General features: G+C 42.2%; 2 protein-coding genes across 2 annotated transcripts; one reads left to right on the top strand and one right to left on the bottom strand.

Annotated features, from left to right (window-relative positions):
- Positions 1-14,683: 14,683 nt before the first annotated feature.
- On the bottom strand, positions 14,684-46,921 carry ACOX3 (acyl-CoA oxidase 3, pristanoyl). Its single transcript, XM_084267075.1, has 18 exons — positions 46,907-46,921; positions 44,709-44,936; positions 42,920-43,153; positions 41,865-41,936; positions 40,372-40,461; positions 39,429-39,572; positions 38,277-38,365; positions 29,274-29,370; positions 28,716-28,898; positions 27,197-27,319; positions 26,380-26,500; positions 25,830-25,949; positions 25,034-25,147; positions 23,316-23,431; positions 20,567-20,741; positions 20,000-20,067; positions 19,242-19,328; positions 14,684-15,845 (listed from the first exon to the last, which is right to left on the bottom strand). The coding sequence occupies exons 2-18, from the start codon at positions 44,874-44,876 to the stop codon at positions 15,726-15,728; spliced, it is 2,121 nt and encodes a 706-aa protein (XP_084123201.1). The 5' UTR covers positions 44,877-44,936; positions 46,907-46,921; the 3' UTR covers positions 14,684-15,725.
- An 84-nt stretch (positions 46,922-47,005) lies between these two features.
- TRMT44 (tRNA methyltransferase 44 homolog) lies at positions 47,006-64,470 on the top strand (the record flags this gene model as incomplete). Its single annotated transcript, XM_084266660.1, has 11 exons — positions 47,006-47,444; positions 50,167-50,284; positions 51,180-51,399; positions 52,663-52,731; positions 54,943-55,050; positions 55,954-56,025; positions 58,567-58,673; positions 59,321-59,504; positions 60,167-60,548; positions 61,396-61,512; positions 64,054-64,470. 11 exons carry the CDS (start codon positions 47,006-47,008, stop codon positions 64,284-64,286), a joined length of 2,049 nt encoding a protein of 682 aa, XP_084122786.1. The 3' UTR covers positions 64,287-64,470.
- Between the last annotated feature and the right edge of the window lie 7,262 nt (positions 64,471-71,732).

The following is a 71,732-nucleotide window of genomic DNA, read 5'->3' as shown; positions in this document are numbered from 1 at the left end:
TTTAATACTCCTTTGCTAATTTTGGAGCTTTCAAGCAATGTATTACATTACAGGCAATGAATGAAATGCACAAACCAGTCTCAGGCTGAGACTGTTCTGAATGTTCTTTTAACCACAGAAAATATCCAGTCTGGTGGATATAAACTGAGAGCCCTTTGAATTGCAGTAACTGGTGGGGATTCTTGTCAGAAGCACAGCCACAACAAAGATGTCCAGTACCTAAAGGGGCAACAGGAAAGCTGGGGAGGGACTGTTTACAAGGGCATGGAGTGATAGAACAAGGAGTGATGGCCTTACACTGAAGGAGGGGAGATTTAGATTAGACATTAGGAAGAAATCCTTCCCTGTAAGGAAGGTGAGGCCCTGGCACAGGCTGCCCAGAGCAGCTGTGGCTCCACCCCTCCCTAGCAGTGTCCAAGGCCAGGCTGGATTTGGGCAACCTGGGGTAGTGGAGGGTGTCCCTGCCCTTGGCAGGGGGCTCAGACTGGATGATCTTGAAGGTCTCCTTCAACCCAAATCATTCTGCGATTCTATGTGATGCAATTATGCAGGTGAGCACGCTCCTGCTCGGCTTCAGCTGAACAAATCTCAGAAGGTTATGTGCTGCAGTGTTTGCTGAGCACAGCAGGAGCTGGGACACACAGACAGAGCCTCAAGTTCTGCTGTTGAGCTGCAGCTCTGCCACTAACATCTCAGATGCCAAGATCCAAGAGGAGGAACTCCAAAGCCATCCAGATGTAAGCAGTAAAGACACTTCTCTGGGAAATGCATTTCACACATCTCAGGCTAAGGATGTTGTCCTCCCGTTCCTCCAGTCAGTGCTGCAATGGGAGTGCTGCCTCCTTGCTGGCAGCATGGGTTTAAAGACTCCAGCTTACCCACAGAGGAGGGTCTTGGGCACTGCAGTGTCCTGCGTGTCAACTGCCACCCTGTAGCTGCAGAGAGAGAGCAGCAGGGCTTTGGGTGCATCTGTCTGCAGGGTGCCTCCCCATAGCAACCCCTGCACCTCTTCTGGTCATAACATCCAGCCTCTTATGCCTCTGTTCTTCCATACACCCTTTTCACCCACAGCTGGGCCGTGCAGCTTTGAGGGATGCAATTACTGTGAGTTAGTCAGATTGGGGCTTCAAAAGTAACGTCAGAATGAGTGTTGGCACAGTTCAAAGGTGTACTGAGCAGTTTAGGGTGGGACAGCAAGAGGTTGTCCCACTTCAAGCATATTTCTGGCCATAACTATTTCAGGGAAATAGGTTTGTCTTGTGTGAAATGGCAGAAGATTTAGGGACCGTTTAATAATTATTATACAGTCCAAGGGAATAAAGAGGACAAGAGAAAATCAGCTTTTCCAGACTCCTGGAAATGCAGCATGCAGCGATGGTGACTTGGCACAGAGCTCACACAATAGATTTCATTTTTTCTTAACAGAACAATAATTGAAAACTGACTTAGCCCCTTAAATAAACCAGTGACAGCTGGGGAAAACAGCAGATTGGCCCTTTGTGCCTGTTTATAGGAGATTTTGGCAGCATGGTAGTTGATGTAGTCTCTATAGGACGCAGCTATTATGTCTTCCAGATGTGCTTGACCTTTATCTTGGATAAAAAAGCATCTTGCCATAGAAACTATCGATTTATACACTGTTAGCTCAAGTCATCAGCTGCTTCAAGGTACTGAAAAAGAGGTCTTGTGATGGTTGTGCTTCCACTGACGTTCAGTACAGATGCCTAACTTGCAGGTGGTTAGGTTTTTCAAATGTGAATGCATAACTTCAGCTCTGTGTTTCTACAGAGCTCCTAACAGGAGGAAGATCTGTAACAGGATAAAGGTTGCTCAGTACTCACAGAGGGACATTTAGGAGGCCCTTCCTTGGTTAGCTACTCACAGTGGCTGGAAGTAGAAAGAAAAATGGCAATAGCTTCTTCATGGGTTGCCTTTTATGGTTTACTTCTGTGTACTGGGTGATGCTACTGTTCTCTCTGGCTCTTTGGGGAAACTGTATCAACCACGGCTCCCAGCAAAGGGTTAAGCTGCAGACAGCTCAGTGTTAACGTGCCAAGTAGTTGAGAAGAGCACAGGCCACCTCACACCCACTGACTCCAGGGGATCTCACCACTGCCAGGCCTGTGTCAGTGTAAGTTGTCCCACTGGCAAAACCCCAGAGCTGGGAAAGGGAGAAAAGGAGTCCCTGGCTAAAAATGCCCTTGAGTCAAAGGAGGATTTCCAAAATGTGTCCAAAACTATCGTGGCACTCAGAGTGGCACAGGAATAGAGCAAATATCATAACTGTGGGGAGAAGAATTAGGACATAGTGGAGTAGAGAATAGGGGACATGGGCAGAGTGCTGTGGGACAAGAGGGGAGCTGTGGGGATGCTGGGCTTGGCAGCAGATAGAGACAACTCAAGAGGGTCACAGTGATTTGAAGAGAGGACTTGTTTTGATGGGAAATAGGGCAGGGCAAGCTGTGTGGTGGCTTGTACTTGCTGTTATGTGCTCGTTTCTGGGCTGGTAGCTGGAGAGCCATTGGCTCCCTGCCTTCCACTGGCTTCGTGGCATCGCTGCAGCTCGGTTAACCCTATGGTCACCACATTTCTTGCTTTACCTTTTCATATGACAGGTGCAAGAAATCCTGAGACAGAATACATGTTCAAGCACAAGAAACCCAGGGGACATGCTGGCTCAGAGAGCCAGGCCTCCTGGTGACTGCATCTCAGGCATCCTCAGTGCAGCACATCTTCTGTGACCCCGTGCACTCCCTTGAGTACTGCATGAGCCAGTATGTCCTGGTCTCCTGTGAGCAGACATGCTCACAGATGTGTATCTGTCCTCCACTAGAGGTAGAAGGCTCCCACTAGGACACCTCATTAGGTGACTTTGTGTACAGATGCCTTGTTTTAGGAATGTAAAGGCTCATATCAAGGTGTGATGGGGAGGATATGGTAACAGTAGAAGAAACCTGCCCAAAAGAAAGACCAGAGCCAAGCTGCATGGTGGGACCATACTCACACCAGTATGGTCCACTGACAGCAATGATGGATTGATGGACATGACTCTGCCCTCCACATTGCTGTAGGGCAGGAAGGGAAGGTTATAGAAAGGTGGGGATCTAGAGAAGATGAAAGGAAGACACATAAGAGGGATGAACAAGTTCTCTTGTTTCCACATTTTTACCCAGTTGTAAAACTTTGGAGACATTGTGACAACAGGAGGCCAGTTTCAGAGGAGTAGGAGGATTCTGGAACCCAGTTTCTGGAAGGCCATGTCTCAGCATTTCTGCAACTGATTTTCTGAGGAGGTGTTTGTGGGAACTTCAAAACGAAACAAACCCACAGAAATTGTTGATATTTGACTAAAATTGCACACAAACCAGAAGTCTTGCTTTTCAGCCTTCCTGGCTGTCTTCTGGCTCTTCTCCTGGGACAAAAATGCCAGCTGGCAGCAGATGGACAGTGGTTTCTGAGATGTTGTTTCCTGGAGATAGGAATATTTTTAGGGGAGGTGATAGGGAAGGCTGAACCATGAAGACTGAGGACAAAGAAACGAGACCTTTCCCAAGCTGTTGGACCAGGTGAATGTGTCCTGTCCCTGTGCCATCCCTCAGCCAGAGGATAGCAAAGTACCACTTTTATGGAGCTCAGGGGCCACTATGACCTGTACCCTCTTCAGCAGTGGAGGTGGGGTGGGGGTGTGTGGTTTAAAGGGTGACTGCCTTGCTTTGCCAGCGACACACACTGCAACCTGCACGAGCCACAGCAGAGTCTGTGTAGGTGCACTGGGTAGGGAATTCCACAGGGAAGGGCTTTTGGCAGAGTTTGCCTTTGAAGTGTGGAAACTGTACAATGAACTAATTGAATGCACGTTGCTTGGGTAATTAGAGGGTGGATGCATCAAAATGCAGTTTGCATTAAACCTTCAAGCTTTTCAAAGCATTTTCAGTTTACATAGCTATATGTTAATCCACAGGCAATCTATAGTTCTGAATATTCTCATGGCAACCACAGACCAACAAGTGATTTCCCTGGGCTATTTAGGCATACCACTGCTATTAGCTCCTCTGATTTTTAATTAAAAGGCAATAGCTCTAAACATATTGAGGTAATTAAAATGATTATATCTTCTGTAGGATGCATTTGTTAAAGTTACAGTAATTACTCTACGTGGCTTTATCACTCAGAAATATAACTACAACTTCCTTAGACAAATGAGATGATCCATTTTGTTCCTAAACCTGAAATGTAAAAGATGCTCATAGTCCTGCTGCAATAGCTGAATGTAATGAGAGTTCCTTCTCCCACATTTCACTACGTAACTCTTGAGATAATGATCTCATTAACTCCTGTTGTAATTCTAATTAATATGCCCTATCACAAATAGTTACCTGTTATCCCTTTGCCATGCATAATGCTTTCATAAGGAGCTGATTGCTGTGGAGATGCTATGACTGTGTTTAACACCCCCCACACATACACACACACACACACTCCCCTAGCTTTACACACTAACTTCTGACTGAACCCTGAGAAAAAGAAGTAACAACCAGGAGGAAAACGATTGGACTCAGCCTGCACAAAGCTGTTTATCTTTGTATCTGACCCCAGATGGGCTGAGTTTGCAGCCAGGCGTGTGTCTGTGCCTCTGTGTGGCTGAGGGCGTGCAGGAAATCTGCACCTTTACAATGCAAATGCTGCAGCATGTTGCAAAGAACCACTGGGTTTTAGAAGTTTTTAGAGCACAATATTATTCCAGGTGTTGCCTAGATACATGTGGAAGCAAAAAAATAGCTGAACAAAAATCGCAGCAAATGTTTGTCCCCAGAGGTTTGAGGAGGGACTTCCAGTGAGGATGAACACACACCCTTAGTGAGCCCTGTCCTTATGTCCAAGCTATCTCTGCATTTTAACACTCCTTCAAGTTTCACAGAATCACAAGGTTGGAAAAGACCTTTAAAGATCATTGAGTCCAACCATTCCCATCCTGAGCTAAACCAGATCCCTGAGCACCTCATCTACCCTTTTTTTGAACACATCCAGGGAAGGTGACTCAGCCCCTCCCTGGGCAGCCTGTGCCACAGCCCCACAGCTCTGCCAGGAAAGAACTTTTCCCTCCCAGCTGAGCTGACCCTGCCCTGGGGCAGCTTGAGCCCATTGCCCCTTGTCCCATCTCCTGTCCCCTGGCTGCAGAGACCATCGCCCACCTCTCTGCACCCTCCTGGCAGGGCAAGGGAGGTGGGGAGAAGGGCTCCCCTCAGCCTCCTCTTCTCCAGGCTCAACACCCCCAGCTCCCTCAGCTGCTCCTCAGAGGATTTGCCTTCCAGCCCCTTCCCCAGCCTGGTTGCCCTTCTCTGGACTCGCTCCAGGACCTCCATGTCCTTCTGATGGTGAGGAGCCCAGAACTGGACCCAGCACTGGAGGTGCAGCCTCACCAGTGCCCAGCCCAGGGGCACAATTTTCTGCCAAAACTGCTGATTTCCTTCTCTCTCATAGACTAAATCTTACCCCTTGAAAGTATATACCCATTATTTCCTTTTCCCTAGCCTTGGCAAATGCACCTCTGTCCTCTTTGCCATTTCTGTGTCAAATCCAAGAGATTATTTTCACTCTCTCTCAGCACAAGGCCCCAGCACTGTATCTTTCCACTGCCTTATATTAGATTAAGTGTAGGTTCTTGGCCTTTACTCTCAAGACTCATCCTAGCCTAATAATAACTTGGAAACCTTTCATCCACTGCTGGACATTTACTTCAGCCTCTGGGATGCCATCCTTGATGCCAAGTGCTGGTTACCTATTTTCTCAAAAGCTGCCTTTCCAAATTAGGAAACTCTCAGAAAATTCCCAGGTAACTTTGCCATTAGCTGCTTCTACATTTCACCCTTAAGCTCCCCTGACACCAGGTTGGTAAGAAATGTGGCTAAAACTGGCAACTGGAGCATTGAGATTGCTGCACATCGTGCTTTCCAGTATTGACATATTAGATTTTTCTTCCATATAATTGAAATATTTATGAGAACTTTGTACAGCACTTAGGATGGTGGAACCCTGGTTTGTGATGTCATCTCTGTCCTGGTTCTGGACAGGCCAGAATTAACCTCCCCAGGCAGCCAGCCCAGGTGAGCTGAGTTAGCCCAGGCTGTGTTCCCACACCACCTGCCATCACTCCCCTATAAAAGGGGCTGGGGGAGGTGGCTGCTGGGAGCTTCCAGGGTAGTCTGAGTGTGGCTGGGGCCTTTGTGTTATGGAGCACCCTGTACTCAGGTTGGTAAGGTACTCTATGTTATCACTGGGTGTGATTGTAGTTGGCTGTTATTGTTCTGCTGTCACAATGATGTTTGTCAGCAAACTGTCTGTATCCCAACCCATAGGGGCTCTGTCTCTTCTGGGGCTGGGTGTCCTGTGCTGCTCAGCTGCTGCTTGGGGCTGAACCACCAGAATCTCACTGATTACAGTAAGCACTTTACTTCTCTCCACCAAGAATCCACAAAAATGTGATGTAAAAAATGCTAAATCTCTAGGATAAGAGCTGTGTCCACTGTTTCCAGTGTGTTAATTGCAATTTAACATTGAGTTTGTCTTCAAGGAAGTGTTGGGTTTAAGGACTAACATAGGCTTAATTCCTCTTGTCTTGAAGAATAGCTTTTGGCTAGATGGCATCTGGAGTCACTTTGACTCTCATGAGGCATGAACACCTATGAATGAGTTTATCTGGTTGGCTGGGGCCCTGGGCAGCCTTGTGTAGCTCCAGGCCTGGAGGTTGGTGTCCCTGCCTGTGGCAGGGGGGTTGGAGCTCTCTGATCCTTGGGGTCCCTTCCAGCCCAGACCATTCTATGATTCTATGATCTGGAACCTTCTAATTGTTTTTCCTAAGCTACTATTGCATCCCTGAACAGGAATTTGAATGCATATAGTGAATCATTCTGGTATTTCAGAGGTGAGGTGATGGTTCTGGGAACTGGTAAGACACACCTCACTACTAGTGATGATGCTGCTGTGTTCCTCCCAAAGAAAAGAGACAACAGTTGGTCATGTTGGAATGTGCCTTTCTGTAGAAGGTTTTGCTTTCTGTTGTCAAGTGAAGCTAAATGCAGCATGACTCTTACCTCTGAGCATTCCTAGGTCAAAGTAAAACAATAAAAAGCCCTAAGAAAAGACTTATTTTCTCTAAATATTTAAAATCCTGACTTGTGAGATTAGATGGTGAATCAAACTTTGTATAATGTTATTATGGGAGAAGTCAAGCAAACAGAAAGATGACTCAAATAGTTTAGTGCCAGAACTGTTTCTTAACACAGAGGAGAATCATCCTCTGGTTGCATAGGGAATCCTCCCACCACGAGCAGGAAGCCTGGCAAGAGGAGGCAAAGTGCAAATGCTCCAGCTCTTTCTGTAGAACTGGCCTCCCAGCTGAAGTAGAGCGAGGAGACACCAGAAGAATGGACACTGAGGAGGGACACTTAGAGGGAGAGTCCCTGAGCACCTGCTCTCACTAAACACACGATGGACCATACAGGCTGGGAGTGGGTTTCTCCTGCTAGAGTAGACTACAGCAGGATGGCATTGCCCCATCTCCAAAAACATCATCAGGTGACAGATGTGGGGCCACCCTGGAACAGAGCCCACCAGTGAGACTGGGTCCCTGCCAATAGCTTGTGCCTTGGGCTGTCTGTGACTGGGTGTTCATCTGCTGTAGATCCCCGTGGATAGTCCTGTGTGGAATGAAGAGCCAGGCTGCTGCTTGCTCAGTGCCTCAGGCACTCATCTGTGTGTGTGACTTCCTCTTTAGGAACTTGTCAAAGATCAGATGGCAGTAGCCTTCCCCAGGTGGGACAGGTAGGCTCTCTACAGAAGCACTTTGTGAACGTTGTTCCCACTGCCCTGAGCTTCTGGGACTGTGGGGCTTCTCCACAGCTTTGAACTGGAACAGGATATGCAGTTTCTGTGGAACTGGAAGATGTTCTTTTAACAAGAACTTGTAAAGGGAGCAAAACAAGCACAGAAACCTAATTCCACCCTATATGTGTCAAAAATAAGTTTGCTAGTGGGAATACACCCCAGGAGAGATGTTTTTCCTGGCTCCTCCATCACACCAGTGAAATACAGCCAGTGCTCTGTTCTGGACTCTGCAAACACTCATCATTGATAAACTAGATGGAAAAAGCCAAGTGTTTGTGTGGGCTTTAAAAAAAAATCATTATTTAATGACACTCAGGGAAATGCTTGTTTGGAGGGCAGTTCAAATGGCACCAGCTGCTCTGAGAAGGAGACTTAAAGGAACTAGGTACAGTGTATAACAAACCCATAGCCTGTTTGATCATCCCAAACAGTGTCTGTACATGCACACGCTTTCCTTCAAAGCAAACCATTTCCTTAAATCTCTCCCTGGGTCGTGGACACAAATTAGATTTGTTTTGACATTCCACATTTTCTTCCACTCTTGGGCCAGCCGATGATACTCTAATTGCATCATCTTTTGAGCTTGTCTCTGACACGCTGAGCACTGAGTTTGTCCAGTTTCCTGTCGAGCCACACTTTTCTCCAGCTTTGAAGTCAATGCTGTGGCTCTCTTTTTGCTTCCTTGGCTGGTTTGTGGCCTGAGGAAGCAGGAGTCTGGCACCTGGTTTCTGCCAGCACAGAGGCAGAATTACTCATAGGATGCTGTTGCATGCTGGGCTCAGCAAACCCAGGCTGCTTTAAACCTACTGCACTTTCAGACTGTGTTGTATGTCAAGTCTGTTTTCTCCTTTATTTAGCAGATTCTGGTGGTTTTAGTAAAAGAGATTTTACCATTCCTTCCAGCTCACTGAGGAAAACAATTAACAGTGGTCGGTCTGGGGTTATCCTGATAACATCCCTAAAGCACACAGGGACTTCAGCTCGCAAGGCCAGTGGGATCCTGGGCTCCATCAGCAGAGGGGTGGCAGCAGGGACAGGGAGGGGATTGTCCCTCTCTGCTCTGCCCTTGGGAGGCCCCAGCTGAGTCCTGTGTCCAGAGCTGGAGTCCCAGTACAAGAACGATGTGAGGCTGGTGGAGAGGGGTCAGAGGAGCCGCAAAGATGCTCAGAGGGCTGGAGCAGCTCCCCTACGGAGAGAGGCTGAGGGAGCTGGGCTGGGTCAGCCTGGAGAAGAGAAGGCTGTGGGGGGACCTCACTGCAGCCTCCCCGTCCCTGAAGGGAGCAGAGGAACAGGAGGGGAATCAGCTTGTTAAAAGGGTAGACAATGGCAGGACAAGGGGGATGGATTAAAACTAAAGGAAGGAAGGTTTAGATTAGATATTAGGGGGAAGTTTTTTACAGAGAGAGTGGTGAGGGGCTGGAACAGGCTGCCCAGAGAGGGGGTGGGTGCCCCATCCCTGGGGGTGTCCAAGGCCAGGTTGGCTGGGGCCCTGGGCAACCTTGTGTAGCTCCAGGCCTGGAGGTTGGTGTCCCTGCCTGTGACAGGGGGTTGGAGCTCTGTGTTTTAACTGACAGACTGTTGTGTTTTTTACTCACATTACCTGTGCTGTCCATGGCTGTGTGACATATTCAGAGAAACAGAGTTTGGAGAACACTTGGGAACTTCTCCAAGGATGAAACCAGCTCCTATTTTCTGGAAAATTTCCAATCAATATTTATTATGCTGCAATGTGCTAATAATTTCAGTAGTTGAATCCTCCTTGGGGTTTTCCATTCTTCTCCTTGTGATACAGAACTTAACAGAAAGCAACACACCCGGGCCAGTCAAGGCTTCCCAGTCAAGCCTTCCCTGTCTTCTTGTTGCCAGTTACGTGCATCTGCTGATTTTCAAGTGTTTACCATAGTACATGTTGCTTAACATCCTCCTGGGTTACTATGGGACTGGAAAGTATTTCATCACATCCCAGTGATAAAGGCATGTGAATACAGTGCAGAGAGACTTGCTGAGTGCTTTCTTTGCTTTGTTGTGAACATTTTGATCACCCCAGCTCCTATTCTTGTGTAGGGAATGATGTCTGTCAGTGGATTCCTTGTTTGATTCTTGTATTTCACCAAGCTGATGTTAAAAGAGGTTTTGTTCTCCAGCAATGCTTGTTCATCTCTGGTGTACCAGCTGCCCCAAAAGACCTGATGGAGGTGGCAGGGCCAGTGGGCAGCATGTGCTGTGTGTTGGCAGAGGAGTGGCTTTTCTGTGGGTGCTTTAGGAAGTGTCCTGGCCCATGGATGAGCAGCTGAAAGCATGAGGCATGTCTCCAGCAGAGCTAGAGGTCACACTTAACCAGGGCTCCATGCTCGGCCTTCCATGGGCTATTCTCCACCTCACAGTTCTCTCTCTGTGGCAAGGGCTTGCCCTTCAAAACAAAACTGTCACGAATTGAGGGGTTTCCTCTGTCCATGAGTTTAAAGAGAAGAATTTATTCTTTGCATAAGTGGAGGAATAACAAGAGATATTTTATGATTTGGCAAAGATGTGTTTGTAGCAAAGGTGTGAGTACAGAGGGGATGGCAAACAGGTGAAATGATTTGGGGAGGGCACAGCTGGATGTTGTGGAAGGATAGAAGAACATGGGAAGGTGCTGGGGGCTACTGCCCACTGACACTGGGGCTCTGGAGTCTTCTGCACACGGCAGCAGATGCTGGATATTAAAGCTGCCCATAGCTTCTGAACAAAAATGTGGGAAAAATCTGTCCATTTGCTTCAGGAGATGTACTGGGAACTGTTCTAGCCACACACTTGCTGGTCTGTTGTTTGAAAAACACAGTGAAGAAAATCCTGATGGAAGCTGAGTTTATTCAAGAGAGATTCATGATGTGGGGACGCTGAACAAACGCAGCCCAAGCACAACAGTTTGGGAAAGAAAAGGGTCAGGTAGCCAGAAGAGCTGCTGCTCTCAGCAAAAACTGCGTCCAACTCCCTGTGCCTCCGACAGCAAAGGGTGTGCAATGCTCTGCTTGCCTTTGGAAAGCCTGTGACTTGCCTTGCCTGGAGAAGAGGGGAGCTTCATGCTTCTGTTCCCACTGAGAGTGCTGTGGGCAGCCTGCTGTGCTCAGAGCTGACCTCCCCTTGGCTGGACCTGCCTGTCTCAGATTAGACCATCACATGGATGTCTCATGCCGCCAGCTCCCCTTTGCTTCTGGTGCTCCCTGGGCCGGTGAACCCGGCTCAGATGATCAGGAGCCTTACTCAGGTCTCTGGCTAATGAGAACTGGGAACAACAAAGCCCTGCTAAGGCCTGTGGAGGTGTGGTGCTGCCAGAGGAAACAGCCATCTGGGATGTCTGTACGGCTGCACCTCAGCCGTGGCCTGGTGATGCTGACAGCCTGTGCTGGCGTGAAGTCACCGCTCAGGTCTGGAGACACGTTAAGTCAGTAAGGAAAATACACAGATGAACGTGAACAGAAGTGAAACTCCCTGCCTGGCAGGGCACATGGTGAGTCCTTCACTGCAGTGGGAAAGGAAGAGGCTTCCCAACAGGCATGGCAGCCTGGCAGCCTGCTTCTCTCTGCAGCAAACAAGTCTCTGGGAAACCTGTATCCACAGAACCCCAGCTGCAAAGGCTGTGGGGCTGCCTTCTGTCTCCCTAGGCCTTCCTCCTGACACCATTGCTCCTACAAAAGGTGATGTGAGTTTTTGATGTATTTATCAGCAAGGGAGGTGTCTGCAGTCAGTGTCCTAATGCACAGATTTGGCTGTTTGGATTTGTTTTGACAGAGAAGAGTTTGCTTGCTGCAACTGGGTCACATCAGCAGAATTCCCGGAGGAGGTGGGTTTGGAATGGCCCTTGGCACTGGCAGGTAGGAAAATGCCACTACTCAGGAGATGAGGACTCATGGACACAGGGGAAGCAGTAGGCTGGGGCTCATTCAGGCTGACTAGGATTCAACTTTCTGGTGACAGATTCAGCTGTTTTCATGTGGCAGCTTGAGAGGACGGATTCCCATGGCCAAATTGTTTCAGACTGAAGCTGTTTGACAGCCTTTGACCTAGGTCCCCAATCAAGTTAAAGTGACACATCCAGCACTGGTATTTGAACTGTGAAGGGAATGGCTTTTCTGCTCTGTCAGAGGCTCTTTTTACTGTCCCACAAAGAGGAACAAACTGCATATAATGATGACATCTTGTGGTAGTTGTTGAATTATTGCCCTAGGATTTAGTAGATAACTGGATGCCAAATTTCATGACCTTCTTGTTCTATGCTGAGGCTCTGCAAGTTTGCACTGGCAATTTCTGCTGCTTTGAGAAGCTGGATGTAGAAGAGCTCTAGAACCTTTGAGTTACTGTTGACTTCAGAGGAAAATGATATTTTTGGTTATATGATCACCCAGGTCTGGCTTTGTACTGGGTGTGAGAATAAATGGAGATAGCCAGGCTTTGCTGGTAACATGCAAAGCCCAACAGCTGGGGAACAGCTGCCTTGAGCTGGCAAAGAGTCTTGGTGAGCAGCCACCACCACCCCATGGCTGGGGGTACAGAGCTGTGCGGTGGTGCAACCAGTAAATCCCCAAGGCCTCACAGTAGGTCTGCTTTGCTTCTCCTCATTCCAGCTTTGGTGCTCAGGTCTGTAACTTACCTGTGTGGGTACCCAAGGACCCCACGGAGCTCCCTGCTTGGTACACGCTGCGTGACAGGTCATGTCAGTGACCACAGCTGTGGCATCTTCCCAAGCATCCCGTTTCCCCTGCCCATCATCACCGCCGTGCTGCTGTGCCCTGTGCAATGCTTGCTCTAGCCAAATCAGAAGCATTTCAGAACAACCAGCACACTTTTCTGCCAGTTAGTTTGTATGGCCCTTATCAGCACAGAGGGGCTCAGCATTTATCAAGGGCTTTGGAAGTTGACTGCAGAGTCGTAATAAGCTCAGCAGGAACAGCTTAGGGCTGTGTTTACAGTCTATAGATATGGCCATTTATCGTGCCTGGCGTTCGGTGGGTATTTTGGGGGCTTGCCATGTCTTCAGTCCCATTCTGCTTTGACATAGCTTGTTTCTCAGGGGTTTTGGGGGCCAAGGTGGCTTAAGCCACATGCCAAACACCTTTGTCTTTTCTTCTGGGCTACAGAGGCCTCATAAATAGACTCGTAGTTTATATGTCAGATTCATATATAGCTGTTTCCCAGCTGTGAGAAAGGAGGCAGGAAAAGCCAGTACCACATATGAAGAGCTCCGAGGTGATGGTGAAATCACACACATGGAAGTCAGTGAAATAAGACTGATGGTAGTACAGAACATGGGGTGACAGATCAAGGCTACTGGTCTCTGCATTTTATGCAGCAGGACATCTCTTCCCCCTTTCCCTTTCTGGCTGGCAGAGATCCTGGTGTGTGCCCCAGAAATGTGCCCTGCTGTCTCCCTGCACCTCTGCATGAGCACAGGCAGGAGGCAAGTGCTGGAACCCAACTGCCACAGGAAACAGATGAAGATGGCAATGAGACTCCATCACTGGGGGGACCTTATTAATGTTTATAAATATCTTCAGTATGGGATGCAGGGGGAAATGCCCCTTTTCAGTGATTCTGTAATACCTAATGACAGGTGTTTTAGCTCTGTTTTTTTGTTTTCCTTTTCCATGGGATGATGCCACCTATTGGACACTGTTAAAAGAATTAAAAGAACATAAATATTTTATAATGGGGTGGGGTTTTTTTCAGCCAAGGCAGCAAAACTTTTGACTGTTTCTTACAGGTCACCAGCTAGACAAAGAGCTTCTATTGGGGTGCCCTGAATTATGGTACCTCATTAGAAAAGCAGAAAGAATAAAGGCAGAAAAAACACAGGCAATACTGACTATCTCAGGCAAAGAAACCAACTTCAGGGAAAAAAGTACAGGTAAAGTTTAACAAGATAGTCTTTGGCCATTTTTTTTCATGGGACCAGAAACAAGCTTTGTCATTTTGCGGAATTTTTTGCTGGTTTGGGGGTTTTGTTGTTGTTGTGTTGTTTTGAGGGTGCTAATTTTTAATTGACCTTGAACTTGTGCTGTACAGTTACTAATATTTAAGATCAAGATGTCTGGCAAAGAAACTGTTTTTAGTAGAAGAGCATTCCTTTGGACTGAAAGCTAACAGTCTGAGATCCTGCTGCCCACTTCTGAGCTAAGATACCAGAGGTTGTGCCACTACTACAGGCTCCACCAAGAGCCTTCTCTTCATATAGTCATGTCATTCCTCAGAACTCAAGCAGTCCAAGTCTCCTGGGGCGGATACCTCCCCCTGAAATGAGCACTTCTCACCTCTTCCTTTTGGCTTTCCTGAAATGCTGTATAGGTTGGGTCTCTGCCATCAATCAGTTGTCTGAGAACAGGGGAGCAGAGCAGGAGCTGCTGTCTACATGTTCCCTCACTATACTCACAATGAATAAACTTCTGACCTGTCTGAAACTGTACTTGTGTTCTGAGGCACTTGGAAACCTCAGATTCTCTGATAAACTGCTCTTAAATACCAACAGAAACTGGGTACCCTCAGAAATCTTTTCGATGCTGGCCTTTCAGTGCATTCTCCAGCCACAGAACATCTCCTCAGCCCTGTCAGGTTCAGATGGAACCAAAGAAGCCTCTGCAGAAGTACTTGGTCACACTGTGGCAGCCTGTAAAGATGGACAAACTTTCCTATGTTGACACTGAAACAAGAGATGAAATAGTGAGACAGCACCAGGACAAGGGTCTGGTTCTGCTCAAGCAGAACTCAATACTTAGAACTCAAACTTGCATTTATTTAATAGCTCAAACAGTAACTCAAACCCAACTGGCCATCAGCAATACTGATTTTCTTTTATTAATAAAATAATCTGTTTGACAGGATTGCTCACAACAAGAAGGGGCACAAGCATTAGGTTTTAACAGTACTTCAGAGATAAAGGAAAAAAGGAATTTGTTTTTCACAGCATATTTAAAACATAAAATGCTTTAAATTTGCAAAGCTTTGTTAGTTTCTTTTCCATTTTTGAATAAAACCATCCCACAGCCAACATCCCTGAAAAGGAAACATCCTACTACACTCAGTGAAGCCTGCCACTGTCCTAGGTTCTTACAGGATCACATCTATGATAATGCACTGGAGTCTATTTCTCCCTGAAACACAGCTGCTGTTTCTGTGTGTGTCAATGTATTCCCTGCCAAGAACCTACACCAGACTCACAAGCTCCCATTCCCATATAGGTTTTTTTTAAAAAAGATATGAGTCTTTTTCAATTTTATCTAGGGAGTTACAGACAATTCATAAAGCAGATTATCTAAAACCCCAGTCCTCTCCAGCATTGCAAGAGCAATCAAGTAGTTTAACACATATGAAGTAAATCACAATAGCTTCTCAGACTTCAAAGGGGCTGGAGGAAATGATTCCCAGCCCTTCATACAGGTTTATCACTGTTGGTGTTCTTGATGTCTTTTTGCTTTTTTCTTCAAATTCCCTTTTTATTCTGCTTTTGTTATTCTTATTCATAATCCCTGGTGGGAAATGCTTTTTAATTATTCAACTCCTGTAACATGACATTATGAGACCAGTTGGAACAGTTATCTCTCAGAACCTTTGTGAAGCAGTGATCAGAATGAATCTCCATTTTTATAATCTGAGTAAATACAAATACTGTGCAGATGTGTTGCTCTTATTATTATGTTAACAGTCCCTGAGACCAAGTTGGACATGATTTCAAAGCTGTTTTAAAACTTGGCACTTCTCTATGAAAAGCTCTTTCATTTTCAGTGTGTGACATACAGTCTTATTTCCTCCTGGTGTCTGAAATACAGTATCTACCTCAGGTCCATCCAGCTTCTTACAAGTTGTTTGGTTTACAATCTTGACCTCAGCTTGCCTGCAACAGGTTTATTAATACAAAATTCTGCCCACCATGAAGGTCTGTTGAGAGCTTTGCTGCCTTGAAGGATCTCTGCCCACATATTTTTATATAACTGCAAAATAATGATAAAAAAGGATTAATTCATACAGAAAACAACAAGAAAACTTCTGCAATATAAGCTAACTTACTGGTTGAAATTAGATTGGGATGTAATTTCTAGATAATAAGTGTGGATAATAATGTACAGGCAAGAACAAACACTAAGCTAAAGCACAAAATTTCAAAGTACTGCAAATACCAGGTATCTGTGTAAATCATTTGGACCATCCTTTGTGTAAGAACAGGAAACCAGAAAACTTTCAAATTTGCTGTATTCAACTTGCCACAGTTGTATTATCAAAGGTAGAAATTTGGAAACAAGGTTGTATTAAGCTAATCTTTGTTCTGCCCAAACCTGGAGACTGTGTCTGGAAGCACTTGTGCATGTCTGGTTTTAACTTCATTTCAACACATTTCTGGAAAGTAACATAACTTCTCTCCCAGATGTGAACTGTTCAAGCTGAGCATAAGAAATTCCTCTCTCATAAGCAGATTGTTAATTCATCATCTTCATCAATTTGCAGTTTTATGTGGAACAGTTTTTTTTAAAAAAAAAAGGACATGGGAAGTGTATTCTGCAAGAGAGTAATTATATCACATTTGGCAGTTCACAATTAACAGAAGCTTAAAGTTTTAAATAACATGATAGAAAGATGAGGAAAGGAAGGCTGTGTTTTCAGCAGTAAGATGGAGTACAATATAATAAAACATACTGTAGTATAATGTTTTATGGCTGTGTTAAGGCCAGGCTGGATGGGACTTTGGGCAAGCTGGGCTAGTGGAGGGTGTCCCTGCCCAGGGCAGGGGGTTAGAATGAGATGATCTTGAAGGTCCCTCCCAACCCAAATCACTCTGTGATCCTAGGATTCTATGATGAATTCTTGTGTTATGCTTAAAGCTGCCTATAACAAATTTGGAAACTTTTCTTCTGCTGCAGTTATGACCTGTGGCTCATAGTGCAAAGCACTGCAGTACAGCACAGGGTCACTTCAATTAAATGAATTTTCCTCCAATGCTTGGATAATCTGCTCTTTACCACAGCAAATTTTTTACTAAAATGGTTGCATTGGGTTTTAGAAGTTGCGAAATCAGCAAATAGAGAATTAAATAGAGACAGCCAGGAGACTGCTGAGAAGGACCTGGGGGTTCTGGTAGATGAGAAGCTTCCCCTGAGCCAGCAATGGCTCTGGCAGCTGGGAAGGGCGATGGGATCCTGGGCTCCATCAGCAGAGGGGTGGCAGCAGGGACAGGGAGGGGATTGTCCCTCTCTGCTCGGCCCTGGGGAGGCCCCAGTTGGAGTCTGTGATCCTTGGGGTCCCTTCCAACCTAGACCAGTCTGTGATTCTATGAGGCAAGGAGTTTTGTTAAGTATTTTCTCTGAGTGAGGGGTAGGCAGCCTTTCTAACATTTCAGTTGAAAGTCTTTACACAAGCTGAAGCCAACAGCCTGAAAGGCAGTTCAGAGAAACTTCCTGCATCCTGCAAACCACTCCTTGAAATTATTTTCTCAACGTGACTCAATGAAGTTACAAAAGCCTTACCAAATATTTAGTACACAAGGAAGTCAGTGTTGAGAGTCCTAATCTGTCTCACAAAATATTCCTAATATTAATCTCCAATATTAATAAGCATCTGTGGCTTCTGCATTTATGTGAGCTAAGAGCTAGCCAAAGAGGAGCTAGTCAAATCCATCAGGACAGCTTTATCAGCTGCTGCTAAGAAACCTCTAGCTGACTGCTAGAAAGGGGGTAATGTTCTAGGAACAGATCACTGTGTACTTGCACCATATTTTATATTCCTGTTTATAGCAGCTTCTCACAGCTTCTGTTAGAGACAGAATAATGGGTGAAAATGGGGTTTTGGCTAACAGATATTCTGATGTTCCTAAAGATGATGTTCCTTCTCTTCCAGCTTCCTTCCCATGACCTCTTTCATTAATTTAATCCTCAAAAACTTACAGAAATGGGAAAAAAGTTTCCAGTGATGATTATAATTCTCTTGGTGAGAAGGCTGGATATGTATAGCTAGCCTTCTCTCCTTTATTTGTGGAGTGTGTTACCAAAGTAATCATTCTGTGAGGTCAGTGTCTGGTTAGAAACATCTGGGCTGCCTTCTGTATTGCTTGATCACCATGGGAACGATGGACAACTTTAGACATGAAGACACAGACACAGAACACTGCAAAGCATCTGAGTACCCTTGACTCAGCAATCCTGTCAAGCTTCCTGGCTGTCTCCCCAGGCTCTAGTGATTCTCCATAGGGTCTGTCCACACTAAACCTAACTACCATACTGTGACACTAGTCTCTACGTAACAGTTATCCCACAGCCTGGCCCTGCTGAGCAGGGTTGGCCAGTAAGCAAGAATTTCCAAAGCTGAGGCTCTGGAATGAAATACAGCTCTTTAAATGTCAAAGAGAAAAGAAGCAGTGAAAGACCATGACCTAGAATAGCCAGGTCTGTGATGTGCCCACATCCTGCATCCTGCTTGTAGGTCTGCACCTCAGAAGAATACAGCAGCACCAGGAAAGACACAGAGAACAAGGCCTGTCAGAGGAATGAAAGCCCCCCCTCCCCATCCCAGATAGTAAATATATACAAGACTGGGACTAAGAATTATCCTTTCACAATACTCACAATTAAATCACAGTGTGATGGAAGCCAACACACAGGTGTGAAAATGGATGGAAATGATGTCATTATTAAACAGAATGATACCCATGGCATGAGACAGGTTATAAACCACCAGCTGCCAACAGCTGAGACACCAGAGAAAGAACACCTTGATCCTTCATCTGTTTCAGAGTGTTCTCCTGTGTCAGTGACAGAGTATTCTGTGAACTGGATCCAGTATGGCCACTCAGCCTTAACAAGGATGATTATATGTTGATGAAAGCAACTAGAGGTGCAAACAAAACAGCAGCCATCAAGTCTGTATTCAGATGACTGAGATCCCTTGGGTAATGCTGTACCTTACACTGGTTAGCACAAGGTACTCTCATACCCTAGAATTCCTACTGGATGAACAGAATCCTCAATCATGCAATTCTGATACAATTTTTACCTGGCACAAGTTTAAAAAATTACCTTTCTCTTATTAAATTACAAACTTTATGAAGAACTAAAAAATAAATTTCTACATAATTTATATGCACATCACACAAAGTGGGTGCAATGTGAATACCAGTAGAGACAGCAGAATTTGTAGGCAGAGAAGAAATACACCTTACTGCCTCACCAAGGTACTAAGCTATATACTAAAGCCACACTACCCTGCACAGAATGTTAGGACATGTTATAATTAATCTCTTTGTTCTGGGCTTGTGTGCTGATGAAGCATCTTGAATATCTTGTGGCTACTTACAGGCAACGCCTTTCCTAACTGAGAAATTTTAAAAGGGGTTTTCTTACCTCTCCATTAGCTTTACCAATGGGAGAGTTGAGAATGAAGTCAGGAGGAGCAAAGACATCAACCAGGGCAACTGCATCATCTTTCAGCTGTTTAAAAACAAAATACATGTATTTAGCAACTTCTGTAGTTGTCTGTGGCTCCCTGTGAACTACAAAGCAGCATAAAGATTATTTTCATCAAGTACAAGCTATTGGTACCTTAACAAATCCACAATAAGGAGTCTAGATTGATGTTGCTTTTTTCCCTTCCAGGTTAATAGCCAAAAGAGACTGTATTTTAAATGTTTTATCCTCTGCTAATGGGTTTAAAACATATGTTAACCAAGATGATACTGTTGACAGAAATAAAAACATAAGCACTTCTGAACTTGATGTCCAGACTCTTCTTTGCAATGCTCCTTACCTGAAAAGAATGTGATTCCCTTTTTTGTAGAGAGAAAAAGTAGTTATGTTCTACCACAATAATGTAACGAATAGAACTGGGACCGTAGTATTCCACTGGCTTTCCAATGAAGATTGCAAGGCCACAAACAATAGTCTGTTATTCTCTAAGATATACTGGTTTTCATTTTTTGGTAAATAAGCTAGGACTAGATTCAGGGTCAATGAGTTACTAAACTTTACAGAAAGTAATTAAGAAACTATTATGATAATATCCTACTAATTTACCCCTTGAACTACAGAGTAACTGATAGATCTGGTTTTTTTTAAGCATTTGTCTATTATTTAATCACAAACAAACAATACTGAAGGCTTACCCTGTAGCAGAGCTCCAAAATAGCATTCTGAATAGATCTACCAGCTTCTTCACCTGAAGCATAGCCACCTGCAAATACATTCACAAAGCCGTTTATACCAGTTCAGATTACACTGACACAATTCTTTCAGAGAGGAGTTTATCAGTTCACTATTCAAGAGACTAAATAGGTGCTCCTGTGTAATTGGATCGACTGTTTTTCATTAATGAGCTGATTATGAAACTGTTAATCTAAGATATTTGGAGCCTTCAGCATTAACAACCTACACGACAGCATCCTGATTCCTGTTCCCCATCCTCTTCCCCAAGCACTGGACCGTGGTAAAACTTGTGAGCCCTACATCATCTCCAAGCTAACAGAGAGTCTTCCAAGCTAAAGGAAAGTCTTCTGGGTCAATTTGTCACTCCAGACTCTTGCCCCTGAAAGCTTTGTCCAGAATCATTGTTTTGTATTACACAGGCAGTAAGAAAATGCTGTAACCCAAATCCTAATTAGGATTCCCTCCCACTGCCAAGTTAGGACTTTTATGAAGTGACACACACGATATATTCAAGGAGCTGATCTCACCTTGGTACAGCACAGCCAGATGTTTACTTAAAGACCAGAGTCCATACAGAGCACAGAGGTTCTTAAGCACTGGCTGCAGAGTAGGTGGTATGTTGGGATCATGAGTGTAGTCGTGGTATCTTTGTAAGACTGTTTGCTCAATAAAAGCAATGGCTAATGATCGACAGTAGTACACCTTAGGAAACAGAAGAGAGCACTGAGTAACCAAATACAAGGAGAAAATCCTCAGCTGGTGCAAAATGGCATTGCTCTGGTGAAGATAGTAGAGATTTGTTGGTTTAGATCTGCTGACCTAGCTTGAGGTTAAAGAATGTTTAAGAAGAAACTCTAGGAGAAAACCCTTTCCACAATGTCTTTGCAAAAGTTAGTTATCCAATGCCTCATGAAATGTCCCTTAGAAATAAAATCCTAAATTTCAACTGTGTTCCAGATTAGGTACTATTTTATACCAGTCCAAATGGAGCTCAGATCAGATGCCTATTACCAATGTAACTTGGCAGCTGCATCCAGACCCTATGGGGTCATCTGAGAGATGACCATGAAAAACTGGGTCTGCTGACTTTAGGACCATTAATAAACCCATACAACACTAAGGATAAAGGTAGTTTAACACATTTAATATTAAGCAGAGTTTTTTAAACAGGATAAAATTTTCCAAGTGGTTCAATAACCTACTGAAAACTTATTACAGTCTCTTCAATAACAAATAAAATCTGATCATGTGAGCATGAGTGGATTTTGTTTATGGATTGCAATATGCTTTGAAAGGATTATCCAACTAACTCTTGCCAACCATCTGATCAGGAAGGCAAGACACCAGCTACTATTAGCATGGAGTATGAAATCTTAAATGCCTGTATTCTACATTTAGATACTACACCTTTGCTGTATTGTGGCATTTGTCCTACCATGAAATAGACTGCTGACTGAAAACATTGTAGTTAGTGCACAGAAGGGGGAATATAAAACCACTGCTGTTGTGGCTGACTTGTTGCACTACTGTAAACTGGTGTTTGTTTTTAACCTATTGGTTCAACTGTTTGTTTGGGGTTTTTTAAGTTTAGAATTAGCTCTCGGTTTTTCTTTTAAATACTTGCATCCTCCCTCAATTTAAATGCTCTGTGGCATCTAAATAAGGCATATTCCAAAGACTGCTGTCTCTTTGTAGCTGTTGAGCAGCATACTTACAACCAAACTCATACAGAAGTATGAACAGCAAAATACACATCAATTCTCTGCAGGTTTAAGGACTTTTTCCTTACTAGATGGATGTTTTCATACATGAGCCTCAATTCCCTACTCAGACTGAAACATCTCAAGATTGCAAATACAGCATTAAGGATTAATTCCCTATTCTTATTCCCTATAATTCTATTTCCTTCTTTACCTTTGCTTGCACTTCTGTATTGTTTCTATCAAGCTATCCCCAAACCAAAATAACAAAGAGGTAGGCTAGGAATCTCTCTTCCAGATCTCCCATAGCAAGAACAAATAGTATATATTAGTCAGCCACTGGGCTGACAGGAAAGTGCTTCTTCATGCCCAGAAAGTTTTAAATCAAATATATACATGTCTTTAAAGCACAGACTGCAAATTATTGTCAGATGTTTTTGAGGCATGACATTTAAAATAAAAAATCCCACCAGCCTGAAGATGAATTGTATGGAGAAAATTAAACCTAATGACCTAAGGTATATCAATAACTATCTCAAAAGCAGTTGCTTGACTAAATATCTTTGCATTTTTGCACATTTGAACATAAGAGAACCTTCATATTTCCAAGCAAACCATTCTCTCCCACACTGGCCCTGCCACCAGCCTCCCAAGAGCTGGCCAACTGACAGGCTTGACTTGCTGACAATTCCTATTCAGAATTTGATCCTGAAGAGTTTCTCTAATAAGCTGCCTCTAGGGTAAAATGAGGAAAGAATTCCTGCACTCTATCAGTGGTTTCACACACTGTTCCCCGTTGAAGCTAGGCTGGCTCTTTCTAGGGGCAGAATTGAATGTTCCTTCCTAAATGTTTTTTTAAGGAGCTTTGCAGATAAGGGGAATGACACTGGCCATCTTCAGGGAACAGCCCTCTCTCCTCAGTGACACATGACAAGTGTTCTTCCCTTGGATGAGAGCCAGTTTTTCTCAGGGAGTTAACGGAAGAATTTGGGAAGCTTGGGGATACACACTCAAGTTTGGAGTTTAGCCATTCCTAGCTGTTAAAACTCTCTGGTGAGAGAGTGGATCTGCTATATGTAGATTGTCAGTGTTTCCTTTTCAGGTTCCAATGTATTGTCAGTCTGGTATCTTTCATGAGTGCTTTGCACTATAGAAATTAGAGATGGAAAAGACCTATTAGGTCATCTGGTCTACCTACCTGCCAGAGCAAGATTCTTTCCTACACTATGTATTTGGCCACAAGAGCAGATGGAGATGTAATAATCAGATGCTGCAGTAGATTTAATAGTAGTAGATTTAGTCTTCAAAAGTTGTACTATCAAAATTACAGACATCACCCAGCTCATGCCTGCAACTCTTCTGAAGGGAAATAGACCCTGTAAGCCTTCTGCTGATGCTAACTGTCCTGCTATCATGTTCAATACAGTGCACATGCACAGGTATTACATTTTATTAGTTATTTCACTGCTGGTTTATGCTCGAGGAAATCCTACTTCATGACACAAGAAGATAAAACTATCAGGATCTGACAAACTTTGGTGAAAATAAGTAAGAAAGAAAGCTGAGGAAGTACTACCTGGCAGTTGTTTTTTGCCTCAAAATCACTTCGCCCAGACTGCTTCTCCTTGCTCAGCTTCAGGTCACTCTCTCGGAGCAGGTAGCACACCAGCCACTTATATGCTGCTAAAGGAACTGTGAAAAGGGAAAAACAAAGTTCTTAGCCTTGACATTTACAATGCAAGCCATTGTGTGCAGACTCTGCTGCAGTCTGATTTTGTTAGCTGAGATGAAAAGGGAAAGTGTTAATTAATCAATCCATTAACATGATACCTTGTCTCTTACTGTAGATATAATAAATAACATCTGGATAAGTCAGATTTTTGCTGCATGGTGAAGACATACCATGCCTGACCATACTGTAGTTCAAACTGTCCCCAAGCTAAAAGACAAGGTGTATCCACGGCCTGACTAAGACTTCTGACTCTATCAAATCTTTTTTAGCTTGTTATTTTCTTCCCATACCAAGCCTTAGGTTTGCAAGGAACTTGGTCTCTTCAGGGAATACAGGGAGACAGTCAACATTTAGTGGCAGCACAAGACTTCTAACATTTCAAAGGCAGCTGAACGTAATTGCATTCAAATTACTTGCTTTGTACATAAATGTGTTATACTTTTAGAGCAGCCTGGGACTGATAAAAAGGAAAAGGTAAAAAGTACTTCAGCAGGAAGTCCCTGTAGGAATCCTGCTTGCTTGTGTCTTAGCTGAAGATTTAACGTGCAGTACTATTTAGGCAACTGTGAGTGTTCACATGCTGCCTGAATTTAGGCACCTAAATCCAGTTTCTAACAGAATGAAACAATAAAGAGCTTCAGGTATTTTTAAGACTGTAGCCTGGCTCAGTAGGTATTTGCAAGAGAGGAGAGAACATGTGCTAACACACCAGTTTGTGCTCTGCTGGATTTTAGAAGTCGGAGAAGCAAGCAGCCAGTGGGTTTCTTACAAGCCTCTGTGTTTTGAAGTTACTCTGATTTTACCCCACAGCTATCAGGACACTCTCAGGTGGGACCATGCTTCACTATCCGAAGTTCAGCTTGCTTTGCAATGATCTGAGCATGGATTTGGTCACTGGGTTCTCAAATCAACTCGACTGCCCCTTACATATTAGAGCCAGAGTTTTTTCTCCCAGTATGTTCTCAGTTTCAGTCACTTTTGCTCAGGGTCCTATCCCTATCTCATTATCCGCTCATTTCTCTGTTAAATTTTGCCTCCAAGGGACAATCTGGGCTCACAGTGAAACACAATTGGGAATGGCATCTAATGTCATCCTTGATTTGATTATAGCAGTGTAAGCCAGGAAAACTGCAGGGAATTGCCTTTCACCATTACTCATTTTTCTAAATGCAACTGTCAAAAGCAGACATACATGAAGCCTTTTTAACATATTTATAAGTCATTTCTATACCTTTCTAAACTAAGGTATTTTAGTAATTAATACCCCTTGCAACAACTTCACTTGAGAACAATACAGTGGCAAAAAAACTTAGGCCATAAATGCTATTTTAGAAGAACAAAAATGCAAGAAAAATATCCCATGCTATCCCTTCAGTCCACAGAAAGTGAACAACAGGACATAATGCAAGCTATGTTCTTAGTGAACTGAAATGTGTATAGTACAAAGAAAAGTCAGCAAATAGTAATATAACAAACCTCTAATAAAGAGCAGAGGTTGAATCTCAAACTTTTGGAGAGGAATTTAAGATTATAGAATCATTTTAACAACAGCAGAAGGCTACCTGAGGAGTCCATGCAAGCTTCAGCACTAATGGCTGTGAATTTCCAGCCAAGGATATGATGGTAGTCTTGCAAAAAATTTATTGTTCCAAAAGGGGATTCAAAAGGAGCTTTATCTGAAATACCAAAGAAAATAAAAGTTATTTATGAGAAAAGAAATCAGACTCTTTGGAACTAAAAGCCTATTGCAAAGCCATGCATACACTTGATAGCCCAAAAGCAATTAGGCCATTACATTTACTTTACTATGGCCTGGTTCAGCCAAATGAGGACTGGTGGACAGGTGCTGAAAAACCTGACATCACTGCACATGAGCCCCATGAGATTCCACTCCTATTGCTGAGTTTTCCAGCTCTGTAAGATGCTGGTAAAACACTGCTAGAAAACTGAAACAAAATCATTCATCTAGAGAACTACAAAATGTACTGGCAGATACTGCTACCAAGGTTAGGCAACATGAGCTGTTTTAAATACAATGAGCAGAGGGTACCCAGACCTAGGACTGTAGAAGCAGTTCCACTGAACTGAACTGTGCTTGTTAGGGAGTAAGATACTACTTAACCTGATTAGAGATGGCAAAACATCTAGCTAGCTTCTGCAAGACTTAGGAGAGCAAATACTTCTTGCAGCACATATCTGTGTATTGTGACTGCATCATATGATGGACTCTGTAGTGCATTATTTATGCTTGACAAAATGATTAAATGACTGTCAACTGCTCTCAGTATGAAATTGCCTCCTAATTCCATTAGTTACACACTGTTGGGTCCAGCATAGGATTCCACAACGAAAACTTACCTCTTATGCAATCCATCCAGCTCATTAAGTAGTTGCTGGTTTGCTGAAGCAGGACATTGTTATCTCCCTCATATGTGCAGTTTGGATCGTTGTCATTTCGGATTTCACCCAGACGATTCACTTAATAAGAACAAGTACAGCATTTAATGCACTGCAGTGCATCAGTGGGAGCTAAGAGGGATTAAATAACTGTTCTGTGACAAAGTGCAAGTGAATTGTCTGTTCCTGGAAGTACACCTATTTTCACCAACAGAGGAGCTTGAAAGTTCACTGAGAATTTTCATCTATGAAGTATGCATCTTTATTTTTGGAACTAAGACTGAATCATGTGTCCAGCCTTATTCTGTCCAACTGCTGGTGAGGATGCTGCACGGGTTTAGTTCCTTCTGAGGTATCAGGTGTAAAACGAACTTCAAAAATATGGTTATGAGGAAAAAGCTTTTCTAAACTTAAGGCTAAAATTCAGACATCATGATGCAACAACAGTCAAATAACACAGTGACATAGCCATTCTCTTTGTGGTCAGTGTATGCAGTGCACTGTGACTTACTGGCAAGGTAACCATGTCCTCCACAAGCTTCTCGGCACTCCTGGGCCGCCTGCTGAGCAGTCCAAGAGGACAGTGGTTTACTGGCAGCAGATAAGGCATGAATCTCACGTCCCAAATCAGCCTTTGTGAAAAACAGTTAAAAGTGAGTACTAACTTTTAAGCAGGTAGGGGCTGGTTGAAGCCGTAGCTACGTGTACTGCTTTATAATGAAGAAAAGACTAACCTGCAATACAGACCTAAAATCTTCTGGGATCTCTGTAAAGGCAGAGATTTCAAATACAGCTGAGAAACCTGTGGCACTTTCTTACATGGGACAGCAATGATTTGTGCCAGGTAATGGATACATGGGCACATCTTAGCTCAGATGTGCCAGCTGAGGTAGCACGGCACGGGTACAGCTCGCTGCTCGAAAATCTTTCCCTCACAGAGATGGAGCGGCAGGTGTTTGAGGGTGGCATGCCCAAAGGAAGCTTCTGTCCCCTCTGTGACATAAGCAAGGCCTTTATTCCCACCCAGCAAGGGGATTAATTTACAAAAGTTTTAAGTTGAATTTGCATTATCATCATATATTTATAAACAGTTCTGCAAGGGAATATAACCTTAAATCCCACAGAATCTAATACAACTTTAACCACCATGCTTTTCTGCATGCAATTTTAATCACTGCTTTGTACTTCCCATATTTCTGAGACATTAATCCAGCATTCTTGCTTCTAAGATAGCTGAAGACTTTTAAGTAGAGAACAATTCAACATTTAACAATTTCCAGTTTAGAAGAATGAGAACTCTGCTAAAGAGAAATCTGTAAATCTCTCACCTGTCTCTGACTCCTTTGCTTTGTCAATAAACCTGCATAGAATTCTACAAAGTTCTCAAACAGGGATTTGGAGAAATAATCTAAGGCATATGCAGCAGCCAGATAAGGAAGAAGACGCCATTGCTAGGGGAAAAAAATAAAAAAATGATATTTGATTGCATATTGATGTATTGCTGGATATGTTCTGTAGTGACAGAAATTGAACTCTGCTATAGTACTGAACCAACCCAGTTTGTTTTCACTGTGTTCAAACTCAAAACATATTTATGGAGAAGATAACTTAACAATAACCATACATAAACATAATTAAGTGTAACTAATCTATACACAATTTACAGTTACCTTCTAGTTGATGCATTTTATGAATCTGTGATAAACATTCTGTTAAAGCAGCACAAAAGTCCACTGAAGATTTGGGAACCAATGACATATTTTTGCCCTGTGTTTTTACAATGTCTGGCATGCCAGGGCCAGTCATGATTTGTGTGTTTCTTCACTACCAGCATGACAGAGTGTAAATGTTTCATCTGCTTGTGCATTGCTGAATGTACCTTAGTGTTGGCTGCATTCAGTGAGAAAAAACACAAAAGGGCTGGGAAACAGAGAAAAAACATCTTTGGCCTCTCCATGCAACTCAGCTGGAGCCCGTGAAGGGAAAGAGAAACTGCTTCATGACACTTTGGCAGGAGAGCAATAAAGGAATGAGAGGTTCAGCAAGCAGACCCTACAGAACATGCAAAAACTGAGCAGAACTGAGAGGCTTGAAGAATAGTGGGAAGCCAACCCTAGGTTATTTGGAAGAGGTGGAAAGAAGGCAGCTTTTTCAGTTTCTAGGAACCCGTGGAATCATTCAAAGTTGCAAAGTGCAAATTTGGAAAAAACCAACCAATTTGCAAGGACAAACTGGGGAGGTTAGTTTTCAACATTTCTTATGTATTAACCTATCTCACTCAACAGATCTGAGTTTTCTCTGTTTGCCAGTTACTCTACATATTCTTGTTCTATTTTTTCAAAGCAAAAAGTGTTTTTTATCTGCATAATCTGCAGAAAAAAAACCCTGGTTATATTACTCTGAAAATTAGTGCTAGCTTCAGACTTCATTGCAATGCATGCCACTGATTTCTAGACTTTTAAGAAATAAAGGCTAAAAAAGAGAAAACTAGCATAGCAGCAAAAGAGGCCCTGACATTTTTGAAGAAGGGTTAGTTTCCATACCTGCAGTACTTTCATGTGTACATAGAAAACGGTCTTTCTCTGAAAAGCTTACTGTTTCTAGGTACTTCAGAGAAGTATGACTATCTTTGGGTTTGCTATTCCCAGTACTTATGTCAAAAGACTGACAATGCCAGGAGAAGGTCTCGAGTCGGAATGAACCCCCACAGCTGCACTACAATGACACTTCAGATGACACAGACAACCTTAATTTCACTAACTCCAGTGTTGCTATTTTGATCTGTAGTAGCTCTGAATTTCAGTTTCATTATACAAAGTCTGTAGGTGTGAATTCCAAACCATTTACCTGTGTTTGATACTCAAGGACAGGTATTTCCTCTTCATCAGTTGGTCCAAACTGACAGCGAGCTGCTGAGAAGCGAATGGCTATGGATAAGGCAAGCTTTAAATTGGTGGTGGAAACCGCCGTGATCAGAATCCTGCCAGTGGACAAGGATCCCAGAGCTGCACTAAAACGCTCTTTAACATCCTGAATGGACACAAGGCACAGACTGAATGGTGAGGCTAACGTTTCACTTACATCCCCCATGAAGATACAACTCCGGCAGCAAGATGTTATTTGATTTCCTGACACATTCAGATAAGGCATTCAGGCAAGACTCACAGTAGTTTCTCTAAGATACTTTGGGATCAGTGGGGTTGTGCAAAGAGCAAGAAGTCAGTAAAATCAACCAGGTGAGCTGAGACATCACTGCAAGACAATTACAAACCAGCATTCTAGGTCATGTGGAATTGCCAACAGCTGTACTCCTCAGCATGAGAGGCCCATGCTCTATCACCCAACCTACTTACACTTTTGTATATTTAATCAACAGTATTAATAAAACAAAACCTTGATTCATACCTTGATTGAACTTGAGTACTTCCCCTCAGCTGTGACATCTCCAGCTATGTTCAGGATGTTTTCTTTAGGTATCCTGACATTGTGGAACATGGCAAATCTGTTTCAACAAACACACAAGCAATGTCAAATGTACCTCAACATAGTCTGACATGTCTACATTACACAAAAAAGGTCACAACAAAGACACAACTGCACAATGATCTCAGGCATAGCACTGAACTGAAAACAACAGCCATCAGGGTAATTTTAGTAGAGTATGCCTGGGCAAACAAAGGCTTTCCCACTCAGGCCAGCAGATGATGGGAAATGATTTCTTACCACTCTTCATTTTCTTTAAAAAAAAAAAGCCAAGCCAAGCACTTCATTGACTCTGAGACCATTTCAGGAGCTTCATAAGAAGAAATCAACTTCTAAAAAGATGAGCAATGTATTCTGTTTGAGGGGAGGGATGGCTAAAGTTACTTGTTAGAGATAATGTACAGAGGGAATACGACAGACTCTCACCAACCTGAAGTGAATTCTCAGTCTGCATGAATTTAGCTAAATTGCTTATCTTGATATCTCAGCTACCGAACAGCTTGGGAAGATGAACAACTTCCTTCTCATGCTTAGAACCCCACTGGACCATTCTGAGTCCTAATAATTACCTGCCACAAATAATTCTGCTGAACCATGTGCGTTACTGAAGTGCTGTTCAGTCCTGTCTAGAGACCGCTTTGGAACAGAGACACTATATATTTTTATGAGTCTAAAATACAGATCTTTGAGGGTCATTCATGTTATTGCAATACAAACGAGGACATAGCTCAAATAGTGCCCTGGAAGGAACTGAATGGACAATTGTCCTTTGTTTTATCCAGGGAACAGAAATCCTAGTTTGAGATTTAGCATCTTGAAAAGGACAAGCAAGATAACCTCTTTAAATCGTGGCACCCCTAAGCAGGAATAAAGGAGAAAGTTGTTAGAACAGGCAGAATCTCCTGGGTACTCACATTCTTCAGCAAGAGAGTGTATGAACTGTTTCACTCAAATGGGCATTACAGCTTGGCACAACAGCAGCAATATCAGCTCCACTCACGAATATCTCAGTATCTAATAGCACTTGAAAAGCTGTATTAGTAATCAAGGCAAATTCCTTTCTCCTGCCAATCCAGGCTGATCTATTTAATAAGGCTCACGAGAGCCAGGTCTTGCACATTAATAAATTACATAAGGGCTGCACTGCTGCATGTGCTTTAAAATTATGAGTTGTTTCCAAGGGAACATATCTGCATACTGAATTTATTCAGCCTTAGAGATACACAGTATTTTCAGACTTAGCCACAGAGAAAAGCATGCTATCCTAACCAAGAGCCAGCTGCTTACTGGGCTGAACCATGCTCAGAACTGCCTTATTAAGGGCCAGCTTCAGACAACACTACTTTGTAATGGAAGCAAATTCAGAATTCCACCTTTGTTAATATTTTTCCCCATCAGTGAAAACAACAAATCTCATTCTGAAAAAGATCTTTTTGTTAGATTCACTTTGTCTGCTCCCTATATCCCACAGAAAATACATTACAGCTAAAACTGTGTAGCAACTCCAATACTTTTAAGCAACACTATGCAGGTTAGACAGACCTTGAGCTGTTTAATTATTATTACTCATTACTTTAATTACAGAAGAGTGTGTATGGCAAGGTTTAGGTCACTAGTTTAGCACACTCTTTTCACAGTACCTGCATATCCACAGAGCTAGAAGAAGGTGCTTCCTCCTAGAGGTGTACAACCCAGGCGTAAGGCCAGAAGCTACAAATGTGTTTTAACAAACAATGAGGCAGACACTAACCACTGGAGAATGTGTTCTTTGTGTGACACCTGCCAGCCATAGCATGCTGGCAGCTGAGCACTCACATTTTTTAATTAGACCAAACAAGGATTTTAAGGAGGAATTTGAGGGATGAAAGGCAGCTTCCATAGCCATTTTCTGAGTAGGAAAAGATGGATGGCAGAACACAACAAAAGGAACATGCAAACAGGAGGGGAATCAGCTTGTTCAAAGGGTAGACAATGGCAGGACAAGGGGGAATGGATTAATGCTGAAGGAAGGAAGGTTTAGATTAGATATTAGGGGGAAGTTTTTTACAGAGAGAGTGGTGAGGGGCTGGAAGGGGCTGCCCAGAGAGGGGGTGGATGACCCGTCCCTGGGGGTGTCCAAGGCCAGGTTGGATGGGGCCCTGGGCAACCTTGTGTAGCTCCAGGCCTGGAGGTTGGTGTCCCTGCCTGTGGCAGGGGGTTGGAGCTCTGTGACCCTTGGGGTCCCTTCCAACCCAGACCAGTCTAGGATTCTATGATTATTTTAAAAAGCTACTGAATGGGTAATAAAAACTGGAATCACAAGTCAGTCTAAAGGGGCACAATCTTTGGGGCACAGATAAGGAAGAAATTTCAAAGCACTCCAGCACTTAGCCCTTCTCCTTACAAATACATATTTGGAGCATATTTAGCCCTGAGTGCGATGCACAGTAAGGTCTGTGGAAGTAATGACAATGAAGAAGATGGAAAATTGGCCTTTTGTGTTTTACACTGCAGTGATTAGTTCAATTTGTTCAGCTAAACCATGCAGTTGTAGAAGATTATTTATACTGATATGTGCATGAAACTCTAGCATTCTTAAAAAGCAAATTCAGACCTACCAATATAAAAATGTATTTACTAATAATGGGGGTTTTTAGGAAATTCAAGCCTACTAATATTGAACACGTGGCAGATGTGTGCCAAACAGAACAGCTCCCAAAATTACCCAAACAGTTTTACACACTGTCACCCGTTGTGACAAAACTGAATAGTTAAATCTAGAGGAAGTTTTTTGTTGAAAGAGTGAAAAAAATCTCATAGAAAGTTTTATTATAATCTCTCCTACATAAATATAATGTTGCTAGTTCCTTACCACATAGAATATTACCTAGAATTATTTTGATTAAAAAACAGATGTATACCCTTCTTGGAACCACTTTTCTTTCAGTTTCTGAACCAGAACACTAAATTTCCAATCATTATACAACAATCTATTTTCTTAATGTCAAAATTTGTTCAAGTAATTCATTTTGAAAGTTTACATTTTTTCCTGATGTTGTCCATTACAGATAAATTTCCTTCTTTTGCTGTAAGCTGCTATCAAAATTAACGCATCTAAGATGGCAAAAGCTTTTAGAAGCCAAAGAGAGACAGAACTAGATATTAAAAGTCACACAGAAAGCCCCACACATAGAGAAATAAGATACATTGCCTATAAGCACCAATACTGGAAAAACCCAGCAGAACCTTATAGGCCCTGGGAGGTAGGCAACCATGTGAGATCACTGCCAACTGCTGTTATGCTCCTTTTCCAAGAACTCTGCTATTTGAAATTGTTAGGCACGCTGGCCAATTTGAACTTGATATGGGAACATATTACAAGTAAACAGTAAGGTTTAATGAAGTCAGCAATCACATCTCTAATGGTTATTAGCCTAGAAAGCACAGTGAATAGACACGGACCATATCTGTCAACACCTTCAGGGGAAAAGTCTCCTTAAAGAACTGAAGAAATATCTTACAATAATGGAAGTGTGTACACAGTCATGGGGGTATCATGTACCAGCACATTTGGGAAATGGCTAACTTTCACATGGTGATGACAAGACCATAGGTTTGAGAGCTACCTGACTTTGGGCCTCTTCTGTGTAGTGAATAGTGTGACTGAAATGAAGATCTCTCAGCAAGACAGACAAATATCTGTCACTTTAACTACATCAATGTGCAATTTTACATCATCTAGCCTGTAAAAAACGACTGTATCACACAGATTTCTAATCAGATGGCTGAGCAGGGTGAAGCCCTATTCCAATGGAATCCCTCTTGTTTGGGTCCTTTGGCCAGTAGTTTGGGGAACATTTCAAGCAAAGTTAATCCTACTGACTTTAAATCATGCAATAGTAATACATCTGGTGTGCAGTAATGCTGATAAAAAAGGAGCAGCTGGAAAAGGTACAAGCTCCTTTTGCCAGCACTAAATTAATAAGCTGTTACCCATAGTACAAATAGCTCAAACATGCTTTAGTGAATTTCAAACTCCCTAAAATACCTTTTCTGCCAGCTTTTGTTATTGACTACGTTAGAGATGGTGCAGTGACAGTTCCTTCAATCCTTCCAGTCAGAAACACAAAGCAGGTGAATGGTACTGGAAGGTTGTGAGTCAAGTGATCTCACGGCTGTTTATGGGATACAGTGAACCTTGGGAAGAATAACACTTCAGAGGCTTGGTGAAAAACTTGCAGAAGGAAAGAAGACAGCCACATAATCCAGACTGAAACTCACAGAAAAGTTAGAGTTGAGGAGAGTTACAGAGAAACTGGGGAAAACTGGGAGGCAGTACCTCAGTGCTAGTTTCTACAATCAAGGCTCTGATCTAAGAGCGCTGCTTTTTGAGACTGATGCTCAGTAGCAACATTTTCTTTTATAGGTGTCCTAATTTTATCCTAATGGGCACACCAAGATGCCCTCACCCTGACGTTCTCACAGTCTAAGTGCCAGTCTCACAAGGAGGTCTGGAGATGCAGACTCCTGCAACTGCTGAGAGCTGACAGAACTCTGCTAAGGGAAAAACACAGTTGTTTGAAGTCCACAGCAGATGCAAGGCTCTGTTTCTGTGGGTGATGGAACAAGTGCATTATCAGATCTGAATCTACTTTTCTGCATTAGCACCATCAAGTGCCTGTCCCTGTGATAGCAACACAATGAACTGCAAGGGCTACAGAGTTTTGAGGTGCTTCTGAGTGAGAAAAATGAAGGGATAAGGCAGCACTCTCTAGCAACGTGGCTTCAGCAACACACAGAGCACTATATGCACCCATACAGTGTTTAACCTTGACTGTACAAACTATGCAGAGAGAGTAAAACAGAAATATCAATAATTCCAATGCAAAGATGACTGTTTTGATTTAAATTGTGATTATGCAAGACACGTGGTTTACCTGTGGAAGTGGCACTGTTCACAAGGACTGAAGGACTGATGATAATGTAATCAGATAATGCAAGTACAGGCACAGGTATTTCTGACACTCCTTTCATTACTATCACAGTTGTTTCTGACTCTGGTCAGAAGTTGCAAGTCAATAAAAAGGTTAAACAAGCACAAGCTTGTTCACTTGAGAAGCAGGACTGACTTCTACATTTGCTTTCTGATTCATATCTCTATGCTGTCCCTTTCCCTGTACTGGAACAGCCTCTTCTGTGAACCAGACCCGATAAACAATCTGTTCAAAGACAGTCAAAGTTGTTGGGCTTTGTTGTTGTTGACTCAGTTTTCAGGCAGTTCCAGCTCCCTAGGTGAGGAAAGGCCTGAAGGTTGTGTGATGAATGCCATCTTTGCCTATATACAAGGAATTGTAGTGAGGGATTTCAGAACGGGTAATCTCTTTCCACAAAGGCTTCTTTTACACTATTTCCTGCTCTTCTGCCCAGTAAACCCCCTTTTCCCATTTCCTCTTGGCTCTTTTGCTCTGTTTTGAGTATCCAGACAACCGAATCTGGTGTCAGGGATTGTCAGACAACATGCTGACTGTCTTAGCATGTTGTATGTATGGAAAGATTGATCCTATTTTAATTAAACATGAAAGGCTGTAAACAGCCAATAAAAACCTTCAGTTTTCCAAAGTCCATCAGTACAATTAGATACAGCTAACATTTCTCCTTATCCTTAGAAAGCTCCTTTTCTCCCCTACAGACAATTCAATTACAATAAATAGCTTTTTGTCTGGCAGTGGTTTGCTGAATCTTTAATTTCTCTACTTCTTTTCACTAGCCTCACCTCACTCCTCCTTCCCTTATCATAGGTTTTGTCTGCTCCACAAAGTATACCTGTTATCAGTGGATACAGCTGAATGAGCTCAGCCTGTTTTCAGAAACACAATTATAACCGATTTTCAAACTCTTCCCCATGCAGATTCAGTTGGGCATCATTTCTGTTGCTGGAGTGGGGAAAGCAGCAATTTGCTGCTCATTACACCTGGACATGAAATTGGCTCTCCACCGATTCAGTGGCAATCATTTACTGAGGAGAACTGCAGTGATGGGCAATTTTGGTAATGCTGCATTAGCCAGGGTAGACAAAAAGAACCAACCAAAGAACAAAAAAAACCCCCACAACAAACCCAAAGGAAAGAAACAGTAACACACATCAGCACTAACCCAAACCTCCTCTTATACCTGCCATGCATCTTACTGAAAAGCCTCTGGATCCCAAATACCCAGTTTTTTTCCTCAGCTACATCCATTTGGGGACCTCAGTGAACAGCACATTTCCAAGGCTGCCAGAGCACTGGCAACAGGTGGACATTTTTACATCATAAAGACTAAAGCTATTGCATCCCCTGGTGGCAGCCTGATTTTTTGTAACAAAACATAACCAGTCTAAACCTTCCATACGAAAAACTGGAGTTCTGCTTTTAACCATTTGTGTCCTCACTACACAAATAGTTGTAAATGATAGAGAGAAAGAAAAATATTTCAAAATATTTTACAGTGACTTTGTCTTTCTTTTTGTCAGGACAGCTTAAGTTACAAAGACTTGCAAAACCCCTGCGATTTCTGGGCATTCCAGTAACGAAGCTATGAGAATTGTTTGGAGAGACAGACTTAAAAGGAGCAGGCTAGTCAACTGGATTTACACTGAAAAAATTCCCACATAACTTTTGAAATTCTTTCTCTAACTGAAAACATTACACTCTGCATTAGCAGGAAACCAGCCTTCAGCCAAAGGACCCAAGAGATTAATTGTTTTCCAAAACCAGAAGGGACAACTACAACCACCTACTCTGTTCTCTTACATAGCATAAATCAATGGCATTTTCCAAGGAAGTTCTGGAATTTCTTCTCTCCATCCTACCTAAGTGTTCAGGAACTTAAATCTCTGTAGTTGTATTGAAAAGTAATAACATAAACTTCTTGAAGTGCAGGAACAGACTCTGACATCTCTGCCAGAGATATCAGACTCTGATCTTCACCCTGGCCATTTATCCTGAGTGTAAGGACATGGAAATGATGTACTAAGTGTCTGTGGCAGTTGAAGCAGACTTCACACATACCTTCAAATAACTGGCACAGCATGCAGTAGAGACTAACACTTGTAGCCACAGCAAAACTGAACGATTTTTCATCAGCTTCTACAGTGCATAAGAACTGCAGGCTACGTTTTCTCTGGGATAAGCTAGGATCTAAGATTACTAAGCTGTTTAGTAGAATATTTTGACAAGGCAAAGTCTGGTGGCCCAAGAGGAAATGCCTGTCTGTCAATCCTGGCATTCTGCAGATCATGCAACCAACAGTCCATCTTCTAAAGTGGCACAGCTTGTCTTCTCTGCAAATAAATGCAGAGCTATGAAGCTACTCCCTCTCTAGTCGCTATCCAGGGCTTCAGGTATCTCTGAGAAGCAAAAGTGTACCGGTTCTGACACTTGAGACAGTTCAGTGTGAGCAACCCAAAAGCCAGTCCTGTGGTTCTTGTGAGCAATGTTGGCATCTAGCCCCAGACCTCTCAAAAAACCCAGCTGAGATAGATAAGGAACACAGGCTCCTACAGTTTTCAGGTGAATGAAGTACCCTTGGGTTCCCTCCTCCCTCTATCTTACTTTTCAGGTGCTGTCTTAAACTTCAGCTTTCTAGTGCAGGGAATGTCTTCATCTGCTGTTAGCAGAAAACAGTGGTATCTTTTTAAAGCAGCATGTGCAAAGTGAAGTGAAAGATCAGAATGCCCTGTGATTGCTATAAATGACAGGTGATGTCGTAACTAAGACAAGGAATTCCATCTAACATTAAAATAGGCAGGTATTTCTATCTCTGATTTTCAGTGTGTTATGTGGATTATAATTTCAGGTTATTCAGTTATTACTGACACTTTAAGAGATGTTGTATTTTTTCCCAGTAGATGAAAGAATAAACAGAATTTACATTATTGACATTTTCCAGTTGACAAGCACACTCTCCTCCTTCTTCGTGTTTCACATAAAACTGTGCTTCAAATTAAGAACAGACAGCAAAAATTGACCATTTCTACAGGAATACGAAGCTGAATTACATCTAGATTATTCAGGCTCGTGTTGCTCTGCCATCTGGTGGCTATTGGTTTGTAATGCACAGGCAGGCAAAAACACCCACCAAAACCTAAATCCCCTTCTTTTCCAGACCTTTTCTCACGTTTTTCCTCCATAAAATTTAATTTCCTGTGTGGTGGTTTGGGGTTTTTTTTTGTCTTTATTTCATCTGTGTCTTCAGGCAACACAGAGTCAATGAGAATGATCTAGATAAATATAAAAGTCAGTGTTGTTTTTGCCACAGTGGTTATCTGGGACATCGAGAGAAGGCTGGTAATTTCAACTGCACAAAGAGAATATAGAAAAAAAAACCCACCAAAACCAAACCTTCTCCTTTTGCACTGAACAGGATTATTCCAGAAATCCCACGGCTTAAAGATGATACCTAGTTTCTCTACTGAATCTCATTAATCTTACATCTTTACTAACAATAAAACTTTTCTGTGGACCTCTGTTAAGTCTTCCTGTGGGCTGGAGAATGTCAGACAAAAAAATACTTAAGGGCTTCCACCCTGATGGTCTAAGAGAGGATAATTAAGTTCTTTACTCAAAACTTAATGAATTTTTGGGGTGGGTTTTTTCACTATTACTGTTGCAGAGTTTATGACTGCAAGAATGTTTGGGGATACTCAAAGAGTATCAATGGCACTTCATATTCTAAGAAGTAAGAGAAGCAGAAAGACTAAACTTATTCAGACAGAAAATAGTGCAATTCAAAATTCTTCAATCCTTTGGGTTGGTGGTTCTTCTTTTTTTAGAAATAAGGTTTTAGAAACTTAAAACCACTAGCAAATACCACAGAAGTAAAGACAGAACTGAGACAGGAGGATATCTGCACTACTGTGGTGCAATAAAATCTAGGATGTGTCCTCTTTCAAATGGATTGACTTACCCATTATCCAATCCGTTCTGCCCCAGTTTCTTTCCTATGTCACCTACCATCACACCTGGCATGGGCAGGAGAGTTCTTGTATCTCGAATCTGCACAGAAGTGGAATGAAACATTATTTCAGTTGTGGAACAACTGAAGTTATTTTAACTTCTCAAACAGTGAAAATATTCCTAACTTTATTTATCATTCATAGCAGAATACAAGTTCTCTGTTTTATTCAAGCACCTAATCCTGGACATAACTTGCAGTTATATATCCTCTCAGTCACGACATAGACCCCTTAAAGAAAGTTACTCTGGCAATATGCCACTAATTACATCACTATATTCAATATGCCTTAACACAGGCTGCTGACATCAGACTATGATTGAAACCTTCCTCAGGTGTACACAAAACAGTAGGAATTAATCTAAACCCTATGAAACAAGCAGTTTGGAGATATTCCCTGACAGTGTAATCAACTAGTTGGTTTTACTATGTACAGCTCCTCCACTGCCTTGCCATGTTTTCTGATGCCTATAATCTTCTAAACTCCTCTCCATGGTAGATACCTGCAGATTTCATATAGATCAACCTAGAGCATAGAACCACAGAATCAAAGAGTTGTCTCAGTCAGAAGGGACCCTTTAGATCACCAAGTCCAACCATCACCCTAACCTGCCATACACTACTACACCACGTCCCTCAGCACCACATCTAAGTACCCTTTACACACCTCCAGGGATGGAGACTCCAGCACTTCCCTGGGCAGCCCATTCCAGTGCTTAACAACCCTCTCTGCGAAGGAGTTTTTCCTACTATCCAATCTAAGCCTTGTCAGACATAAATCTTCTTAAACCTCGTCCAAGAGGCTAAGGACTTCATAAAGCATAGTTTAGTTCTAACTACATAGGCAGCATGGCAATCTGGAGGCTTTAAGTGTATTCTCTATTTTTCAGAATTTTTTGCAGAAAACCTACAGCATAAAACTGGCTGTAAAATCATCAGAAAATCAGTGAAGACTTAAAAACAGTGGACTTGTAACAATAAGTGTTGAAGGCATTAAAGCATCTGCTGACCAAATATAAAGAACCATGTAGCAGGAAGTCTTTAATTCAAACCCACACCCCCCAAAAGGAAAAAAAAAAACAAGAAAAAAAAATTCTACCCTACCTGTACAATAAAGGAATGCAATCCTTGGCACTGTCCATCAGGAGTATAGAGCTGGGCATACACAACTGCATGAGTGGCATGTTTGCCCATATTACCCACCCAGAACTTTGCAGCTTCAAAGTCAGGAGTATGGATAATAAATTCCTATAGGCAGGAACAAAAGGAGGAAATTATGTATCATAAAAATCAACACATGGCTATTTTCTTTTTTTTTTTTTTATGACCATGGTAATGTTTTGAAAATGCCAATTAACTGCCAGGAGTTCATTCTGTACTCCACTCCTACAGCTGAAATAGCTTTTACTCTGTTTAACTTTGGAGAGGATACATGCAGCTAGGAAAAATTTAGAGCTAAAAAAGTTCATTATTTCATTGTAAAGCCTGAAATTCAGCCTTTTAATTTCTCATTTATATAGTTTAAAAAAAAATAAAGCAAAGTGATGGACTCAGAAGCATTTCCTAGATCTTAGGTTAAGTTGAGGTGAGAGGCCACGTGACAGACTGTGAGGGCTGAGCCTTCTACAGGGACCACCTCATTCTTAGGCAGTTTTGTATGGTAAGGAAGCCTGGTTGACAATGTGAAAGGCAGCATGCTTCCCAGTTTGGAAAAGTGTATATAAAGCCTTCACATTTAAAGACAAAAGGCAATTTAATCTGCACATCCAACTATTCATTGAGAAAGGAAAAGGATGTTTTTGTTATTTTATATTCCAAACAGAAGCTAAAATAACTACTTATACAATGAAACTGAAATCGCTGGGTTTATTGTAAATATTTATAATATATAATAATGTGGATATATAACTTTTTTTTTCTTACATTTGGAGTTCAACTTAATTAATTCTTTCTTGTTAATCAAAAAAATCCCTGAATTGTTCTGCCCTGTTGGTAAATAACAGCCATTAACAGTGTCAGACATCACTCCTGTGCAGGGAGGACTAACCTGAGTGCTGCGATCAAACGTAGCAGTGGTCCGTATGCCTTTTGTGTTAGTTCCATGGCTGAGCTCAGTCAGAGCAAAACACCCAAAAATCTAAATGAGGAGACATAAAGGCACAACTCCAGACTATTTTATCACAGCACTTAAAACCATTTTCAAACGACTGCAAATTCAGCTGTTGGAAAGTAACCTGCAATTCCAAGAACCCAACCAAACAGAACCCCAAGGCCAGGACATCAGGCCCCTGGTTGGATTTTTTCCCTTTCCTGATGGCTGACTCATTCAGAAAGGTAGACACCATTACAACCAGTAAGTCTGCAGCTGTCTGGGTTGAGAGAACTGTTGCATGGTGAAAGTCAGCAAGTCTGCTTGGACTACAAGCAGTTCTGGGAACTCCCAGTTAGGAGAAAAACAGAGTAAGACTGCTCATTTTTAAAATTACAAATATCCTACATTATTTAAGGGGATAAATTTGTATCATGTCAGTGTATGCATACATTTGGTTCTTAGCCACCTTTGGGAACAGGGCTAGCTTGAAGCCACACTGCAATGTGCATACTGGAACCCCTTATCCTAGGCTGGTTTGGCTTGTAGTATACACATGTCAGTAATTAACTTCTGAAAGCCAATGAAAATTAATTAAATAAGAAATAAACCTGAAGCCTGAGACAATATTATTCTGAGTAATACACATCCTCACTAATTCATCCTGATCTTTAGCAGAACTAGGTACCAACACATTGCCTACAAAAACCAGATCAACACAGGATTTCAGAGAATTAAAAAAGAAAGGAAGGAAGGTGACATCGAGTCAGTGATCACACCACTTTGACTGCAACCATCCAGACAATTCCTTATCCACCGAGTGGCCCATCTGCCAAATCCATGTCTCTTCAGTTTAGATACAGGGATGTCATGAGAGACAGCATTAAATGCTTTGCAGCTAGATGATACTGTTTGCTCTTAGTTCATCCACCAACCCTGTAACCCCGTTCCAGAAGGCCACTAAATTTTTTAGGCATGATTTGCCCTAAGAGAAACCATACTGGCAGGAAGATCACATCCCTGAAGGCTGTTTATTCTTGTTTATTCCCCAGGGTACCTGCATTTTCAGTTGGGAACCCAACGAAGCTGAATTCCTTTATGCTGCACTGGCATCAAACTGATGTCTGAGCAAGCAAAACTTGCTAGGATACTCTTAACGGACTGTGGACAGAGACAAAGCTGTTCCAGTGTTTTCTCTATTGCCTTTTGGGGGAGAAGTCCCCAAACTTTGTTGAATGTTAACTTGGACAGCATAAAACAGATCTAGAAAGCAGCATAACAGCTACCAGTGAGGACAGTCAGGACTTGGTGCTCCTTGGTATCTGCTCCTTGGTCTTTTCTTTTGGTATTTAAAGTTCCTAGGCACTAAAGAGATCAGGAGTAACACAAACAGGCAAGTGGCATCACATGGTGCCCAGTTCCCACAGGTTATCAAAACAAGAAAGAGTTACCTCCATACTATAAACTTGTTTCACAAAGTCTGCAAACCTCTTGGAAGCACTCAAAATTGTACCTGCAAACACCTGTAAAAACAGAGAATTATGAATTAAGCCAGTGACCCTGTAATGGGAAGCACATGTTGCACAGTGAGGGAAAGCAGGCTGCACAGTGAGCTACTACTTAGACTACACCTAGAGTAGGTAAGTCAGGATTTGATCTTGGAAAGACATCTTTACAGGGGACTGAAATTTTCACAGCTCTAACCTGTTCAAGCCTTCACTGCAAACTCTTAAAAATGCTTAATGAGCTCACCTTCCACTTGTCCTTACTGATGCTCCCTTAAGTAAAGTACAACTTTAAAGCTATTCTATTTCGGTTAACTGGATTGTGAACAGCAAGTAGCTGCTTCAGGGTTGGAAAAGAACAGTTTTTGAAGCTACCTTCAGTTTTTCTAGATGAACAGTCACATAATGGAACTATAATTCCCAGATCTTCCTCTGCCATGTGAATAGTAATAACTAATTCAACTAATATTATTTGACCAGCTGTGTAAAGAATTCTTGTTGAGAGATTTATCCAGGAAGCAACTGATGAACAGAACCCTACTGATATCAGTGAGAACCTTTATACCATTTTCCATTCCTTCTGGATTCTGGCTTGAATCAACACACCAAGAGCAAGGCAAGGAAGTTTCTGATACCTGTCTCTGTAGGAAAGATACAGCCACCAAATACAGCTCAACCAAGCTCTTTGGCTGCTGCTGCCCTAGGGGAGTGCACAAAAGAAGGTGGAACTGCAGGCATCAAAATATCTTCCTGTAGCACTGTCCATGCTGTTCCACCTTTACTTTCCACATGAGATTCCAGTGGAGACAGATAGAGATTTACTAACTTCACCACACAGCCCTCTTGATTCTTCTAACCAGTTAAAATTAATTTCATTTTAAAAAACAAAGGACTAGGAAAAGATACAGCTTTGACAAAACAAGCAGAAAGCAATGGAATTATGGCATTAGAACACACTTAAATTGAAACATATCCCACTATGCCATTTGAGCTGTACTTACACCACAATGTAAGAAATACTGGAGACATGGAGACCAATCGTACATTCCCAAAGAGATGACCATGTTAAATATCTTTAATGGTTTCTCTATGATCTCTTGCTGAGTAAGAAACTCGTACTCAAAGAGCCTTTTGCAGCGCAGGAATGTCAGCTCCTGATACTTCTCTCGGCACAAATCTTCTCCAGGATGATGTGCAAAGAGAGGATCACTTTCCAGAGCAGAAAAAATTCTGTTCTTGAGGGGGAAACAAACTGACATGAGAACATTTACCTAAAGGCATTAACAAAACACGTTAATGTTCTTGTAGGATAACACTATGCCTCAAACTACCACTGTTTGATAGATGAACATTTATAAAGCCAGAACAGCAGAGAATCAAAAAATGTATTTAAATGGTTTGTCATTATATATACAGTTTCATGCAGCTTAATTCTACAAAAGCCCCTTTGTCGTAAAGTAGTAAGTGTGAAAGTGATCCACTCTGAATGCAAGAGGAAAAAGTGTGGTAAAACTCACTTGCTTTTTATACAGGCTGCATTATTTCACTATATGAAGCTGCTGGCAGGATCTAAAGGGCTCTCTAGCTAAGAATAAAGGTCAAACTCCAGGGATTACATACAGTGGTATGATACCATAATGGTAAAGTCACAAAGCTACCACAACTGCTCTGTTCCCAGAGACAGCAGAAATACACTCCGTTTAATGAGCCATCACATGCAGCCACTCACTATGGGGATATGCATTTTTAAACACTTCAATTTTGATCTTGTCTTTGCTGTTGTTTTTAGCTGATAGAAAAAGCCATAGTATATCTCAAATCTCTAGGTCTTCAAGATAACCCTCATCTTCTTAATTGTCTTTAATACAATTTAGAACTAAGGTGCAGTGCTTAAGGAAAAACCTTTTAAAAAGGTTTTTAAAGTCCTTTCCTCCCCTCTGAAGAGAATGAAACAGTAAGAAGGAAGAAAAACAGTTGATTTCCTGTGCTGCTCTTGCAAAGGTAGGGTGATTCGCTCTCTCTGTATGAACAGCACTACTTGCCCATACAGCTTGTAAACAACCTGAGGCACAACACACTGACTTTTCCACGCTCTTAAGTCTATCAGTTACATGCAGAACAAGCCATTTCTTTATTTCTCTGATTCAGCAAAGTTTCCAATAATTATGGTGAATGTTCAAGATTAGCTGAAACCCATGTAAAACTATACTACCTCCAAAAAGTCAGTTCTGTCTCCTCCCACCTCTCCAAATCACACTTTCCCACAACACCTCTTGCACTGCAATTAACTTTTTTCTGCTAGGGTTAGATTTCAGCAAGGTAGGCATGCTATTCTGTCCAACTGCAACACCACATAAGCATTAATGCAGGCACAGAAGATCACAGTAAGTTACATCAGGTCAAAGAAAGACAGAAATACTGTGTTTAACAGCAGCATGAACACTTTAAGTGTATTGTAAAACCATGAGATAAATGGTTTAATGCAAACAGTAGAATAATGAAATACAGCAGACTATAGCTCTTTCTCAGTTTGACAAGAACAGTAGCACTCTGTAACATAACAACTGCTGGTCTCCTCTACTGATGATCAGAAATGTAATAAGCCTTATGAGGCAGCAAAGTAGGTTGCTTAAAAGTTCATCTCCGTTTTGAAATTGGATGTCCAAACCAACTCCTTCATGCTCTGTATCTACAGAGTATTATTAAATACTCTCCCTTCAAAAAAACACATACTTGCTTCTACTGATAGCTCCAAAATTAAAACATGCTTACAATTCCTACAAAGTTTACCTTAAGCTGGATGATATCTTCACCATCTACTAACACTGCCATCTCCTTCCAGTTGAAGGAAGCTTTCTTACGGTATTTGCAAAGAGGCCCTTTAGGGAAATCTGGTAGCAAGGTATCCCAGGAATTCTGGTTGCCAGTGGCTTCTTTCAGATTCAGTGGGGATGCCATTGTTCCTTAAACTGCACCAAACAAGCAAGGATACATAATGAACTGAAGCACCAGGTGTATCTAATTATTAATAATAAAGAGAAACAAAAAGGGTTGTTAATTTAATCTGTAGGGTTGTTATAGGTACAAATACAGCATTGCAGAGCTAACTAAAAGCTTGCCCTTACATTTTCCTAATTCAATTGGCTTGGTACAAGAAAAGAGTCACCTTTGATCAAATGTAAATGAATTACACCCTCTTTGTAACTAAATATGAGCTAAAGCTTTTAAAATGAGCAAAAAAACCCAGGGAGACCACTGGTGAGTATTGCATAAGAAAGGTGTGTGTGAGGGTTGGAGGGGGTGTGGTGTAAGATAAAGGATCCAGGCAGGAAAATAACATCTTAATTAACACCATGTGAGTACTTGTTATCTTGCTTCTACCTTAAGTGCAAAATTAAAGCACCAAAACCTGCATACAGAGCCCTGTTCAAATACAGGAGATGCCTATATTATTCACACATTACTACCTAACATTTAAACAACTTTTAACCGATCATCTTGACCTATCTCCTTGTTACATTTCTTTCAACATAATCCTCTAAAGGAGGTAATTTCCTAGTTCTGGACTGTACAGATATAGTAGCAGAGGACTGCAGGATAGTATTTCTGCATGTGGCTTCCAAATCAGTTCCAGCAAGGCGCATTTCCAGTACTGAGCAACAGGTTTGGAAAGAAAAGAGAGGGAGGAAAATAAACGGCATTTCAAAAGAGCATTTCAACATGAAGCCAAACAAACAGACATTACTACTCTCTTAACTGGAGAACAGTTAAATCAGGCAGAACTTCAAAGCTTCCTGCTCAGAACTGAAACAAATTCACATCAACATACTGCAGTTAATCCATCCAACTTTACTTGCATTGCAAGTCGATGGGGTTGCTCAAAGCTAAACCTTCATAAAGGCGATCCTGTACTGAAAAACGACCATTTCCCCGCCTTCACACACACTGCTTTAATAAATTTTGTCCCAAGCCAACAGTTTCAAAACGAATTAGGGCCCCAAACCAGGCAGTTACAAGGGGAATTTAAACACAGGATTACCCTGAAGAACAGCCTCAGCCTTAACCTCCACTTCGCGCTGACGTTTTCAAGCCTGCGTGCGGATGTGGCAGTAAAAAACAGCGCACGTTATCCTCAACTACCCTGAGACCTGCTGCAGTTTCAGCGGGATAAGCCCAGCCGGGAGCCCGTCGGTGCCCAAGGCGCTCCCGCTAGTAACGCCAGTTCACAGCTGCGGCTGGTAGGCGAGGCCCAGAGGGGGTGCTGCGTGTTCCCCTGCGTAAGCTCGGGCACCTGGTAGCTGTCGAGAGCAGTGCTGTTGTAGCCTTGTCCTGTCAGAAACACCGTTACTTTTGCAAGCACAGAGCTACCAGAAAATAAAATACAAACTGGTAGCGGGAGCTGCCCAGAGAAAGACAACACGGGAGAGGGGAGGGGCAGGGACGCAACCCGCTTCTTCCAAAGTCCTCCGAGGTTGCGTCACACAACCGCTATTCGAGCTGCCTGAAGGCAGGACGGGCCCTCGTTTCACAGCAGGGGAGGAGGAATAAGAAAGGCTCGGCAAGGTACCGGCTCTCACAGCACGAAACCCACCGCGGCTCGTCTCGCTGGAGGCCGGCGGCTGGGGGCCGGCCGGGCTGTGGCTCGGCGCTCCCGGCTCTGAGGCCGCTTTCAGGGAGACGCTTCTACCCCGAGGTGCCGCCGCCGCTGTCACGGCTGGACCTTCCCCAGAGAAAAGCCACAAGCAGGGTTAAAACTCCTCCAGCCGACTTCTCTTCCTGGGAGCGGGCGGCACCCCGTGCTTTCCAGCGGCAGAGCGGCACTGCAGCAGCTTCTCGCCGCGCCCCGCACGGCGGCAGGTGCGGCTACCCAAGGAGAGCTGACAGGCAGCGCTTCCCGCCCGGCCCAGGCTCCGTGAGGCTGCCAGGTCCCAACTGCGTCCCTTGGGGCTCCACAGCCCCGGCCTGGGGCGAAGGGACGCGCAACTCACCTGCGGCCGCCGCCGTGCCCGCCTCAGGAACTGACGAGCGCGGCCTGCGACGCGCCCCGCCTCCTCCCACTGCGCAGCGGCGGCAGCAGCGGGACGACCATGGAGCTGGTGGGCACAGCAGCCGTGCGGGGTAGCGGCGCCGCGCTGCCTCACGGCTTTTGGGCGGCGGTGCGCGTCTGGCTGGAGAAGCCGCAGGTGGCTAACAGGCGGCTGTGCGGCGCCGCCATCGAGGCGGAGGGGCCTGTGCCGCTCGGAGACGACGGGGCGGTGTCTTCCCACCTCGCCGCCGCGTGTGGAGGCGGGAGCGGCGGGCGGCAGGAGGGGCGAGCGGCGTCTGCTGGGGCTGAGGAGCTGGTCAGGCTCTGGAGGGAGATGTGCGGCCAGCTGCCGGGGGGGCACGGGCAGCTGCCGCCGCCCCTCACGCCCTGGACTGGGCCCGGCCACCACCCCGAGCTCCGCGCCGTGCTGAGGACGCTGCTACCCCGCGGGCGGCCCGTCGGCGCGGCCGCCTCGCCGAGGAAAGAGCTGGCGGTTCAAGGTGAGCGGGAGCCCGGACCCGAGGCGGTGGAAGGGGGCGGGATGCCGGGTCCCGGGCCCAGCTCCTGGGGGCGATGGGAGCGACCGCCCGTGTGGGAGCGCCGGGTGTGCTGTAGACCTGTCGCGAGTGAGATAAAAGCAGCTTGCCCCCGCCCTCTTGCGGGAGCGCAGGTGGGGGGGTTTTGTCTTTATTGAGCGCCTCGAATTCATCTTTTTACCTTTTGTTGTTGCTCTTTGTGCTAGGAAGTGTCAGTAGCTTAAATGCAGAGGTGAAACACGGCTTAAGCAAGGCCTGCTTCGAGCTTAGAAAAAGCACAGTAAGGCAAAGAGCTGACGTGTCGTGTCTGAGGAACTCCTGAGGCAGGAGAGGCCAGGCACCCTGCTCTGGAGGAAGAGGTATAGGAAATGGGTCTCCTTTTTGTCTTCCTTAAGAAGAAAAGAGGCAAGAAGCTTCGACTGTAAGTTGCAAAACCACTGCTTGTAGTGCAAACCTAATTACAGGCTTGTAAGGAGTGAGTAGCCTGTGAAAACTTAGTTAATGGGGAAAAAAAGTAGGCATCTGTGGCACCTGCCTGGCCAACTCCCAGCTGTTTATGTTGACCTTCTTACAGTTTGATTAATTAATTAATCTTAACTTGGCTTTATTTGTTTTTTACATTGTATGCTGCAGTGAATCATAGAATCATAGAATGGCCTGGGTTGGAAGGGACCCCAAGGATCACAGAGCTCCAACCCCCCATGCCACAGGCAGGGACACCAAAGTCCTTCTAATATAAAGAAACTTACAGGGCAGAAGTTGACACCTTTTTAAGATAAAATTTGGAAAAAGTGTTAATGTGGATTTAAATTCTAATAATAATGTTTTGAAAAGAATCAGAGTTCCAGAAACAATTAAATTTACAATTAAAATATATATTTAGCCATGTGTGGAGGGCAGCTGCTTTAGGATATTCTTGTGGCCTGTGTTTCTTACTCTGATGCCTTCATAAAAAAATAAAAAACATTTGTTGACATTTTGATTTATTTCTTTTCTTTTGATGTTAAGATATTCCTGATCTAGATAGGCATAACAGTCCTGGTTCTGGGCAGGTCAAAGTCAACCTCCCCAGGCAGCCAGCCCAGGTGAGATGAGTTAACTCAGGCTGTTTCCACACCACCTGACATCACTCCCCCTTAAAAGTGGATGGTAGGGGAGGGACTCCCCTGCATGCCTCCAGGGCAGTCTGAGTGTGGCTGGGGCGTTGGGTTGGTTTTGCAGCACCCTCTGTTATCAGAGTGTCTTTATCCCTACCCAAGGATGGCCTGTCTCTTTCTCTTGCAGGAGTGAGTGTGTGGTGCTCAGCTACTGTTTGGGGCTGAACCACCACACTAGTCCATCTGCAAGAAAAGGCTTAAGAAAGTATTTTTTAAAAGAATATCTTTTAAAGTTCAGAAGTTAGGGAATCAGCTAAGGGTGGGCTGAGACCACAGGGCTTGATGTTTGCCTTGTTGCTAATTATTCTTTCCCATCTCTCGGAAAACTTTGGACTTCATTGAAATTTGATTACTTTCCCCTAATAGCATTCTTAGTTTGAAAATTTGGAGTTGTCAGAGTGGTTTTGATAGCAATTGAAAAATCATTTTGAAAAATCAGAACTTAATGAATTGTCCAAATGAATCACCCTGGATAAATAATAGCTAAAAAGAGTTTCTTTTAAACTGGTTTATAAAGTAATAATGCATACTTATCATATGCCATATGAAATATTGCAAAGGCTTGTGGAGTCACTTTATGGGAAGGATATAGGGAATAGTTTAAGATTTAAAAAAAAAATCAGTAGCATGTGAGTACTAGGGTATATCATGACATTCATATTTTACTCCATTCTCTTTTTATCTTGAAGCTATTTCAAAAAGAAACTCTCCCTCACTTTGTTTTCCCTTGTGTGGGAGTTAATTGTGCTATGTGCACAATTGATACTAGGGAATGAAACGTGACTGTCTGTCAGAGCCCATCTCAGCTCTTCCAGAATCTCTCTGTCACTGGACATAAAGGTTTTATTCCACAGGTGCTGGATACTGTGAAGATCAGTAGTGTGGTTGCTGAACATAATGCATAAATATAACACAAGCACCTTCAGCTAAAAATGGGTTTTTTGCAAGTACTATCTCATAACTCTGGAGACACTTGGTTTTTTTGCAGTGCTTACTCCAGGAATGCTAACTGGGAAAGCTGCATGATGCTGAAACAGCTACACATGACTAACTGCACAATAGATCCTGTGTTTGTACCTGGCAGAATTGATAGGTACTAATAATGATTTCTTTTTTTATGTTGTGCTGTTTTTCTAATACTGGGATGATATGTGTGTCCCCATTCATTTGGAGAGGAGATGAGGTAGGGGAAAACAGCAGTTTTGTGCTAGAAAATCTCCTTGTCTAACTTCTACTTCATTAAAACAGTTTGATTTAAAGAAAATGAATGGTCTTAATGGTCAGCCTTAGATATTTTGGAAACATTGTGCAGCAGAATGCTAAATTTGGAGAATCCAAACAGTTTGGTAGTTCCAGATCTCAGACATGCTGAGAAACAGATATACCCTTAGCATTGGGGTTCTTCCTATGTTGTCCTAGATCTTGCCTCACTAGTTTGCACTTAGCATAGGAGATGGAAGTTTATTTTGGTGCTAACTGGCCTGATTAGCACCATGGAATAATATATTGCTATTTACATATCTTTTCAGATGTTTACAATGGAACTGTGACCTTTCTGCCTTTGGAGGAAAACAGTGAAGGAAAATACCAGATCAAAAAGTGCAATATTTATCAAATTCAACTGATGCATGTAAAAGAGGAGGAATGGTAAGTGATGGGGGTGAGAGAGGAAGCAAACCCAGAGTTACAGCAACACAATATCTATGTGTTACTATGATAACTGTGTTTTACTATTGGTAAACACTATGTTTTACTATTTGTATCTAGGCAGTTTCTGTTTGTGTAACTTTTTGCTTGATTAGTAAGTGACAGCAGTGGTGTGATCTTAGTGCATAGTGTTCAGTTAAAAAATGAAAAACTGCAATACCCAAATTGAGACAAACCAAATCTGTTTGACCTTTGAATGTGTGCTTTGGCTGTACGTGTGAATGGTCTAGAATAAGGATGCACATTGTGGTCACAGGGAAGTAGCTGTGCCTGTGAGAGAGGTCAGGTTCTGTGCCTGTTAGTAAGGTTGAGGGTCAAACTGGAATTGCTCTTTGGTCATTGAAATGCAGACCATCACAACTTGGTCCTGAGCATCTGTGGACATAGGTCTAAGGAAATCTAAATAAAGTTAGAGACAATGAAATAACAAAGATGTACCAACCATTATATTTCCCTCCAAATTTTCCCAGTGTTTTTGTGACTTTCATGAACTCATTTTCACTAGCTAGTCTTTAGATATATTGCAAATTTGGGTTGTTCATCATACCCAAGTCCTCAGTCATTGTGTTAAATGTAGCATGGACTCACATATACAGTGTTTGAATTGGTATATAATGAGCTGGCTAGCAAAATTCAGGGGAGACTGTTCCATTATTTAGTAACTTCGCTGTTTTATTTCTCTTTTGTATGTTGCATTTCCTTATTCCCCAGTCTACTTGTATACCTTTGACCTGCTGATTTATTTTTCCCCTTCATCATTCTTTTCTCTTTTTTGAGGGAGCTGAGATAATGAAATACAGTGTGTTTATACAAAGTCTTTATTTTATTTTTAAAGGTCTGTGTCTATTGTGGCTCCATTTCCAGAAGATTGGTTTTCAGATGGAATTGCATACCCCAAACTAGCATGGCTGGGAAATGAACTTTTGCCCAAACTGGCTAAATGGTCTGTGGAGCAAAAGCCCAGTGAGTTTAAAAGTACACTCTCACTCATTTCTGTAGCAAAATACAACAAAGTTTATCAAGAGCTTAAAGAAAAATACAAAGAGATGGTAAAGGTAAGTTGGCAGTAAATGCAGTAGTGACATACTTGCCCATAACTGTTTTTGTTGTTTGTTCAGTGAAACTGCTTCTTTTACTACTGCTTCTTTTACTTAAAAATTAAAAAAAATGAAATGTGTATATTATGGCTTGGTGTTTTGAGGTTTTTTGCTGTGTCTATGGGGAACAGTTTAGAACTGAAATAGAAAGCAAGATTTGGAGCCAAATTCACAAAGTATTTGGAGGGATTAAAAACTTTCCACAATGCTTCCTTTCATATAAGGAGTAAGCAGTAGGTCAAGGGATGTAAATACTAAGTTATCCAGACTAGAAGGCATAAATAATGTACTACCTTCTCCAAAACCTGAAAGAGTGGAAACAGCACTAGTTAGTAAGATGGTTAAATTTTAAATGTAAAACTAACATTAAAATAGTTCTTCTAACTCAGAAAGCTAAATCTATTAGTTATATATAGTTATATAGACTTAGTTATGTAGAGAGAGAGCTAGTTATGTAACTAAGTCTATTAGTTATAACTCTATGTTGTTTTATCCTGGGGATCCTGAAAAATGACAGTGATAATCTTAAGTGCTGTTTGACATAATGTCTAGCTGTGAGCAAAATAATTGGTAGGGGATTTTTTACAACATATTGTGAAAATCTTGACAATTTTTATTGCTGATATTTCTGTATTAATAGATCTATTTGAGAGGAAAATTGGACTTGTGGGTAAGGTAATAGTTCAGCCTTTAGCTCCACAGTGAATTTAGTGTCAAGTTGAGCATTTTAATCATTGTTCCAACTCCTCGTTTGCAAACAGGGCTAATGCTTCTACTTTCCATCTTCCTACTTCATGTTCTCTTGTGCCAGGCTAATGTTACACCTGTTGTGTTGTGAAAATAAATTTACAAATGCTCATGTTATCAGTGCTGCACGTAACAAAAACAGTTCCTCTGCTGAAGAGAGTTGAGCAAAAGGATGTGTGCTCTGTTACAGAACAGATGCAGCAGTTTACGTATTCTGAACTGCACATATGGAGCTATAATGCTCTTGGAAACTTTGCTGATAGGGTGACAGCAGACATTCTTTATGCCCTTATTGTTTTGTGTGACTCAACAAATCAAACAGCCTTTATTTACATTCTTTGTGTTTGTTTTTAACGAGATTGAAACATAAAATTTGTCAAGTGTAGAAGCCTCTTCAAGATCCCTGAGCAGTTTCTGAAGTAACCTCAGATGGTGTGGGAAATACTTTTTTCTTTCCTTTTTTCTTTTCTGCAGGTGTGGCCTGAAGTGACAGATCCTGAGAAATTTGTTTATGAAGATGTTGCCATTGCCACCTACCTGCTGGTAGGGAACTGCTTTGTCTAACAATAGTCTGTGAGGTTCCAGTTCCTTTAGAACCTCTAAACAAAACCTGTATTTTCATTTTACAGTTGCTGGTGTTCTTTGTAATAACTTCAGATCGTTCTACTTTAAGACCTACAAGGCAAAACGAAGGGAATAGGAGAAGGGGAGTGGGTTTGTTGTGTTCTGGGGTTTTTTGACAAGGCAAAGGGAGAATCAGTTGATTTGTCTTTTGTACTGCCCTACACCACAAATATCAGCACAATAAAAGAAATTTGGTTTAGAGTGGTACTGAAAATTTTTGTGGAGAAAGGATAAAGATTTGCAGTCCTCGGTCACAGGAACTTTGACCTACACAGAGAAGGTGCTTTTGGGTGATAAAATCAAAAGCACTGACATAGCAGAAAAACAGTGATTAGTTGGACCCATTTGGAGATCAGAAGTGATTGTTTTATAAATATTTCCATGAATTACTAATTTTATACTAAAGGTTTTTTTGTTGCTTTGCCTTTCCTTGATAAAAATTTGAGCTCAGATCCTATCTTCAAGTGCAGTAAGACCACCTCTGTATTCTTAGAAGGCACATAAGTGCTTGGTACAGTTTTTATTTAAGAATCTGAACCATTCTATAATACTGGCTTGTGGAAAAAGCTATGTAACAGACTTGACTTTTACTATTTTTACTCCAGTGATAGTATTACATGTTGAAAATTAGTTCTGGGTATGTTAGGAATTAAAATAGTTGTAGCCACAGGAGAATTCTGCGATGACACTCTTGAAAATGTTTTGCAAATTTTTGCATACAGGGCTGTTAGGTTACAGTGATAAAGTGTTGTGGTTGATACAGTGGCAATTTTCAAAGTTAAAGTAATCTAATAACTGATTGATATAAATGAAACCTTAAAATACAGTATTAATACCTAAAAACTTGGCAAAGAGGTTAGGTTACCTATATGATGGTGTATAAGAAGTCTTTATTTTGAAGTGTGTTGAACAGAGGGTTAAGAGATGGTTGGTCCAGTGTGAAATTTTTATGGATTTGCAATATCTAGATTCATATGATGAGAGGAAGGGGCATCCGGCCTTGTTTTATTCCACAGTCATATTAAGGTCACCAATTGTCTAAGCAGAAGCCCAAAGAAGTAGCTATTCAGTTTGCATCATGAGGAACTCAGCAGGGGATGGAGGATAGGTGTGATCATGTAGGAGGTGATTAGGGATTTCTGGAGTGCAGCCTGGAGTGCACAAGTGCAATGATTTAAAAATGCAAACACAGCCTGATAATCTCATAGATCATCTGCAGCTTCTTTCCCTCCAGCAAAACAGACAAGTCACCAAGCAGCAATGTTGGAAATGCTGATTTTTGTGGTGAAATACTTGTGATGATTTCTGTTGGTCATAGCAAAAATAAGTGTGCAGAGTTGATTAATTTGTGCTCTGTAGCCTCCCAATGAAGGAAAAAGAGTTTGACAACGACAGAAAGAGACTAATCCATGCCCTGCAGACAAACATCCAATTATTAACTAATTATGGGTTACATAACGATGTAAAAGTAACTACTTATGTGCAGAGTGGGGACTAGAGCTGGACTAAAAGCTTTGGGGTGCTGTCAGCTGATGCAGAATTTGGGGAAGCTGACTATTGCTAGATAAAATGCACTTTGTAATCAGTTGGCTGGGTACTGGTACATGTAACATCACTTTATCTACTGAACAAAGAATATGTTGGGTTTTGTTCTCAGCTCTGTCACCAATTCTTTTCTTTAATACAGTGGATATAAATGCTTCCATGGTGTTACTTGCAGAGGCACTATTGAAGTTTACTTGCTCCTACTTTCCTTGCTTCTGCTTGTCATCTCTTGTACCCTTTGTTTTAGCAGTTTATTTTCCATTTATGCTCACTCCACTCCAGGGCTGGATAGCTTTGATTAATTTCAACTTCCAGTGACTCAGAAGGGAGTGGAAGATGTGTTTAGCACTTTAAAAATTAGTGATATTTTGCAACATAATTCTTGCCCCTCTTTGTGACCAGTTTTAGTGGGATTTATTGGGTTGTTTTATCTCCTCTCAAGTTATTTTCTTCTTAAGTACAAGGAGCTTTTCTGTCACATTACCAATCTTTTGCAGCCTTTTCCTTTCATTTCCAGTAACCTTTGCTGCTTTCTCACAGAGAAACTTGAGAGCAGAATTCTAAAATGTTTTCTTTTCTTGTCAGATTCTTTGGGAAGAAGACAGAAAGGAAAAAGGGTTGACCAAGAAACAGTCGTTTGTAGATCTTGGATGTGGAAACGGTCTACTTGTTCATATTCTGAACAATGAAGGGGTAAATAGAGTGCTTTTTTTTTAAAATAATTCCTCAAAAAATATGATAGTCAAAGTTCTTGTTAGGCTTTCCTTTTACTTGGCACACAAACAGCTAATACTCAGTTAATTCATGTGGTTAAAATAGGATTTTGTCACTCTAGTTACCAAGAAAAAATCCTAGCAGAGCTTTATGAACCTTTCACTTCTATTAGTGCAATTCTTTTAAGTTCAAGGCTATTTTTCTGAGGTAAGAAATTAAGAGGGAAAATAAAAAGTAACTGTCAGTTATGCAGTAGACAAAGCAAAAAGGAATGGGGAATCAACCTAGAGATTCTTTCACAGGAGTCTTTAAACGAGATTTTTTTTTTTCCATAAACTTAACTTTTTTAAAGTTGAATTGTCATGTACTATTATGTACACAGTTTTTATTTCTTGCTTTAGTTTCTAGTCCCATTGTCTCCTCAGTTCACCCAGGGAAAATATGTTTAGACTCCAATAATGTAATTGACTTCAATAGTTGAAAGATGTCTCTCCCTATTCTGCATAGAATAGCTCTTCTCTGAGCCCTGTGGGTGCTACAGAAGAATTGCCTTATGAAAGGTTTTAATAGTTTTAAAATTGAGCAAGCAAACAAAAAAATACTCTTTTACCAGGTTTTCAAGAGTATTCTCAATAGGTGTGCCTAGGTAAAATTTCAAATCAGATATTTGTAATACTTCCTTCTTCCCTTTCATAGTTGGAAGGGAAAGAAGGGGTCAAAAATATCCATCTTTTGCCTCAAATGGTGAAGATGTATCTCAATATGTGTCTAAGTTCTAGTATGAAATAAAATAAAGAGTGTTTAATGTGTACATTTAGTGAGCTTGTTTGACAATTTCTCCTAAAAATAGTACTGAAATGATACTTTGTTCAAATGTTTCAGCATTCAGGTAGAGGGATTGATGTCAGGAGAAGAAAAATATGGGACATGTATGGACCAGAAACTCATTTAGAGGTATTATGCAAATGTATGTCGATCTTACAAATTTGTAACTTGATTCCTTTGTTCACTTTCACTTGTGTTGATGCAAATGTAAAGAAACCTCCCAGGTTGTGGGCAGCTGTCTAAAGTGGTCTGTCAGACTGGTGTGATGCCACCCATATGTCTTGTGGGACTCTGAAATAAGTTGTAATGGGGATTATGAGAGCAGTGCTGTATTATATATAGCCTTGCACATTTGCAGCTTAATCTAGTGTGATTTCCTACTGCATGCACAGACCTGCACACTGTGAAACAGTCTTTGCTTTTACTGCTAAGTCAGTACTAAGCAGCTCTGTGCTGCTGCACCTCGTAGAAGACAGTAGTGTCCAATGTTGTGAGCAGTTTATTCTTGAAACTGATTATGACCTTCCAGTGCTGTGTGTTGTTTTGGGGATGAAAGTGTTGAACCTCAAAGGAGCCCCATCTGCTGCTGTACTGACTTTGTGGCAAGTAATTGCAATTATAGCATTCAAAAAACCAAACAGGAAGATGAGTCTGAAAGAGGCATTGTATTCCTCTTTGTGCATTAACATTTTTATGAGAACAGGAACAATTTGAGTACAGGAACATTCACTTTTAACTCCAGCTGTTCGTGGTCTAATCCTCATTAAAGTGTGGCACTGATGAACAGTTGCCCTTTGGAGGTGAGGAGTTCCTGGTTTCCTGTTCTCTAGACTTCTGAAGTTTCTTTCCCTGTATTCTCAGAAATTATCAGCTTCCCATATGTTATTCTGCCTGTAGTTATGCTCTGGCAGTTTTTGTTCATCTGATTATACCAAACAGCATCACGTGTTTTCCTTCATGTTCTATATTCCCTTTTCTGCCCATGTTTCTGTATTGTGGAAATCTTTTAATTTTGTACATTTGTTTAATATGAAGGTCTGGCTCTTCACAGTTTATCAAATTTCTTGACTTCTAGAGAAACTTCTGAGCATCAGCTGTCCTTCTCTCCAGCATGAGGGAACAAATAAAAAAGGATGGGGTTTATTTGTCTTTTTTAAAAGAAAAAAAAAAGAATTCACAGAGAACACTTGAAAAAGCCAGACAGAAACAATAAATATACCAAAAAATATGCACATAAAGCACTAATTTCTGTGGGAAGGAGTTAGATAATGCACAGGAAGGGTGAGATGATTTGCAAGGCTTCTGCAGCCACAGGAGCCGCAGAAGGAGAAAGCACCTGGTCACAGCCTTTTGTTACACTCAAAGCTGATTTTGTTTTGCTCTTCACTTGCAGCGTGAGTTGCAGGGTTGATCTTGCCATCTGTGACACTGACAACACAAATGAATGCAACAGGTGGCACTGTGCCTTGCCAAGCTGCTGTCAGGCACGGTGCATGCGGATTTGATTATGGGTGGCTGTCAAAATGTGGAGTGTGGCACTGATAGTTCGTGCTATGCCTGAATTGAGTGATCAAAACTGGAGTGTAATCTGGGAGTAACTTTCTGCAGTCAGCCATAAGAAAGCATTTATCAGGCACTTGGTTGAACCCCTACTAATGTGCAAAAAGAAATCTGTTACATACATTATCCAGATAGGTAACTGCATAACTACAAATGGTCAGAGATGAAGTATTTAAAGTGAGCAGTAACAATTAAAATGCCTTACACAGGGCTTCCTGAACAGGGGAATTGGGATGTAATAGAGGCAGTCAGAGACTTCTGAAATTCCCTAGTTACGTGATTTGGTTGTGGGGTCTTTTTTTAATCCCCATATAGTTACTACTTTGCATATACATATAAATTTTGAGCCTGTGAAACATGCATTTTCTGTATAAAAACAGTGTGTGGGCATAATTCTCAGGGCTTTCCTAAAGGTCTGTGGAGATTCAGATAGGGGTTTTTTTTTTTCCAAATTGCTCAATTAATTATTTTGAGATTCATACTTTTTTTTAGAGCAGAGTATGTACTTCTGTATTAGCAACATCTTTGAACTTAATTCAAGGTAGACAATGTGTGTGAGGCAAACATTAAAGGCATTCTATGACTTCTCAAGTTCAGCCTGTATGAAGAATTCATTGTTTGGTGGTTGGTTTTGAGTTTTTTGTGGGTGTTTTATTGCTGTTTAGAAAATCAGGATAGAGTAGGCTTGAGACTAATAACTGTTCTGTGAGTCAGTACTGTGGTGGGAAGACCTCTGTGGTGATGCCTCTTCATCTGTATTGAATTTTCATGGGACAAGATACTACTTTGTTGCTGTGTGAGTCCTAGGACTCTAAGACACAGCATCCTATGTATGATATTTGCTTGCAAATATTTATGGTGCTAGATCCCTTTGGAGTCACAATTCTGATTTGCTGTGACCAGTATTTTGTGCATGGCTGCTGCTCTATTATTTCTTTGTGGCTATAAAATGTCACTACATTGTGAAAGGAAAATACTGCTAGTGTCTGTGGTTCATCTTGTGTCTGTCAGCTTCTATGGTTCTGTATAGTTGCTTAGTGCTTTCCTAACAAATAATACACATTAAAGAAATCTGTAATATAATTCACAATGTGTTGTTTCTTTCTATAGGAATCTCCAATCATACCGGGTGACAGCCATGTCTTTCCTGATACTGACTGGCTTATAGGAAACCATTCAGATGAATTAACACCATGGATACCTGTAATTGCAGCTAGGTATTTGCAGAGGAATTAAAAACAAAAGAACAAAAAAAAACCCAAAAAAACCCAACCCACACAACTGAAATGCAGCAAACCCCAAAACAAACCAGAATTACCTTCTGGGCTTGGTGAAAACTGTTACTTTTGCAGCCACACCTGCTATCTTTGTGAGATCTGCTGCTTTTTGAGGGCCATTGATTATTTTACAGAATGTTTCTCTTCCTGTAGAGAAACACAGATGTGGTATTTACTGTCTCATGGAGTTCAGTACAGAATTTTTCTTTTGAAGCTCAAAAACTAGAACTTTTTTATTCTTTAGATATGAATCTGTTGTTTGTGGGGTTTGTGTTTTTTGGTTTTTTTTTAAATAAAATTGTTGATTCTGCCTTTCTTCAAACCATTTTCCTGTTTGCAATCAGCTACAAAAGTTTACTATCTAGAGATTCAGTCCTGCAAAGTTGGCACAATAATTTGCTATAGCAAATGCTTTGTGAAACAGTGGTTTTGATTATGCTAATAGAGATACTGAAAATATTATTTCAGTGAAGCTCTGTTGCTTAATTAAAAATTTACAGTATTGCTGTTGTCTGACAGGTTATTTGTTGAATTTGTTGTTCTCTTAAAACAACTACCCATTTAGCAGTTTGTTATCCTTCTTGTAGGTCTTCCTATACGTGCTGCTACTTCGTGCTGCCCTGTTGCTTCTTTGATTTCCATGGAAAATACAGTCGGAGACAAAGCCAGAAAACTCAGTACAGGGAGTATCTTGATTTTGTTGCCCAGGTGGGGTTTGTGTGCGGCTTTCAAGTGGAGGAAGATTGCCTGAGAATTCCATCAACAAAGAGGGTAATTTTGGGCTGTGTAGGCTTTTGTCTTCTTTTTTGTTTTTCCTTTAAAGCTGGTAGCTGTCTGGAGCATTTGGATGTTTGTTCAACATGACTGTTTGTTCGTTATTGTTAGATCAGACTGTAGGCAGTTTCATTTCTTGAGGCAGTACGCTCTGAAGAGAGAATAAGAGTACTTGTGATCTTGGGTACTCTGCTCTTAATGTCACAGGTACAATCCTAAAGATAAGAAAGAATGGAGGACTTTGTGGTGGGGGTGTTTATGCAAGCTGACCAGATGGAAAACATAGAACTCATCTTTTGCCTGCCTTTTTCCATCTGCCTCTGGTTATTTGTCTTTAGTTTTGCTGTTCTTCACATCCTTCTGAAGTGTTCTCAGAGTAGGAAGAGGGTGTCCAACGTCAGCTTTGTAAATAATCTGAGGGTCAGGAGAGATCTCTTTGATCTGTGTGGTGTGGATTATGGTTTGATTACTGGATTGCTTCTGTGGCACCAATGTTTGAAAACTGAAATGAAAATATCCTCAGATGTTAATGAACATTGAGTAGGAATGGAATATCCTGCAGGGAGATTTGGAAACACACATAAGACATGTGCAGACTGGGGGACTGTGTGTAATATGGGACTCCTTAAATAGTGATTTAACTGTTTCTGTTAAAATAGGTAAGCCTGATTGGAAAAAATAGGACGTATCCACCAGCAGAACGTGCTCTGGTTGACAAGCAGATAACAGAGTATATCAATAATCGTCAGAACTGTGCTGTGGTCACATCTAACAGAAGAGCTGGGTTCAATCACAAGGATCACTCTGATATATGTGAAAAAACAAGCTCTGAACTTCCTGCACATGAGGCTGAGATTGCTGATACAATTTGGATGCCTGGATTCCAACCCAGAGGAAAAGTAGAACAAATCAGAAACTGTGCTTCCCTCCCTCGGGACTTTGTAGATGATGTGGTTCTCAGTGTGGCAAACTTGCTGTTAAATGCCTCCCCCCAAAAATCGTGTTCTCCTGGTGAAAACATGAATACCTGGAATCAAGGAGGTGAGAGAGTTTTTCCTTTATGTTATCTTTTGCTGGTAGAGGATGTCTTCTCCAATGCATTTACATGTTTGTAAATACAGTAGTGAAATAGGGGGTAGGAAATACCAAGAACAGTAAGTACAGTAGCAATCAAAGGCTTTTTTTTTTCCCCTGCTATGTTTTATTGCACAGTGAGGTGCAAATAAGGCCAATGAGAATATTTTTTTTAATTGATGTGAGGTTTTTTCCCCTCTACACTTAAATATTAGGACAGAATAATTTTGTATTAAAATCAAACCAAATCCAGAACCCCTCTACACTTAATGTTCTGTATCTGTTTCACTTTGGATCATTACAACAGAATTGGCTATAATTCTGTAAGAAGTGCTTTGAAGCACCCCAGTGGTTATGAGCTCCCTCAGCTGCTCCTCACAGGATTTGCCCTCCAGCCCCTTCCCCAGCCTGGTTGCCCTTCTCTGGACTCGCTCCAGGACCTCAATGTCCTCCTTATGGTGAGGTGTTACTATGTACAGGAGATCCTTTGAGTCATTCTCTATTCTCTCAAATTACCTGTGGTTAACAATGCTTATCAAAATGAGGGTGTTATACTGCTGTAAAAAAAAGCAGTCTGGCTGTGGAAATTTTGCCTGGAGTCCTGTGGAATGAAAGCTGCTATTTTACAGACAATATACATATAAAATATGTATCCTGTGTGATACTGGGAGTACAAAGTTGCTGCAGTACTGCTAGGTAATTTGTAGATTGTGCTCATAATTATTAACCTCTACAGGACTTTGTTTATTGTTTTAGGATCTCATGTATATATATATGCACGTATTTTTAAGAGCTGCAGCATTATTTATTGCAGAAAGCCTTTCCTTGAAAGAGGTAGCAGAACACTTAAATAAAGAGACCTTAAAAAGGCTAAAGAGTGAATATGGAGGCCTGCAGACACTACTCAAGAACAATCATCAGGTGTTTGAAGGTAAAGAAAGGGTTTTGGTTGTGGGTTGGTTTGTTGGGGTTGTTTTTGTTTAGTCATCTGTTTTGTCCTTCCATATACAGATATACTCAACTGAAAAGTTACTATGGTGGTGGCTTTAACTGCTTTCTGTACGTTTGTGGAAAACTGAGTGTTCTTTATGTGCTCATTGCTCCAAGATACTGTTAATAATACTCTTTTGAATGAGGCTGGTAAGGCATCTATCAGCAAAGTATTGTCCTAGACTAACTCTGTCTGAAGACCCAACCCTTTAGTTAAAGTGGCTAATTCAATACTTTTGTTTGACTTAGAGAATTTCTGTTTTTCCTGCAAAGTGTTGATGATTTTGGGGCCATCAAATGCAGAGTGAGCTCACTGTAATGCAATTGAGACTTTCTCTGGCCTTACCAAGCTCCACAGTCTAAATGATGACACAACAAAACTAGTATCCATAAGAACCTGTAGCTGAGAGGCTTGCTGTGTTTCTATAGCCTGCAGTAGCGTGGCAGAAGGAACTCAGTAGCAAGTCTCTGTACTTGGCAGGATTTGTTAGAAGCTGAGTTTTGGCTTTATTCCCCTGTTGTAATACTGTGGTGGTGTCTTCTGTGGCTTTTTTGGTTGGTGGGCTTTTTTATCAGTGTGGAGTTGGGCAAAATGAAGATCTAGCTTTGCTGTGATGCAAGTTCTTCTAGGTTCTGTCACTATTAAGTCTGCTTCAGATTTGGAAGTGTGGTGGCTTCTTGTGTCAGCTGTAAAATACTGATAACTAATCATGGCAAATCATCCTGAGCGTGTGACCTGCTTCCTTCCAGTGGTTAACTTAGACAAGTTCAGCATTCTCTATGGGTTTCTGTACAATTCTGGCAATTACAGAACATGAAGCCATACTGGAATTGTTTTGAGTTACCATCCATTGAAGAGAGTTGGTCACACTGCATTCACTATGTGTTTGAATTTGATTCCCTGTCATTAGGGATAGATGGAATGGATTTACGACTAGTTAAATGGAATGAGCATTTTAATTTGGCATGGATGCTGTGTGCACGTTACCTCTGAAGAATGAGTAGGATTAAGGGCAGATCTTTCTCAGTAATTTACATCACATGGAAACTCCCTGGGGCTTCGGTAGAGACTGTTTGATTCTTTCCTTCAAGTGCATGTCACTGCAACAAGGGACTCACAGTCAGTGGGTGGTCTGGAAGGACATTGCTTATGCCAAAAAGGGGAAAGAACATGGCAACAGCTCTTCTGTCATCTTCACTGAAGTGTTTTTCTTGTCAGGTATGGAAAATGGATGGGTGTGCATACACGTGCATGCACACATGGAGGGGCTTAGAGTAACTGATTTGTGGCAGTTGCTTTTGGTCAGACATCCTGTCCAATACAAGACTGATTTTGTAAGGGGGAAAAATATGCTTGATCATAACACTCTATCTGTTCATTTTTCTCCTTCTTTGAGAGAGGTTTTAAAGCTCTTCTGGATTAGCTTTTTATTAGTTCAGCTCAGTTTGTGTAAGGAAACCTGGAGGGATGAATTCATCCAGGCCTGAATGTGTGATATTAAGCTTTCAGTGGGCTCATTACTCTTTGCATAGTGATTACCAGAATGTAGAATGGTATCAGTTAATTATTCCAAGCTACAACTGTGTGAAACAGAAGGTATGATTGATGCAGAATATTAAAATAGAGCAGGGCAACATGGAAGTGGCAGATACTCTCCTCCTTACTTTCATCTACATTTTTATTTCTCTTTCTCTAACTTCCATTTATCCTGTTTTATTTCACATTTAAGGAGTGTAGAGAGGTTCACAAGTGTGTGTGTGTGTGTGTGTGCAGTTTATGGTTCTAACACAGCAAACATTTTTTTAAAGTGCCAAATACTTATTAACCAATTTATAATTTACTGTTGATTTATATGAAAGATTATACGACATCTTTGCAATTTATTTTTGGGTCAGTGAACCATTGTCAGTAATTGCATTTTGTGTTGGAAGTAGTGGAAGATTCTTACTAGAATTTTTGCTGGTAATTGTACTTTAAATGTGGAGTAATGAATTTTTGAACAGAGCAAGGATTACAGTTCTTGAAGCTGAAGATTCTTCTCAGGGTTTATAATCTAAATACAGATGTTTCTAGTCTAAATGATGCTAATTGCTACATCTAAAACAAACCTCTACACAGGGGCCCTGCCTGTGGCAGGGGGGCTGGAGCTCTATGATCCTTGGGGTCCCTTCCAACCCAGACCAGTCTGTGATTCTATGAAAGATGATACAAAGGTGCCTCAAACTATTCATCACAGCAAAACATCTCACAAGGAAAGAAATCTATTCTCCTTTAGACCGTGTCTATATTATCTCAGTTTGTTGTGCACTTGGTTCTATTTCTGTGCCAGTGGCACATCTGGCTTTGCCCGAGTGATCCATTTGCAGAATGTGCCTTTGACTCACAGAATGTCACCATGCATTTTTTCCAGTGTCATTCCCATGGCTGTCTATTAACAGCTGCATTTTTTTCTTTGTTTGTATGTTTGCTTTTAAATCCTAGTTCTAAATGGGAGGGTTCATATTCGTGACTGGAGAAAAGAGAAGCCATCAAGGAAAACTAAGCCTGAAGTGAAACGCCGCCTTTCAGCTGGAGCATTTAAAACACGTCTCTGCTGGTTTTTCATTCATCATCCTGACGGTTGTTCTTTGCCTTCTGCATCTTGTCCATATGCTCATGGGACTGAGGAGCTGAGGCAGCCTCAGATTATTAAAAAGAAAAAGCATACATCCTAATAAAATGCTGCCACTTAAGTTTAAGCTTCTGCACACGCTGAATCTGATGGAAAATGTGTACCGTATGTATTTTCCCCCTCCCTGTGCATCTCATCTTCCAGTTGGTTTACAAGTCTGTATTTTCAAATCCTTATTTTTTTATTAACATGGAAAATGTACAGTAAAGTATATATATGCTTTCTGATTCTGTCTTGACTTGTCTAGCATGCGTTAGAACAGTTTAAAAACTCAGTTTCCTAGGACACTCTTCATATTTCTCAATCAGAACAAACCTATGTGATGCAGCATTTTCAAACCTTGAAAATTAAGTGGTTTGTTCCCAGTTTTCCAGAATTTTTATTTCATGTGCCTCTCCCTGGCTCTTGGGAGTCAGAAATGGGAGAGATTTCACTCCTTCCTGACCTGACAGCTTCCTCTCTGTTAGTACGCAGTACTACTGGGTATTACTCTTCCTTTCTTGGTCAGACCTGGTCCTCCTTTCCTTTCCTTCCCTTTCCTTCCCTTTTGTGCTGATTGAAAATGACTAGTGGTTTGAAAAGCAGCTTTCTGGGAAAATACTGTGGAACTTGTCACATGTAGGGTTTTAGGGCTCTTTTTTTTCTTTTCAAGTAAGGAACAACACTAGAACATGTGTTTAATATTGGAATGGCAGGGTTTCTCCCCACTGGGTAACAAAGAATGTCTTGGCACCTTCAGTGGCTGTATTGCTTTCTTTAAAAGGTTTAACTTAACTCCTAATTACTAATTCGTGACAGTCATGGGACTAGTGTCATAACTCAGGTCTGTCAACTGCTAAGTGCTTGTGAAGTTCAGTATCCACTGCTACCAGCTTGTGTGCTGATCACGTGAGGGCTCTGCTCTGAGATGCTGAGACATCACTTGGGATTCCACATCCTGCTGAAGAAAGGCCAGGATTCAATAAATAAAAAATGTTATTCAGGAAGAAATGTGGAGGGGAGAGCAATGACATAGAAACTGACTGCATGGGATAAGAGTAAGCCATGTGTCTGTCAACTCTGCCCCAAGAATCTGCAGAACAAATGAAGGAAATCATTGAAGAAAAAGCAGAGAAAAATGCAAGATGATACTGGAGCCACTTTTCTACACCCTGGCTTTAAGCCAACATACTGCAGTCTATTCCATGAAGAAGCAGGGTCTAAAGCTACTACCAAGGTAAGAGCAGGGAACCCCTTCTCCCTTTATGTTTCTGATCCTGGAAGATCTTGCTAGGTAACAGTGACCCTGGTAATGTCAACAGCCTGTTACTCATGGATCATGTACTATAGAATCCAGTATGCCACACAGTACAGCTACCTGCTCTGCCTCCAGCAGGAGCTGTGGTGGGCTCTGGGCCTTCCCCCAAGAGCTCTGCAGTGTTGTATACCCCATCCTGAATGTTCAAGGGGCAAGTTGAGGTCAGCTGACTGAGGGAAAGAATAAATGAAGGCAGGTAAACTGCAACTCCTGTGAAGCAGTGTGGTAAGAGAACACAGGTGATGGCACAAGTTTCAGAAGAACATTTAGCTTGTTGAGGGGACAAGAGCTAAGAAAAGCCAGTGAACTGTATAAGCTTGCATGTCATTAAGGGACAGTGTTGCTTCAGTTAGCCTTTGGCTATGTGTGGAGTAACAAGAGAGCTCCCTCTGTTTGCTGTGGTAAACACGTTGGTATGTTTGCAGAGGAGGTGGCCCCTGAGAAATTAAATCCTTGCTATCTCCAGCTGGGAATTGTTTCCAGATGGTGCAAAGAGCAAACCCAGACTTTCTATTCTTTCCCAGTCATGGGTGTCATTCCTAATAAATCATTATGATGGGTTTGACTTCCAAACAGGTGATTTCCCAAGTTCCAGCTCACCTGTGGAGCCCCTCAGGTGGGTGTGCAGCAAGTCAGGGCGAAGAACCTGGAAGAAGGTTGGTCATATTTTACTTTGGGTTTATTTTTCCTTCTTTCTAGTTAAATGGTGAATGAAATGCCTGCTTGGCTCATTGAAGTCACAGGTAACACATGTGAGGAGACCAGTGAATTAGTTTTTAAAACTACCTCTGTTTTTTATAAGTTGTGCAATGCTGTGATAGCTGGCATAGCATGCTGTGTTGCTGTAAGGACTTTGTCTCTGAGCTGCCACAGATGCATGATGGCTGTTCCCCTTCATGTTTGGCATCACTGCAGGTGGCATGCCAGCCAGCAAGTCTCCTGTAATTACAGAGACTTCCCTGTTGTTTGGAGAACCAGTAAGAGAACATTTTTGCATCCAAATGCCAGCCTTATACAATTCTGCATTTGAATGTGAAGGTAGCTGCTGAAGGCATGAAATAGCTCTACTTCTTCGTTTAAATTCTGTATCTTGCTGCTTTCTTTGTGATCTGCAGCCTTATTAAAATGGCATTAATACAATATTCAGCTTTGGCAGTGGGCAAAGTACTGTGTGCAGCAAGAAGCTGTTGTGCTGTGGGTAAAAAAGCCCTAGCTCCACAAGGGACTCAAGCTTAACGTCTCGGTGCTGCAGGTGATGCTGTCATAGTTCCTGTTAGTTAAACTGGGTTTATTTGAAGCCTATTTTATAGAGGGTATACACCTCTTTTTGTAGGTACCTCACAAGAGTGAGAATATAAAGTGAAAATCAGAGTCAGGTTGCAATCAGCAATGCTGGGGTCTAGAGGGTTTGTATTTTCACCTGTAGATGAGCTATAGTTTCATTAAGTCTAGAAGAACAACAGATGTGTGTTTATGTTTTCCCTTAAATCTCAGTAAAGGGCTGAATTTAATTTTTTTATCAGATCCCTAAAAGTGGAAATAAGAAAAAAAAATCACAAGACAGTAATTTTACTCACAGAACATCTCTGTACAGCTTCACAACAGCCTGTTTGCCAGCACATTTCAAGCCAGGATAATTGTCTGTGTGTGTATCATTGGAATCATCATATGTTTACAGTATTGCTGTCACTGCTTCATGTTACAGATTATTAACCCAATGCCTAGAGGAAGTTTTACAGCTTGTCTGACAGCAACCACAGGTCTCTAGGTACGCTGTGTAATAAAATCAGGCTGCTCCTCCTTTTGGGTTTTGGAGCCCATTAGTTCAGATTCTGAATTTTAAAGGATAATTAACTCTTTGTCTCCAGTGATTCTCGCAGGTTATTTTGACCTGGAATCTAACTTTAGGTCTATAAAGTAGGCAAGAGTGGGCAATCAGTAGCTTTGCCTAGGGCATCATAATGGCAAATACTTCAGAATCAACGGAGATAAAATATAAAGTCCTGCTGAGTGACAGCTAAAACAAATACCGAGACAGGTGTCCACTGAAGTGTCTTAAACATTTGGCATCTGCTGAAGTCAGGCATTATGTTTTGTTTTGCCTGTAGCTTCTGTTTATATAGTTGAAAGAATATTTTCGTACTAACATTGAAATTGACCTGCTGGAGAGGAGCTCTGAGGAGAAGGACCTGGGGGTGCTGGTGGGTGACAGGGTGGCCATGAGTCAGCAGTGTGCCCTGGGGGCTGAGAGAGACAATGGGATCCTGGGGGCATCAGGAGGAAAGGCTGAGTGAGCTGGGGCTGTTCAGCCTGGAGAAGAGAAGACTAAGGGGGGACCTTATTAATGTTTATCAATATCTGAAGTATGGGATGCAGGGGGAATGGGCAGCCCCTTTCCAGTGTCTGTGGGGACAGGACAAGGGGCAGTGGCTGCAAGTTGGAGCACAGGGAGTTTCACACCAATCTGGGGAAGAACTTTTCCCCAGTGAGGGTGAGGGAGCCCTGGGACAGGCTGCCCAGGGGGTGTGGAGTCTCCTTCTCTGGAGAGATTCCAGCCCCATCTGGATGCCGCCCTGTGCAATATGAGCTGGGGAGCTGCTTTGGCAGGGGGTTGGACCCCATGAGCTCTCGAGGTCCCTTCCAACCCCTGTGATTCTATGAATTAATTGGGAATTCACCCAGAATGTAATGCCATCACGTTCCTCTGAGCATAGCTTTCTCAGTGATCTTTTTGTGCTGCTGTATCATGCTGGACCTGTGAGCAACATCTCCAGATTTTCCTTCAGGGTGTTGTGTGTTTCCTGTTGTGGAAGCCTGTGGCAGCAGCACCGTGTGTACTGCAGTGGTCTCATGACCTGGCTTTGTGTGTCATGAGTCATTTTTGTCAGCACTCTTGATTTGGACCTGCTGAGTTTGTGATTCATTTGTATTCTAAGTATTTACCAGTTAAAAATGTATAGCTGCTTTACAGCTCTTCTTATATGCACCTTTTTACATAAGGAATGCTTTTAGGCACATCTAACTGGGTGCTACTGCAGTCATAGAATCATAGAATGGCCTGGGTTGGGAGGGACCCCAAGGATCACAGAGCTCCAACCCCCTGCCACAGGCAGGGACACCAACCTCCAGGCCTGGAGCTACACAAGGTTGCCCAGGGCCCCAGCCAACCTGGCCTTGAACACCCCCAGGGATGGGGCACCCACCCCCTCTCTGGGCAGCCTGTTCCAGCCCCTCACCACTCTCTCTGGAAAGAACTTCCCCCTAATACCTAATCTAAACCTTCCTTCCTTTAGCTTTAATCCATCCCCCTTGTCCTGCCAGGGGAAACCCACCTGGCAATTGCAAACCAGCTCCCCTCTTCCCTGTACAGTATTGCTGTAACCGATATCAACAGCACTAAACAGGCCCGTGTAGCTGCAGATTCCCTTGTGGCAGGAGCATCAGGGCAATCTCCTTGTTCTGAAATCAGCAGATGCACCTGCTTCAGCCTCTGACCAGCCAGGCAGTGCTTCCCAGAGAGCTGTGTGTCCAGCCCTTCCCAGGTACTGTGTGCTCTCAAGGGGCGGGTGTTGGCTGCTGGAGCTGAGCATGCCTGCCATGCTCTGAAACCGCTGCCCTTTGAGCTGCCAGTCACCCAGTCCTGTTGTCTGACAGCTCGCCAGACCCTGGATACAAAATCAGCTCATTCTTCTCCTGGAAAGCCTGCCCTGAAGTCTGAATGCTTTGGTGATTGCTTGGCTGTGGCAGCAATGAGGAAACTCTCCTCGCTGCTAATTGATGTTATGAGTGGGGTGTGCACAGACAGACCAGCTGTGAAGAGAGAGTCTTTTTGCATTCAGTTGGAGGCTTCGTGTCAGCAGTTTTTAGTCTAGTGAATAAACATGGAACTGAGAGGGGAAGGGAAGACGGTTTGCCCTTTTCCTGGCTACAAAATATTGAGAGAAGGGAGAGTTTTCAAGTAGCCTGCCAGTACATCGTGCTTTTTCTGTTTTCTTTGAATGGGTACCTTTCCCAGGGCAACGCTTTTGCTCCACAGCACCATGGTACCTTTGGTGTATCATGAGGAAACCCACCCAGCACAGGAATCGCTGTCCTCCTCTCTCTTATGCTGTGGAGCAGTACAGACATCATCATTTCAGTGGGGTGGATTATTTGCTTTCCATTTAACATTTGTTTTGTCGGATTGTTTCAGAGACTTGAAATCCCATAGCGAACACATCACCTGTTAGCAACCATCTGATAATGCTGGGAATGTAAATATTGACCTTTCCCATCAAGTTCAGCCCAGCAGTCGTATTCTTGCTTCTGTTAGGAATCTAAGCAGGTCAAGGAATGCTTTCAAGTGGGAAAAGTCTTCTGTTTTTTTTTTTTCATTGTTTTACTGGGATGTCTCACCACAAAAGCTGATGCCACTTCTAACAGCAAAAAGATGCAGAGAAACTTTGTTAGCAGCCTGGGGCAGAACCTGTGTGCAAGGGCAGAATCCCCTGAGCGGGATGCTCTTTCTGAGGGAGTGTGTTGGTGCTGTGCTGCTCTGCAGCGTGGCCGGCAGGTGGGGGACGTGAAAAGCTGCAGCTCCAGCAGCAGCTGCTTGTCCCCCCCCATCCCTGGTTCAGGAGCCCAGGGGCTGGCTGCTGCTGGCCAAAATGGGATAGTGGCTGTGTTAATCGGTACACGTTGTAGGCAGCTCGTTCTTGCATCATTCTCCCAGGGCATTCCTGCCTTTTTCCCTTTGAAAAGAGAACCTGCGTTTACTTCTCCCTGGGATCTTCCTTCTGTATAAATATAACTGCCTAAGCCAGGCAAATGAAGTATATTGCAAGTAAGTGGTGTTATTTGGATGATTGCTGTGATTAGAGGAAAGAGACTAGATTATTTCAAGTCATTTCTTGGCAATCTGAAATGCAAATAATCATCGAGGAGCTGGGTATTTAAGTAATATTACACTTCTTCCTCTGGAATGTTTTCTCTTCTAAAAATGCCTGTGGTGTTCCAGGTCTTGCAGTGAGAGGGAAAAGGAGGGGCATTTTGCCAGCTCTCCTAGTCTGATAACTCAGAATGCCCTGAATTGTCCCGATACCTCCTGATAAGTAAAGACAGATGTCACAATCTTCCCTTTTCAAAGGCTTCTCTGAATCTCTGTACCTGTATTGGCCAAAACAACAAAACAGGCAAATGCTGCACAGTGGTACAATTTGGTGTCTCCTTGGAGTCCTGACGTGAAGCACAGTTAAGTGCCTTTGTGATCTCTTCTGGGGTTTTTTTTTTCTCACTCAGGGAACTTTTGGAAGTAAAAGGGAAAGGTGTTTAAAGGTATTTGTGAACTTCATGCACTCAAAAAAGTAGCAAAAGGAAAAGAAAATGAATAGCTAGCTACTGAACTCCAGGCATCTCAGTAAAAGTAACAGACATGTCAGTTTTCTTGGAGATGTTCAGCAGGAAAGTGATCAGCAAGGTGCTGGCTGAGAAGAGCCAAAGTCACCTGGTTAAAGTGTGTCTCAGGCAAGTAATTACCAGTAGCTCAACTTGCTGCATAAGAGAGCTTGTCATCTTCCTTGCTCTCTGACACCAGATATTTAACATCAATTTGCGTCTGACACAGAGCCTGTAAAGCTGATTTGCATGGTGTCTCAGTCACTGAAACGTTCCCTCAGCTTAAACACTGATGCTTTCCTCAGAAAATATTCATTCTTTGGATTTATTTAGAGCTCCTTCAGCTTGCCCTACCGTGGTTTGTTTCCTTTTTTGATGGTGCTGTGTCATGTTGTGTTGCTGCTTGGGCTTTGGAAAGGGTCTTAAAGAGATTAGGAGGGAATAGTGTGATGATGAGAGTGAAAGAACAGCAGTAAGAACAGCTGACCACAGAGTAGCAGTGCCTCTCCTTGGGCAATCAGAGGAAGAGCTTCCATTGACAGCAATTTAGCAAAACCCCAGAGAAAGAGTGACTTCTGAGTAGAGAGATTCTAATGTTAATTAAAAATACTTCAAGCCAGTATAAATGACACCTGATGGTCATTAAAGGAAGTTCCAGTGCTGATCTATCACATCACTGCCAGCCTGGAGCCAGGTCCATGGAGCATCCACGGTCCATCAGTGCACCGTGGTTGGAGTCTGCTCCTTGGTCATCACTTTGACCACAGAGCAGAGGGACCTCTGCAGCTGGAGGGGAAGGCAAATCAACTCTTTTCTCCT

This window comes from Gallinula chloropus, assembly GCF_964237585.1.
Source record: "Gallinula chloropus genome assembly, chromosome: 7".
Taxonomy (NCBI): Eukaryota; Metazoa; Chordata; class Aves; order Gruiformes; family Rallidae; genus Gallinula; species Gallinula chloropus.
Note: the sequence above shows the minus strand (reverse complement) of the source record. Positions and strands in the feature narration are given on the sequence as shown.

Excerpts from the sequence above, each read along its gene's own strand:
- ACOX3 (XM_084267075.1), bottom strand. The coding sequence starts at position 44,876 with ATGGCATCCCCACTGAATCTGAAAGAAGCCACTGGCAACCAGAATTCC. Across the intron at positions 25,148-25,829 it reads CTGGATGGATTGCATAAGAG|ATAAAGCTCCTTTTGAATCC; the intron begins GTAAGTTTTCGT and ends TTGGTATTTCAG. Across the intron at positions 23,432-25,033 it reads AGCTTGCATGGACTCCTCAG|TTCCTTTAGCAGCATATAAG; the intron begins GTAGCCTTCTGC and ends CCCTTTTCACAG.